The sequence below is a fragment of the Phyllobates terribilis genome, unplaced genomic scaffold (assembly GCF_046119375.1).
Source record: "Phyllobates terribilis strain yellow unplaced genomic scaffold, ASM4611937v1 Scaffold_7__3_contigs__length_470593459, whole genome shotgun sequence".
In the NCBI taxonomy this organism is placed as follows: Eukaryota; Metazoa; Chordata; class Amphibia; order Anura; family Dendrobatidae; genus Phyllobates; species Phyllobates terribilis.
The window spans coordinates 75,127,327-75,199,415 of record NW_027362767.1 but is presented as its reverse complement, the minus strand read 5'-3'; the positions used below and the strand labels follow the sequence as shown (position 1 = coordinate 75,199,415).

The 72,089-nt window shown below is 46.9% G+C and overlaps 1 protein-coding gene across 2 annotated transcripts; it reads left to right on the top strand.

Moving 5' to 3' along the window:
* The first annotated feature begins 18,036 nt into the window (after nt 1-18,036).
* On the top strand, nt 18,037-65,878 carry PELI2 (pellino E3 ubiquitin protein ligase family member 2). Of its 2 annotated transcripts, XM_073638790.1 has the most exons (7): nt 18,037-18,486; nt 43,579-43,708; nt 57,112-57,189; nt 61,510-61,611; nt 62,415-62,609; nt 63,369-63,557; nt 65,165-65,878. In XM_073638790.1, exons 1-7 carry the CDS (start codon nt 18,410-18,412, stop codon nt 65,729-65,731), a joined length of 1,338 nt encoding a protein of 445 aa, XP_073494891.1. In that variant the 5' UTR covers nt 18,037-18,409; the 3' UTR covers nt 65,732-65,878. The 2 variants fall into 2 exon arrangements, with proteins under 2 accessions (XP_073494891.1, XP_073494892.1); XM_073638791.1 differs by lacking the exon at nt 57,112-57,189 and having other exon boundaries at nt 18,038-18,486.
* The last annotated feature ends 6,211 nt before the right edge of the window (nt 65,879-72,089 follow it).

The following is a 72,089-nucleotide window of genomic DNA, read 5'->3' as shown; positions in this document are numbered from 1 at the left end:
ATGAGCGTATATTCTCCCTGCAGCTGATCGCTTCCAATCATCGGTGCACTCTTTCGCACATTCATTGACAGCACACTCTGCTGTGTGTGTGTACAGTATAAATGTGCAAAGCGGGCTGTCAATCAATGCACGGGGGAGTGATTACAGCCGCGCTCACTGTGTAGTGTGTGACTGTAACCACTCCCTGCACCGCCCCGATGACTGGAACCGAGTGGCTGCAGGGAGGATAGCAATTTATTTTCTCCCTGTAGCCGCTGCTCCAGTATGGCATTTTAATGCCTCATTCAGATGTCCATTTTTCGAGTACGTTGTGGTATTAACTTGTGATAGTCTATGGGTCTACTCACATGTCCGTGATTCAGTGCAAAATTCCGCGGTGCATGCAAAATCGCGGAGACATTTTGGATTTTGATCTAAGTGTTGGATCAAAATAGGCAATGCAAGTTAATGGGTCTGTGAAAAAAATCAGACCATTCTCTGATGACATCCAAGTATGGTCCGATGTTCACAAACTGTCAGAAAGGAAAGGTGAAGAAACTTTATTTTTCTCCACATACGAGAAAAACTGATGGCACTCAGATCAAACTTGGATCAAAGTCCGATCAATATAATTGGTCATACATGAGAAAAAGGGACGTCTGAATAATGCCTATCTTGGCTATTTATCTGCAGATTTACCCTATATCTGCGATTCTGGACATGACAGGTTCCCTTTAAATCCACAGTCAATTTATGCAGTGGGATTTGTGGGAAGAGATTTCTTCCAATCACATCCACAATCCTGCTACTTTAAAGTGCAGCAGATTTTCTATTCCAGATGGAAGTTTGGCATCAGATATGTCCTGTGTGCACAAACCCTAAGGCTACGTTCCCACAATGAGCTTTTGATGGTGCCGATTTTCTGCACTTATTAAGTAAAGTAGATCACTTGCATTTTTTCATTGTGCTTTTTGAGTGCTTTTTTTACGTGCGTTTTTATCATGTTTTGACGCTGCGTTTTTGCTTCTTTTTGTTTGTTATGTTTATAAAAAAAAACAAAAAACGCATAGCAAATACGCAGGCAAAAACACACAAAAAAAAACATGAAAACGCATAAAAAAAACCAAATCGCTCAGAATTTCCAAGAGGTGCAGAACCTTACAGAAATGCTGCAGAAATTTCTGCAAGCAAATACTGATCGTGCGCACATACCCTAAGACGTTGCGTGTCTGACGCAGCAGAAATACGCAGTAAAAAATGCACCAAAATCTCATTGTGGGAATGTCCCCTAAGTGTTCCATGTTAGGGCTGCCTTAATGTTGCCTATACAAGCAGAATGACAGCCAGTTCTACAAGTGATCATAAGAATAATTGGTCGGTGTGAACGCAGGGAAGGATGAACAATGAAACTATTGTGTGTCATTGATCAATGCCGACATTATAATCATCCTTCTTGGAGGAACAATCTATGAAGGTAAATGCACTTCTCGCTACTTTCACCTTTAGGCCACTGCCCCATTATCAGTATTTGATCAGTATTCGGTCAGTATTTTTTCTCTAGAGTGGGAGACAAAACCAGGAGTGGGTGATAAATGCAGAATCGTTGACTTGTTTCTATTATACCTTTTCTCTGATTGTTCCTCACCTGGTTTTGGCTCCTACTCCTGAGAAAAAATACTGACCGAATACTGATCAAATACTAATAGTGGAGCCGTGGCCTTACAATAATTATTTACTATTTCTAAATAAAGTTTTATCAACTATTTATTACTATTTACAAACCCACGGTGCGATAATGGAAAGTAGTTTACGTAAGTGGAACGTAATAAATAACATTTGTAAGAAGTTAAAGAGGGTTTTTATATATTAAAATGAGCATGTGGGGGTATTAAAGAAAAAAAAACAACACTTACTCATCTACCGGACCCCTGCCGTTTCGCTGCACTTCTCCGCTTGGTGGCTACAGAGGTCATGTGATGGCCCCCGCGAGGAGAATAGCAGCGATCTGGTAGGCGATTATATTTTCTCTTTTTTTGTTTTTAATTGTTTTTCGGGTCAATTCCTAATATAAAAATGTAATGCCTAAATAATTAATAAATAATACAAGTTAAAACTTTTTAAAATATATATTTTTAGCTTTGGAGAGAAATGCTCACTGAGCACTCATGATTGAAGGTGACTTTTGAGCGCTCATGATTGAGGGTGACTATGTTAAGCGCTCATGATTGAGGGTGACTATGTTGAGCGCTCACGATTGAGGGTGATGATGGTTGTAACGGGTCTGGGAGGCGGAACCTCTGAGCTACTATACAAGGGGGCGGTCCTTGTAAGGGAGCGGGTGGCGACCAGGCAGGCAGTCACAGCAGGTGACCGGGACAGTCTCTAGAAGAACGGGCAGGAGGTCACGGCAAGTGACCGGGGCAGTCTCTGGATGAACGGGCAGATGGTCACGGCAAGTGACCGGGGCAGTCTCTGGGTGAACGGGCAGATGGTCACGGCAAGTGACCGGGGCAGTCTCTGGGTGAACGGGCAGATGGTCACGGCAAGTGACCGGGGCAGTCTCTGGGTAAAGGGTTGGTACGACCTGTGGCGGCTGATGGTAGACGTGAGCTCCCAGGTGAGCAGGCGAGAGTCTCTGGATAAACGGGTGGTCACAGCATGTGACGGCGGAGCCTCCAGGAAGACCAACAGACAGGCGGCAGATGAGCGCTCCCAGGTGAGCGGGCAGAAGTCTCTGGACAGGCGGGTGGTCACAGCACGTGACGGCAGAGCCTCCAGGTAGGCAAGCAGACAGGCAGCAGATGAGCGCTCCCAGGTGAGCGGGCAGGAGTCACTGGACAGGCAGGTGATCACAGCACGTGACGGCAGAGCCTCCAGGTAGGCTAGCAGGCAGGTAGCAGATGTGCGCTCCCAGGTGAGCGGGCAAGCTGGTCCATAGACAGACTGACAAGAGTTGGAAGGCAGACCGTCGGACCTCAGGCAAGCAGGCAGGTAGTTGATGTGCGCTCCCAGGTGAGCGGGCAAGCTGGTCCTTAGACAGACTGACAGGAGTAGTAAGGCAGACCGTCGGACCTCAGGCTAGCAGGCAGGTAGCAGAATATCAGGCAGGAATAAGACAGCAAGCTGGCAGGAATCTGGCAGGTATCTGGCAGGTAACTGGCAACGGGACCTGAGGGCTGAAGCAGAGTAGTGAACAGTGCAACAACATTGCTCGGGCACCTCCATTTTGGAGGAGGTGCCTTATATATGGTGAAGTCCTCCGGCCATTGGCCGGGGACTCCTTAGGACGGCGCGCGCGGCCCCTTTAAGAGGGAGGGAGAGCGCGCGCGCCCTAAGCACAGTGGCCGGGAAGGAGCGCGCGCTGCCAGCAGAGCGGGAGGAGGACTCCGGGCACGGAGCAGAGAGGTGAGGGGAACAGCGTCCCTGCCTAGCAGAGGGCAGGGACGCCGGCGCTACAGTACCCCCCCTTTAGGCCCCCCCTTTTTTAGGCCAGACAGAAATTTAGCAAGGATGAGCGGGGCATGGATGTTCTCCCGGGGCTCCCACGTTCTCTCCTCAGGACCAAACCCCTTCCAATCTACTAGAAAAAAGGTCTTTCCTCTTACCCTTTTGGTGGCAAGAATGTTCTCTACCTCAAACTCGTCCTCAGCAGAAACCGGAGCAGGAGGCGTACCTGTAGACTTGGAAAAAGAGTTAAGTACCGCAGGTTTGAGGAGAGATACATGGAAGGAGTTAGGGATCCGTAAGTTGGCCGGGAGTTTCAATTTATAGGCCACCGGGTTGATCTGACTGATGACATCCAGAGGACCGATGAACCGAGGCCCTAACTTGTAAGAAGGTATCTTGAGTCGGACATATTTAGATGAGAGCCAGACTTTATCTCCAGGACGAAATTGTGGAGCATCCAGGCGTTTTTTGTCAGCGTGTCTTTTCATCCGTTCGGACGACTGAAGGAGTGCGGATCGGGTACTCTCCCAAATGGAGGAAAATTTGCTAACGAGAGATTCCGCAGCTGGGTTGTCCACAGAGGTGGAGACAGGAAAAGGATTCCGAGGATGCTGACCGAAGACTACAAAAAACGGGGATTTGGAGGAGGATTCGCTCTCGTGATTGTTATAAGAGAACTCGGCCCATGGTAGGAGATCCACCCAGTCTGAATGATGGGCATTAACGAAGTGCCGGAGGTAACTGGTCAGGTTCTGATTGATCAGCTCCACTTGACCATTGGACTGTGGGTGGTAAGCGGAAGAGAAGTCCAGGGTGACGTCTAGCAGTTTACAAGTGGCTCTCCAGAAGCGTGAGGTGAACTGTACCCCACGATCCGACACGATGTGGAGGGGCAGGCCATGAAGACGAAAGATGTGACGAATAAAGTCTTTAGCTAGCTCGGGTGCAGACGGGAGGCCTGGCAGGGGAACGAAATGAGCCATCTTGGAGAAGCGGTCAGCGACCACCCAAATGACCGTACAACCGGCAGAGACTGGGAGGTCAGTTATAAAGTCCATTGCTATATGCTGCCAGGGGGCAGCAGGTACAGAAAGCGGAAGGAGGCGACCGGCTGGCAGATGTCTCGGAACCTTGTTGCGGGCGCAGGACACACAGGCAGAAACAAAGTCTATTACGTCCTTGTGCAGGGTAGGCCACCAGTAGTGCCGGGTAATAAGCTGGAGGGTCTTTTTCTGACCGGCGTGGCCAGCCAGTTTAGACGAGTGACCCCAGTGAAGGATCTTCTCCCGATCAGGTACTGATACGAACGTCTTTCCGGGAGGGAGACGATTTAGACTCACGGGAGCCACCTGCATTACTCTGGCGGGATCGATGATGTGTTTCGGATCTTCCTCGAGATCAGACACCAGAAAGGATCGAGACAAGGCGTCCGCCTTGACGTTTTTGTCAGCCGGGCGAAAATGAAGAACAAAATCAAAGCGAGCAAAAAACAAGGACCACCGGGCTTGGCGCGGGTTAAGTCTCTGGGCATGCTGGAGGTAAGCCAAGTTCTTGTGGTCAGTGTAAATTATTACCGGGTGAAGAGCCCCCTCGAGCAGGTAACGCCACTCCTCCAATGCCAGTTTGATGGCCAATAACTCTCGGTCTCCTATGGAATAATTGCGCTCTGAGGAGGAGAAGAGTTTAGAGAAGAAGCCGCAAGTTACCATCCTCCCGGAAGATGATTTTTGAGTAAGTACCGCTCCGGCTCCAGAGGAGGAGGCGTCAACTTCCAGGAAGAACTGCTTGTTGCCGTCCGGGCGATGCAGCACCGGGGCGGAAGAGAAGGCCTGTTTTAAGGAAAGAAAGGCCTCCTCTGCTTCGGGCGGCCACTCTTTGGGATTAGTACCCTTACGGGTGAGCGCGGAAATTGGGGCAGTCCGGGAAGAGAAGTGCGGTATGAAGAGGCGGTAGTAGTTGGCGAAGCCCAGGAACCGCTGAATGGCCTTCAACCCCTCCGGTCGAGGCCATTTCTCGATGGCAGACAGTTTCTCTGGATCCATTCGTAGGCCGGTCTGAGAAATAATGTAGCCCAAAAACGGAAGCGAGGTCTGCTCAAAGAGGCACTTCTCGTATTTAGCGAAGAGGTGATTCTGCCTGAGCCTGAGCAGGACCTGACGAACGTCCCTCCGGTGAGTCTGGAGATCCGGAGAGAAGACCAAGATGTTGTCCAGGTACACCACTACGCAGGAGTAGAGAAGGTCCCGGAAGATGTCATTGACCAACTCTTGAAAGACGGCAGGAGCGTTACAGAGACCAAAGGGCATTACCAGATATTCATAGTGGCTGTCCCGGGTGTTGAATGCCGTCTTCCATTCATCCCCCTGACGGATACGAACCAGGTTGTACGCCCCACGGAGGTCCAGTTTGGTGAAGATTCTAGCCCCCCTCAGACGATCAAATAACTCCGGAATGAGCGGAAGGGGGTACTTATTCTTCACCGTGATCTGGTTAAGGCCTCTATAGTCTATACAGGGACGGAGAGAGCCGTCCTTCTTTTTGGCGAAAAAGAAGCCTGCTCCCGCCGGGGAGGTAGATTTCCGGATGAATCCCCTGGCCAGATTCTCCTCAATATATTCGGACATCGACCGGGTCTCAGCAGCGGATAATGGATAAATACGCCCACGGGGAGGAGTAGTACCAGGTAACAGGTCGATAGGGCAGTCGTATGGTCTATGAGGGGGTAGTGTCTCTGCCTCCTTTTTATTAAAGACATCAGCATAAGACCAATAAGGAATCGGAAGTCCAGGTAGATTAGCTGGGGTAGGAGAAGGACGGACGGGATGGACGGGAACCAGACAGGTCTTATGGCAGTCCTGTCCCCAGCGAAGGACTTCTCCGGTCTGCCAGTCAAGCACGGGTGCATGTCTCTGGAGCCAAGGTAGACCTAGCAAGAGGGCGTGAGAGAGTCCAGGCAGAACATGAAAGGAGATACTCTCAGAATGCAGCATTCCCACCTGCAGAGTAATGGATTCGGTGATGAGTTGGATGGGGCATGGTAAGAGACCCCCATCCACGGCAGCAACAGACAAGGGTACAGCCAGAGGTTTGGTGGGGATGCGGTATTTCTCTACCAGGGACTGTGAAATAAGATTCCCGGCTGCTCCAGAGTCAAGTTGGGCTAGTTCGAAATAACGGTTCTCCCCGCAGACGATTGAGACTGACAGCAGCAGAGATGGAGAGGATTTATTCTTGTCTAGGTCGACCTCTCTGAGCGAACCTAGACACAGGCGTTTCCCGACCTCTCCGGGCAGGCACGGATCCGGTGCTCCTTGCTGCCACAGTAGAAGCAGCTCCCCTCGGCACGGCGTAAGTCCTGACGGGTTTTGACCATCTTGGTCTGGTCGACCTGCATAGGCTCAGGAGAGTGTACCTGGGGAGAGACGGATTTCTGAAAAGTAGGAGCTAGACGTGGAAACCTCCTCTCACGGGTGACCTCTTTGGCACGCTCCTGGAACCGTAGGTCAATCCGGGTGGCAAGAGTTATTAGGTCATCGAGAGTGGTAGGAATGTCCCGACCGGCAAGTTCATCTTTAATACGGCCGGACAGACCCTCCCAGAAGACGGATACCAGAGCGTCGTTATCCCAGGCCAGCTCCGAGGCAAGGGTACGGAACCGTATGGCATATTGGCCCACGGTGAGACTTCCCTGACGGAGGCGTAGCAGTGATGAGGTCTTCCGTCCGGGTTCGTCGAAGACTTTCCGGAAAGCCATGAGAAAGGCAGGCAAGTCGGACACCAGGGGGTCTCCTCTCTCCCATAGAGGATTTAGCCAGGCCAGGGCCTCCCCGGTGAGATGGGACATGATGAAGGCAATTTTGGCCCGGTCGGAGTTAAACTGGTGGGACAGGAGTTCAAAGTGCAGGGTGCACTGATTTATGAAGCCCCGAGCCTGGGCGGAGTCGCCTCCGAAGCGAGGAGGTGCAGAAAGCCGGGGTCCGGGGTAGGATACCATGGTATTAGTGGACAGCGGAGCTGCCGGATTGCGAGTCATGGCACTGGCGGAGGTTGCTGGCGGAGCAGTCAGAGTGTCCAGGCGAGAATTGACATTCCGCAGGTGACCCAGGATGGACTCCTGTTGGGACCTCTGACGGGACAGTTCATGACACAGGTCCGAGAGCGAGGGAGCTTGGGTGCCACCGGGTTCCATGGCCCGAGCAAACTGTAACGGGTCTGGGAGGCGGAACCTCTGAGCTACTATACAAGGGGGCGGTCCTTGTAAGGGAGCGGGTGGCGACCAGGCAGGCAGTCACAGCAGGTGACCGGGACAGTCTCTAGAAGAACGGGCAGGAGGTCACGGCAAGTGACCGGGGCAGTCTCTGGATGAACGGGCAGATGGTCACGGCAAGTGACCGGGGCAGTCTCTGGGTGAACGGGCAGATGGTCACGGCAAGTGACCGGGGCAGTCTCTGGGTAAAGGGTTGGTACGACCTGTGGCGGCTGATGGTAGACGTGAGCTCCCAGGTGAGCAGGCGAGAGTCTCTGGATAAACGGGTGGTCACAGCATGTGACGGCGGAGCCTCCAGGAAGACCAACAGACAGGCGGCAGATGAGCGCTCCCAGGTGAGCGGGCAGAAGTCTCTGGACAGGCGGGTGGTCACAGCACGTGACGGCAGAGCCTCCAGGTAGGCTAGCAGACAGGCAGCAGATGAGCGCTCCCAGGTGAGCGGGCAGGAGTCACTGGACAAGCAGGTGGTCACAGCACGTGACGGCAGAGCCTCCAGGTAGGCTAGCAGGCATGTAGCAGATGTGCGCTCCCAGGTGAGCGGGCAAGCTGGTCCATAGACAGACTGACAAGAGTTGGAAGGCAGACCGTCGGACCTCAGGCAAGCAGGCAGGTAGTTGATGTGCGCTCCCAGGTGAGCGGGCAAGCTGGTCCTTAGACAGACTGACAGGAGTAGTAAGGCAGACCGTCGGACCTCAGGCTAGCAGGCAGGTAGCAGAATATCAGGCAGGAATAAGACAGCAAGCTGGCAGGAATCTGGCAGGTATCTGGCAGGTAACTGGCAACGGGACCTGAGGGCTGAAGCAGAGTAGTGAACAGTGCAACAACATTGCTCGGGCACCTCCATTTTGGAGGAGGTGCCTTATATATGGTGAAGTCCTCCGGCCATTGGCCGGGGACTCCTTAGGACGGCGCGCGCGGCCCCTTTAAGAGGGAGGGAGAGCGCGCGCGCGCGCGCCCTAAGCACAGTGGCCGGGAAGGAGCGCGCGCTGCCAGCAGAGCGGGAGGAGGACGCCGGGCACGGAGCAGAGAGGTGAGGGGAACAGCGTCCCTGCCTAGCAGAGGGCAGGGACGCCGGTGCTACAATGGTGAGCGCTCATGATGGAAGGTGACAATGTTTATGGCTCATGGTTGAGGGCTACGATGTTGAGCGCTCATGATTGAGGGTGATGATGTTGAGCGCTCATGATTATGGGTGACTGTTGAGTGCTTATGATTGAGGGTGGTGATGTTGAGCGCTCATGATTGAGGCTGACTATGTTGAGCGCTCATGATTGATGCTGACTATGTTGAGCGCTCATGATTGAGGGCTACGATGTTGAGCACTCATGATTGAGGGTGATGATGTTGAGCGCTCATGATTGAGGGTGGTGATGTTGAGTGCTCATGATTGAGGCTGACTATGTTGACCGCTCATGATTGATGGTGACGATGTTTATGACTCATGATTGAGGCTGACTATGTTGAGCACTCATGATTGAGGCTGACTATGTTGAGCACTCATGATTGAGGCTGACTTCGTTGAGGGTTCATGATTGGGGCTGACTACGTTGAGGGCTCATGATGGAGGCTGACTTTGTTGAGGGCTCATGATTGAGGCTGACTATGTTGAGGGCTCATGATTGAGGCTGACTACGTTGAGGGCTCATGATTGAGGCTGACTATGTTGAGGGCTTATTATTGAGGCTGACTATGTTGAGGGCTCATTATTGAGGCTGACTATGTTGAGGGCTCATGATTGAGGCTGACTATGTTGAGGGCTCATGATTGAGTCTGACTATGTTGAGGGCTCATTGTTATGATCTGTAACAAGTACTAAGGAAAGATAGGAGAAAGCTGTCCCTACAGTAAGACTAAGCTGAATCCCTACGATGTAGCGGGCAGCCTGTTCCTAGTGAACAGACCCGCCTTAGTCCTCGGCTAGTCTGAACGAAGACCTATAGAATTAAGGGAGGGGTCCCTAAAAGGACTAAGGACTGGGACAAAAATGGGACACCTCCTAAACAGAGAAGTTGTTGCAGAACACAAAAAGACAAACTGACAAAAAAGTACTAGAGGTCCCAGAGGACCAAGCGAACTTGACAGAGAAAGGCACTGAAGCACCAGGCTAGAGAAATAGTCAAACACTGAAGTCCAGCACAGCCAGAAGGGCAGAGCTGGAATATATAAGCAGATGGTCACGTGACCGCAAAACACTAGATGGAAAAAACAAACAGGAGGGTTCTAACAGTGCCCCCTCTTTTATGAGGATCCTCCGGATCCTCCAGGCCCAGGCCTATCAGGAAACCTCCTGTGGAAAGCCTTAACAAGCCTAGGAGCAGAGACATCATCCGTCCTTACCCAGGAGTTGTCTTCGGGACCAAAACCCTTCCAGTAGACAAGATACTGTAATCTCCCTCTATGCCATCTAGAATTCAAGATACGAGAAATTTTATATTCGCCGTCTTCCACCACAGGAGGAACCGCGACAGTGGCGTCCCTATCAGATATGTCAGCCTTTTTCAACAAGGAAACATGAAACATGGGATTTAATCTTCCAGGAAGTAGGGACATCCAACCTAACAGCAGACGGGTTAACAACCTGAAGCACTTTAAATGGACCCACAAACTTAGGACCCAGTCTTTTAGAGGGAATCCTCAACCGCAGGTTCTTCGAGGACAACCAAACCATGTCACCCACAGTAAACAAAACCTCCTTACGTTGCCTGATTCAAACACCTGAGTTTTGATTCAGCAGATGAGATTCGATCAGGATCGTCATATAATAGCCCCATAGCAGAAAAAAAATCTTCAACAGACCTTAAACACGGATCATTAGGCTGGAGAGAAAAGGCCCACCCTTGTGGTTCATTGCGCAAAAGTGACATAATAAAACCAATGCGCTGTGATTCATTCCCAGAGGATCTTGGTCTCAAACGAAAATATAACAAACAAGCATTTTTAAAGGAAAAAAAATCTTGCTGTTTACCATAAAAAACATCAGGCAGTCCTACCTTGGGTTCGACAAAATGCGCTCCAGAACAGCTACTCATGTGTTGCTGAAGCTCGGCCACCTCCAGAGACAATCGCTGCAAGGGTTGAGCCAGATCCTGGACGGAAACCATACTGATCCCCGAATTTCTTTCCTTTTAGTTTTTTTTGGCTGTCCCTACAGTAAGACTAAGCTGAATCCCTACGATGAAGTGGGCAGCCTGTTCCTAGTGAACAGACCCGCCTTAGTCCTCGGCTAGTCTGAACGAAGACCTATAGAATTAAGGGAGGGGTCCCTAAAAGTACTAAGGACTGGGACAAAAATGGGACACCTCCTAAACAGAAGTTGTTGCAGAACACAAAAAGACAAACTGACAAAAATGTACTAGAGGTCCCAGAGGACCAAGCAAACTGACAGAGAAAGGCACCGAATGTTGAGTGCTCATGATTAAAGGTGACTTTTGAGTGCTTATGATTGAGGGTGATAATGGTGAGCACTCATGACTGAGGGTGACGATGTTTATGGCTCATGATTGAGGGTGACGATGTTGAGCGCTCACGATTGAGGGTGATGATATTGAGCGTTCATGATTGAGGGTGACGATGTTTATGGCTCATGATTGAGGGCGACGATGTTGAGCGCTCATGATTGAGGGCGATGATGTTGAGCGCTCATGATGGAGTGTGACTATGTTGAGTGCTCATGATTGAGGCTGACTATATTGAGGGCTCATGATTGAGTGTGACTATGTTGAGCGCTCATGATTGAAGGTGATGATGTTGAGCGCTCATGATTGAGGGTGATGATGTTGAGCGCGCATGATTGAGGCTAACTATGCTGAGGGCTCATGATTGAGGCTGACTATGCTGAGGGCTCACAATTGAGGCTGACTATGCTGAGGGCTCACGATTGAAGCTGACCATGTTGAGGGCTCACGATTGAGGCTGACTATGTTGAGGGCTCACGATTGAGGCCGACTATGTTGAGGGCTCACGATTGAGGGTGACTATGTTGAGGGCTCACGATTGAGGGTGACTATGTTGAGGGCTCACGATTGAGGGTGACTATGTTGAGGGCTCACGATTGAGGGTGACAATGTTGAGGGCTCATGATTGAGGGTGACGATGTTGAGGGCTCATGATTGAGGATGACGATGTTGAGGGCTCATGATTGAGGGTGATGATGATGAGGGCTCATGATTGAGGGTCACTATGTTGAGGGCTCATGATTGATGGTGACGATGATGAGGGCTCATGATTGAGGGTGATGTTTACTCATCTTTTTAACGCTCTATGTATTCCTAAACTACTGGGACACTGATAAGCAGGTCTGTGCAATGATTGTCAATGGATGCACAGAAAGACCTTTTGGGTCTTTGAAACCCACAGTTATGCCCCCATGTATGAGGGCATATGGAAATAATAGAGGACGTGGATCCCACAATTTTGTCCCCCATTCAGAATAAAGAGCCACTCTATAAGCGGCTCCCACTCTGTGGGACCTGAGCCATCTATGCATTATAAACTCATCCATGTCATGTAATACAACACAGTTCTTGGGCAAAAGCAACGTTTTTGCCTTGGAGTGTCAGGAGCCTGACCTAGGAGGCCACCGCTTTAAATGTGTGAGTTGTTATATTATCATTTTATTAGGGAATAGCTATTTTATACAATTGTTGAATATCATTATTATGGAAGGACGTCGATGGAAATAATTACATTTTAGGGAGTTGCACTTTATAGAATCGTTTGTATAATTTAAAAGCATTTTTGAGAATTTTATTGTTAAAGTATTTAAATGCTCCTTTCTTAAAGGGGTCATTCCAATGTCTTTTAAAAAATGAGACAAGATTTCCTAGGGGTAATCAGTGAGAGGCAGAGACAGAGGCTTCACATGCAAATAACAACTCCCTAAACTGCTCACTTAGCACCACTTTGGCTTTTTCTCCTTTCCCAGAGTTATTAGCCAAGGGCAAGAGGTCACAGGAGCCTGTGATCCACAGAATGGAGGGGCCACCTGGTCTCTTCAGCCTTTTACTGCTCTCTCCGGGTGGTCTTTATCTGATTAACTAAGGGGTAGCCAAAGCAGCAAACAGAGAAGTGACATGGAGGGACCAGAGCAACATCTGCCTCCCTGCTGTCAGCAACCTGCAGAGTATCGCAACGTAATCGCATTCTGCAAACCGCTCCTATGTCTAATTATTAGAATTATTCCATATCTATCTGTGATTTGTTTCTATTCATATTATATTCTGCGCTGATCACAGACATGGTCTTTTCCCACTCTCTGTCCCATTTTCACATTTTATTGGAAGCCATTAATAAGAAAAGACAATTTTTGCATCTTTAGGCCACGTTCCGACTGTGAGTATTTGATGTTGCAGATTTTCTGTACCTATTAGCTAAGCTAAGTTTCTTGCATTTTTTTCATTGCATTTTTCAGTGAGTTTTTTACATGCGTTTTTTATACTGTTTTTGTCTCTTTTTTTATATGTCATGTTTTAAATTAAAGAGGTCGGCCACTACTTTTATATTGACGACCTCTATCCTTAGGATGCCATCACCTCCACTGATTATCGGCGCAGCGGACTCCGGGTGTTTTTGGATGCAGCTCTGTTAAAACTACAGTGGCCGTGGCCGGGTACTACTGATCCACTCCGTACCCATGGGATTAGGATCTGCAGCACCGGCCGTGGCGACTGTAGAAACAATGGAGCTGCTGTGTTCCATCAGCGTCAGAGATCTACCCACCGGCGCTGGTAACAGGGATCGTGGGGGTACTGGGTGTGGCACCCCACTAATTAGATATTGATCACCTTTCCTAAAGACAGGTGCAGATGAGTATATTTTCAGTCGGAGTGGGATCTGACAAAAAATCAGATCGCACTCAGACCAATGTTATTCTATGGCGCCGTGCACATGCCAATTTTTTTTTTCCCCAGACAGAGCGGGTCCGAAGATAAAATCACTGCTTATTCGTGTTTGATCTGATAATCGGATTGCACTCGGCCATGCAAGTCAATGAGTCTGTGGAAAACAACAGACTGCACTCAGATGATATCTGAGTGCAGTCTGATTTTCACGGAATGACAGATTGGAAAAGATGGAGAAATGTTTTTCTCCATCTTCTCCTCATCTGAAAGAATCGGATCAGAGTGTGATTCGCCTAATTGGCCCAATTCTCTCGGATGAAAGAACACACGGTCGTCCGTACCTAACCTTACGCCTCGGCTGCATGCAATAAGTGGATATGTCACATCCCCAGATGGAAAAGTAAGCGCGGAGATCAGCAGGAGACACACGTAATGGTGCATATTTATTTGTGTTTTTAAGACCCCCATATGCCTATTTTTAATATAATATGTAGTCAGAGTCGGGCTGGCTTGGTAAAAGCCCACCAGTAACATTGACTCCTGGAGCCCAATGTTCACCTACATGCAAAAATAAATAATCTGACCTTAGCACACAAATGTATTTTTGCTTCTATATAATATTAATTTGGCTAGCTTGTTTAATGAATGATTAGATACCTTTTTCTACAAATTGTGAATCAAGTGTAATAGCACTGCTTATTAGCACTCCTTCACAGGGACGGCCTACCAGAGGATTCTCCTGTTCTCCTGTGGGCCAGTCCAAGCCTGTATGTAGTAACCAACCCTTTAAAATATGCACCAAAAATGATATTTAGAAGCTGTATATGACTTTACTATTTTGTCGCACGTTACCCCATTTTTCATATTCCTTCCATGCCAGGAATGGTGGCACCTGGGATAAATTCTGCATGAACCGTCATCCATTTGAGCTGATGAAGTCTAAACAACTGGTGTAACCTGGCACATTGTGAACTCCCGATGGCCATCTTGAGGATCTTTGTCTAAGCGAACATTCACACAATCATTTTTTGAGGTCTGTGAGTGCAAAGGACGGTTCACAGACCAGTTATTGCCTTTACAGACCAGACCAGTGCATATACATAGCGGGCAGCACCTGCACCAGTATGCCAGGAGGGCGAGTGCATGTGGGTGGTCATCTGGAGTATAAAGTAGCCATTTGGTGTTTGCATCTCCCCTTGGTGACAGTTTATGTGTCGGGTGATAGCTGCCACCATAGGTGGGACTTGGACATTTTAGGTGTGTTAGGGTCTACAGTTAGTTCTTCCCATTAGAGGTGGACAGGCGTTTATGACATATCCTGCAGAGACCCCATTATGGACGGAGGTCCTAAGCAAAAGCAATTGGTTAATGCATATAAAAATGTCTCCCTTTTATTTTGTGCACCCGCCAAATCTTGAAAACGTTTTTTTGTTTCCTATAGGGGGTCGAGGTACATCGTAGGTAACAGTGCAGACTCCATCCGAGGCGACAACATGCACATCTCCAGAATTCTGGAGAAAATAGCAGTATCTCTCCTCAGGACTGGTGGTTACATCATCTGCAGATGTTGTTACCCGGCACGTAATAATTACACAGTGTCTACTAGAAATCTTCACATTGGACCAGCTCAGTCCGACATCAAGAAAGTTCTTCGTAAATGATAATTATTAAAGAAAACCTCTGACAGGGAGACAATGTCTAATAGCAGCCTCCACCATCTCCGCTCCTACACCATGTAGTTACCATCCGGTGATACTTACCTTAGGCTGAATTCACTCTGGTTGCAGAAATGTCTCTGAATGGAGCTTGCGGAAATCCATGCAACATCCCCGAAAATGTCCGGAACTGAATTTCAGCTGCAGAAAATTCTGCACGTCGACGGAAAATGAGAAATCTGAGCGAATTCCACCTCTCTCCAATTAATTAGCAATCGACATCATGGAAACAGAATAGTTGCTGCAGATTTCGTGACCGGTGGCCCCATAGATCGGAGTGACTGCAGATCCATGGCACGTCAAACTGCAAACTGATCCAAATCGAAGGATCGGCTTCAAATTCCTCTTGCGGATTTTAGTTGCGAGATATCAATTTATATATAAGAAGTATTTGGGATTTGTTATTGACTTGCTGCAGTTGTGCAACTATCTCAAGTAGATGATTTGGCCAGGAGTTGCGCGCTATTTAAAGGGTGAGGGCAGGTGCGGACACGCGTATTTTCGATCCGAGTGCGATCCGACAAAACATTGGATCGCATTCAGACCAATGTCTTTCTATGGGGTTCGTGCCCATGTCCGATTTTGTTTCCTTTGACAGAGTCTGTCCGAAGAAAAAATTGCTACATATTCGAGTTTGATCCAATATTCGGATTGCACTCAGCTGTGCAAGTTAATGAGTGCGTGGAAAACATTGGACTGCACTCGGATGACATCTGAGTGCAGCCATATTTCCCAAAATGATAAAGTTGGAGAGAATCGGATCACACTCTGATCAGATTTGCGTACTCTGCTTGATTCTCCCGAATAAAAGAATCTATGGCCGCCTGCACCCGCCCTTAGTCTTGATCGTCTCACTTCTGCATGAGCAGGGAAGGTGGTGTCATGTTTACTGATATCTGCCAGGACATGTGCACGCTAGGCGGCTAAGGCCACGGCCCCACTATCAGGAGTGGGTGATAAATGCAGAATTGGTGACTTGTTTCTATTCTACCTTTCCTCTGATTGCTCCTCACCTGGTTAGTGGGGCTGTGGCCTTATAAATAGGACAGGTGTCTCCTGGCAGGTAACATTGGTTGTGATGTCCCTTTCCCCGCTCACCCCTCAATGCAGACGCCAGCGGAGCAAGACTAGAACCCTTTAATATTTGGTCATCCATTAGACTACCTGCCAACCTTGGTTGCACTTTCTGAAGATGTCAGTGATGCATTTGTGACCCGGCCTCTGGTTGGACGCTGCAGCATTCAACATAAAAGGACCATGGAGCAACTATCGCCAAAACTTCAACCCGCTCTGTTGTTGGTCTACGTTGGGCTGGAGGCAGACTGGTGATACTCAGGAGCCACATGCCCGACAGTGGCCACGGTCAGGATGGAAGCCGAAGCTTCTGTCCTCCAAAGAACCGTATGCTGCAGGTTGCCAAGGTGTCCCTCTGTATAGGAAAGAGCAGTCTACTGCCATGGAGGTTGAAAAGACACACTTTTGGCCTCCATCTATGGGCACGATACATGGAAAAGCAGGGTGTACTTAGCCTCAGTTTGTGCCATTGCCGCTTGGTTGCTCCATACTTTTTTTTCTAGGTTGAACTACATTAGCGTTCAGAAATGTAGAACAGAACCTCAATAAAGTAACAGACCAAGAGTCTTAAAGGGGTTTTCCAGATTCGGAAGACTCACAAATCCCCCGACTGCAGTTTTTAAAGAAAAACAACAACAATAATAAACTGTGCTTTATTCACCCTCCCCAGGTCCAGCACTGAGTCTCCACGGCTGTTCCTGGTGTCTATTATTGTCTGTGATGCTGACGTTACATCGACAGTTCTGCAGCCAACCAGTGAGCCCAGCAGCTGTCCGAGTAAAGGTCAGGAGCTTCTGAGCTCACTTATTGGCTGCAGCGCTGTCGAGGTGATGTCAGCTCTGCAGACAATAACAGACAGCGGAGGAAATGGAGGAGACTCAGCACTGGACCCAGGAAGGGTGAGTAAAGGACCCTATTTTTTTTATATCTTCCTTCCAGTGATTCCAATGGAAGCAAAATAAAATCCCGCTCCCACCCCCTCCATAACGGGATCCTCTCTGTGATAGAAGCACTGATGAGGATCAATAAAAAGTCCATTATTTCAGATCACACGTTACAATTCTCTACACTGTCGGTCCGGTTGCGTTCAACTCATTCATGCAGGTAAATAGTAATACAAAAAATAAAGTAAAAAAAAAAAAAAGTGATTTCACCATCCAGTCACGCCACAAGCGGGTAAATTACGTGCCAAATTTTCCTTTTCCATAGCACTCTATTACCAAATGGAAACCAGATGCTAATAGAACAGATTGAAAACAGTAATTCAACGCCTTTCCTGCGAAGAAATATGAAACAGATTTTTTTTTTTATATATATATATATTGCAGGACATGAAATAATAGTAAAGACTAAAAAAAAAAACAAATCATAAAAAAAAATAATAATGCAGGTGCAAAGGGCAAGGAAAAAAAGTCTTTGTAGATAAAAATAGAACGGCCCCTTTAAGATCTCCCAGCCCATTTTACTCTATGTTTACATAACAGTATGGACGCGTCCATTTTCCGCTCAGCCAGAGGGGGAGTTTGGGATTTAGGATGTATCAGTTTTAAGGTTTTAAGTCAACCGCGCTTTTAAGATTAAGTAGAGTTGTTAATGATGAAGGGAAGAAGCGGCAGAACGGAGGGGAAAAGGATAAGGGCGGAGGGAGGAACGAGATTGGAGTAGGCCACGCCCCTCGCACCCCCCGGGGGTAATCCGATGTCCTGTTGCCACGGCACTTGGAGAGCAGTGGGGTTCCATTTGTTGTCTGGAGGGGGAGGAGGAAGGAGGTCGGTCTGGCGAGTCATTCGCAGCCTCGGAGCAGGAGGGCGGAGAGGAGCGGAGGAGGGGGCCGGCAGCAGCTTGTATCCGAGGAGAGCAGCACCGAGCGCTGGGCGGTTGCGTCCGCGCTCCCCCCCGTGACCTGAACAGTGGAGTGTCCCGTTACCGGGAAGGGAGCGGAGAGCGGGCTCGGCCGGAGCCGGGGACCAGTATCTGCGCCACTGAGGACGGACCGACGCTGTCTCTATGAAGTCGGCCGAGCGGCTCCCCGGGGGGTTGCGTTAGCGATTGTGGAGGGGATTGTGGCAGCGCACGGGGGATCCTCCATGTTTTCCCCCAACCAGGAGGAGCACTGCGCCCCCAACAAGGAGCCCATCAAGTACGGGGAGCTGGTGGTGCTGGGGTGAGTCCTGTGTGTGTATGCGGGGGCTCCCGGGGGGCACTGTCCTACTGACCCACTTCTCTGCCCACCCAGGTGGTGCTGGTCTGCAGGGGGCTGACACTGACACCAGGGCGGCGACACTGACACCAGGGCGTCTCCATCCTCCGCACACAACTTCCACATACTGGCTACTGGATTGTGTGCGCCAAAGTCGTGCCCTGGGCGAGGGTCCCACCGTCTACCGCAGAGGTGGGACTGGTAGTCGCGCCCCCGCTTATCGCAGCGACATGCGGAACCTGTCCACTAGCAGACCGGGGAAAAGTTCCCTAAAAGTCGCAGATAACTTTGACATTTTTTGGGAACACTCACTACGATGCGTTCTCACGTGTGTATTGTGTACATCTAAATACTGTGCAATATATACACACGTGTGTGTGTATATATGTGTGTGTAATATATATATATACTTTCATACCTGTGTACACGTATATACAGTATGTATGCATGTGTATAATATATACTTTATAATATACATAAAGATACAAATATATTGACATGCACACATGTATGTATACATACTTAATGTATATCTAGGTATGTATAAGTGTGTACGTCAATATGTGTATGTACATTATAAAGTATATACATGCATGTACCTATAAGTATATTATACTATTTACATGAGTGTATATATATTACACACATGCATATATAAATACACACTTATACCTAGTGTGTGTGTGTGTGTGTGTGTGTGTGTGTGTGTATAATATATCACACACACACACACACACACACACACACACACACACACACACACACACACACACACACACACACACACACACACACACACACACACTTTCTCCTCTTGTTGTTTAGTCTTCACTTCCCTGTTGCCATCTGTTTGGTAATGTGCTACTTTTTGTGTAGAAGTTGCATCAGGCCTCACTCTGTACCCTGGGCCCAGCGTTCATCTCGGGGCCGCCGTCCCTTTCCCCTCGGTGCGCTGTCGCCCGCCGTTCATCTCGGGGCCGCCGTCTCTTACCCCTCGGTGCGCTGTCGCCCGCCGTTCATCTCGGGGCCGCCGTCTCTTACCCCTCGGTGCGCTGTCGCCCGCCGTTCATCTCGGGGCCGCCGTCTCTTACCCCTCGGTGCGCTGTCGCCCGCCGTTCATCTCAGGGCTGTCGTCCGCCGTTCATCTCGGGGCCGCCGTCTCTTACCCCTCGGTGCGCTGTCGCCCGCCGTTCATCTCGGGGCCGCCGTCTCTTACCCCTCGGTGCGCTGTCGCCCGCCGTTCATCTCGGGGCCGCCGTCTCTTACCCCTCGGTGCGCTGTCGCCCGCCGTTCATCTCGGGGCCGCCGTCTCTTACCCCTCGGTGCGCTGTCGCCCGCCGTTCATCTCGGGGCCGCCGTCTCTTACCCCTCGGTGCGCTGTCGCCCGCCGTTCATCTCGGGGCCGCCGTCTCTTACCCCTCGGTGCGCTGTCGCCCGGCAGAAGTTTTTCTAACTCTTATCCGGAATACAAAATAAAAATACAAATTTCCTCTTTATTTATTACATGCAGATTGAGGTTCTGCAGCAGCTGCCCAGTGCTTTTCCTGCTGATATGCTCTGCCAGTCTCTGACCTCCCCCATTATAGTTCAGCAGGGGCAGTGCAGCTATTATTATAGCCCAGGGCTGGGTTTATTTCTGACAGCACATTGTCGCAGAGCTGGCAGCCACAGCACGTTCTGCTGGTTGTGTCATTAACTCTTTCCGAGGCGGCGTTCCCAGCTGATGTGCCATCCGGCAGCGTGGTAGGAGCAGCGGCTGTGTCCTGCAGGCACACTGTCGTCTACGGCCCTCTTCTCCTGCGGGCCTTGTGCATCCTACAGAGAGTCCCAGTCTTCTCCACTGTCACTGGTGGTAAAGATGGGACGCTGCGTCCTCCGCTCAGGACGACATCCGGATTATATCATTACAGTGCACCGTGGGGCGGCATTGTTTCTGTAATCAGACTTATGTAGCAGAGCTGAACGGGTGAAGCATCACCATGTGTTAGGCCAGAGGTCTGTGCCGCCTGTGGTTGGTCTACCTCCATGAAGAAGAATGTAGGGGTTTTGTATTATTTATGGTCAGACAGGACTTGTCTTTAATGTAGCAGTGGTCACGGCTTTATTTTATCTACTTGTTTATATAGCGCCATTAATTCCACAGCGCTTTACAGACATTATGGGCACTGTTCCCATTGGGGCTCACAATCTACATTCCCTATCAGTATGTCTTTGGAGTGTGGAAGGAAACTGGAGAACCCAGAGGAAACCCCCACAAACATGGGGAGAACATACAAACTCCTTGCAGATGTTGTCCTTGGTGGGATTTGTATCCAGGACCTCAGCACCGCAAAGCAATAGTGCTAACTCTCAGCCGTCTATATGGGCATGTCCATATAAACTGCTTAGGAGGGTCAATCCTACTGACAGATTCCCTTTAGTGTATTAGGAGGACCCCCTTAATGTGGTTTGTCAGGATTTTCCTTATCTGCAGCAAACGAAAATAAAATAAAGCAATTTTACCTTTCAACCTCCTGCTGTCTGATGGTCTCCACCAGTCTGTGTTTACTCGTCCATGCTGCAGCCAGTCACTGACCTCAGCGATCTCGTGCTACGTGCAGACGTCACCACTGAGGCCAGTGATGGGTCACCGGCCCGGGTGATAGACGTCAGCATTGAGCTCTGGTGCTGCAGCATCACTTTAAATTATAGAAGCACTCCGAACAAAACGGAGATTGTAGTTTAAAGGCATTTTTTTCTTTATTTAAATGTATACAATTTGGGCTAAAAATCATTTTTGCATTTGGGTTTCATTAAAAATTTAGCACAATTTGCCTCCTATAGCCACTGTATTACACGGTCTATTGCTGGCTGCAGAATGAGATAAGCAGGTCGGCCACATTATCTTTATTTTTACAGATGTCTAAGTGGCATGATTTTGAGTAGATTACGATTTATATGGGTGTGACAGGTTCTCCTCCTATTAGTGCCGCCTTCCTCGCAGACTGCGCAGCTTTCCAGTCCATACAATGGCCGTCGGTGGAGGAACATGTGACCAGACCTGTTCATCAGCCTTGTCCAATTGAAAACCTCACATGAGAAAACTGCTTTTCTATTGGAGGACATTGATGGACAGGTCTGGTCACATGCTCCTCCACAAGCAGCCATTCTGCAGCCAGCAATAGACCATGTAATACAGCGGCTATAGGAGGCAAATTGTGCAAAGTTTTTAATGTAACCCAATTGCAAAAAATGATTTTTTTAGCACTAATTGCATGAAATTTAAGTGAATAAAAAAATTGTTCCTAAAGTTTACTGGAGGAAAACCAAGCAAACTCCTTGCAGGTGTCGGCCTTACTGGGATTTGACCTCTGCACAGTAACGGTCTTAACCACTGAGCCATGATGCTGCCTAATTCACACTTGCTAAATTTGATGCCGGTTTTGATTTGGCAGCAGATGACTCCCTGCGATATACAGGATGGATTTCTTCCCCCATGTCCTCCAGCGCCGCTCCTTCCTGCATTGTGAAGTGGGCTGCCCTGCTGACGTGGCGTCCCATTCTCATGAATGTCTGACCCCCGTGCATGCAGCGCTGCAGAAGTGAGCAGTGCCAGACACGCCTTTTAAGCGCCCCCTTAATTGTAGTGATCAGTGGGGGTCTCTGGTCTCGAGATTGTTCTTAAACTTGAAAATCCACATTCTGCGCCATTCCAGTCCAGCAAACATTCCCGTTGTGCTACTGCAATGACCAAATATAGAGCTGCCCGCCTGTGCGAGCATAGTCAAGTGGTTGGCACCCGCTCGCTTACGCTAAATCGAGCCTAGTTTATAACTGTATGTGTAAAAATAGCGTGCAGCAAGGCTCGTCATAAATAACGCTGCAGATGGCTGCGTTGTTCACATCCTCGTGCGCAGAAATGCGTGTGGCACACTCCGAGCTTGCCCCGCAGGCTGGTAGACCTGTCGACACTTTCATACAGACTGATGTGTGCTGTTTTAGCTCTCTGGTTCCCTTTATGAATTATGGCTGAAGTAGATGAAGACTTTCGAGTTATTTTTGCTCCTTGGAGAAATTTTGCTGAGTCTCAGGAAGTGTGAGCCATAGATGTGGAAATACCGAGTTCCTGCCGATAGAAGTGACAGATTTCCCCTTTGCCCCATCCCTATGCAGAGCAGTATGGACATGTTGGCATACAGGGTAGTGGTCGACTATAGATCTGATGATTTAAGGTGAAGAACATGGGTGCCAATGCAAAATCTTCAGGGCCCCCAACGAGTCTTTATCAGCATTGATCTTTTCATATGGGCCATCATAAAATAAAAACACTATGCTTTCTTTGGTCCTTTTCGCAGGCACACAGAAGTTTTCATTTTCACCCATTTACTTTCACATGCTTATTACTTTCTTTGGATCAGGATGAATGACTGCCATATTGAGGCCATCTATTAACGCTGTCGCACAAGTAATATATGGTTCGACCTTACCTGGAGCCACATAAAAATATTAATTGTCTGTGGTTGTTGGTCTTCTCTCGGATGGGGTAGAAAAAAAAAAACTGGTGACATTCCCTTTAAGGTGCACATACACCACCTATAACTTTATCTCCCGCTCATCACAAGGGAGAAATCTGAGTGGGCTGCTGCCGGACATCCCTTGTGCCGGCAAACTAGAGACCCACATAGATGTTAAAGGGTCAGCCAGGCCCGTCTTCAGCTGACTTTAATGCTGATAGGGACTTTTAGGGTGCATTTACCTTCTCCGATTTTTGTAATCTGGTGTCCTTAGTAATTATAACAAGCAAAACATTCGTTCATTGGTTGAAATTATTTTTAGGTTTGCTCAAAAATTATCGTTCTCAGTAGCACAGCATCCTGTGTAAACAGGACCTGCGCTGCCGAGAACAATGGCAATGTTTTATTACTGTTCAGTGCACAACTGAAGTGCGGTCAGCCTTTGTAACTAGGTTATTTATCCACAGCTGATAGGCACATATGTTGCCGGTCAGCGGTCGTTAATCTTGGATTAACGTCGGCTGAACCACTGATTTCTACAGGTTTGTTTGACAGTCTAATGTGTATGGGGGGCCCTCTGACTCTCCTCTGACAAATGATATTGGGGGGATCAGGCATGTCTGATTTTGGATTCCGATCCTTTCATTCTTGGCGAGGTAAGAGCCAGAGATGTCTGACAGTGGCTCTCTCATAGAGCACATGGGAGAGATCGGCAGAGAGAGCCCTCTTGGGTATGGGAAGGGAGGGCTGTGCGCAGTGATGTAAAGTGTGGGGGGGATTAAGGCTGGCCATACGATGGTTCAACCAACTGCCCCAAACACAGGAGCGCTCGTTCAGCCAACTACTCCTGTGTTCTTAATGAGAAAGCTGCCGAATGACACATCAGACAGCGGCTTATCTCGGGGAGAAAAGTGCAGTCAGCAGTCCGAAAATCAAACCTGCCCGATCAACGTCTCTCCCGACAATCGGACGACCAGTGCCACCATACTCATGAATCTGTTGGCCAAATGCATTGATATGGGCGAGTTCTGCAGAGATTAGTCTGTGTACAGGGGCCTTAAAGGGGTTTTCCCACGGATTAAAATTTATTTTAATAAATAGATCTTGGAATGCTAATAAGTTCCACAATTGGATGTGTTTAAATAAAATGTTCCTGTGCTGAGATAATCTTATAAATGTGCCCCTGCTGTGTACTGTGTAATGGCTGTGTCTGACCGTGCAGGAACATGGTCTGATCATACCACAGCTCCTGGGCAGGGGAGGAAGCAAAAGAGTATACAGACATTACAACACGGGATCACAGCTGATTATTTTTGTGAGGTAAAACATTTCCCTGCCTTTTTTTAAAACCATGTTTTACGTCAAAGAAAGAATCAGCTGTGATCCCCTAATATCTGTATACTTGTTTTTGCCTCCCCAGCCCAGCAGATGTGGTATGATCAGACCATGTTCCTGTACGGTCAGACACAGCCATTACACAGTACACAGCAGGGGCACATTTATAAGATTATCTCAGCACAGGAACATTTTATTTAAACACATCCAATTGTGGAACTTATTAATATTCAAAGATCTATTGATTAAAAGGAACTTTTGTTCATGGGAAACCCCCTTTAAGTCTAGTGTTTGCTGCACGTTTTTATTTTAGCTGTAAGTACTATAATCTCTTTACTTTATCAATCAGTTTGTTCTTGATGCGTCTGTCCATGTAGTGACGGATAAGATCAGAGCGGTCACTTGACCCCTTACACAGCAGATCTGTTGTATCTCAAAGAAACAGGTTTACTTGTCTTTGAATTTGTCTGTGGAGTTTCCCTTCTAAACTACTGGTATTTCCACTTTTCTTTATTTTACCTATTTGAAATCATTCTGCAGAATTTTTTTTCTGTCTTGTATAAGTAGACATGTGACTAGTGTTATTACACAGGCCATCGCATGACTCTAAAGGCCTCAGAACATACATGTGAAGACCTGTGACATCCCACTATATAGGCATACCCCATCGCCCATGGGGTCCCATGATTAAAAAATGTATACTATGCAGTATAATGGCCACTCTTCGGCCATCCGGTTTAATGGTACCTTACGGCCACGTGTAGCACATCACCATACACTTTTCTTTGCGTGGAGACCATTAATGTAATGTGAACCCCTTAGATGTCCACCCACCAAATTACGGCAGGACTTGATATATGTGTATGGGGCTCTCCTGACTCCCAATGGCATACCCCTATGGCATATTTGGATGGAGCGAAGGATGAGGCTGTTAGATTTCACCATGCTCAGTCCTTCTGGTGGTATCCATCCTCATCCACCCTTCATTTATCTCCAATCAAGACTTGGCTTCAGCTAGTTATGGATGTCGATCTTGGCATCATCCACTGACGGCCTGATGTTTTTGTGTGGCTGCCAGACAGTACCGAAATTTCACGAAAGGAATAATGGGGACAGGATTGGTTATTTTTTACGCGGCACAAGGATCGGCTCCTCTCTGCTTTCGACTTTCTTATGTATGTGACAAGATTAAAGTACTTATGAAGTGTCAAAGTCAATCTATGGATACTTGGATAATGGCATCTCCATCAACCTGACGTGTCTCAGTAGAGGGCCGTCATGCTGGAAGTTGTAGTTTTTGCAGGAGTTGGAGATAGTTGCCCCATGTGGGACTGGATTTTCCCGTCAGAAGCAATCAGCATCTCCCCTTAATTGTTCAACACTTAATATTGTAAAGCGAGAGCTCAACAAATCAAAATCTTCGAAAACCTTCAAGACATTTTGGTTTCCAACAGGATAATCATATTCTCTGCGGATTAAGGTAATTGACTTTGTTTTATGGCCCAGAAGTATCGTCGTAATTGAGCGCGGTGTTGGGCCAATTTTATAATTATCAGTGTAAATAATACAGTTGGGAGCTAATAAGACTCCAAATTGTTCCTCCGAGAGACTTGTTAACAGCTTCATTGCTAAGGAGACTGGTCTGGGGAAGCTAATGCGTTTCATGACACTGGTTTTACTCTGTGAATGGGTTTTACTGGCTGCATCCTGGGAAAGCTGATGCCGCTGCCTGTGTTTTGTGAATTAACCTCCATGAGTTGTAGCCAGCACCCTAGTGGACACCTTTCTGCAGATGGTAGACCACTCCGAAACCCAATTTCATATTTATTTAGTAGTCAGAACTAGTAGAAGAAATACAGGGCTTGTACCCGGGTCTACCGGGTGTCGATGAGCCGTTGTGCCCGGATAAACAATGAAGTGATCGAGGCGCTTGGTGGAGTTGTGTGGACTCTTTATTCTTCTGATCAGTGAGGCGTTGTAATTGGCGTGTGTCCACATCCTAAGTTGATGGCCGGTCCTAAGGAAAACGCCTTTAAAAAACATGAAAAAAATGTTAATGGCCAGAAGCAAATTTGTAGGTGCGTTCCCTGCTTGACTTCGGGGGAGCTTGTTGAACCTTAAGATGACCATACACATGAGAACTTTGGCTGATGATGACCTCTCAATATATGTAAGCGCTCGGCTTGGTGTTTTCAACGGGTATACAGGAGGAGGATGACTGTCGACCTCTTCGTCAGTGGTTTATCTCACTAGAAATCTTTAAGGATCAGGCGTTGAATTTCCTACTGCGCGATTCTTCTCTCCGATGTCTGTTGGGAGAGAGTCGGGACTCTCAGATGGTTAGAGGAAATTGAATGAGTCATCAAGTGCATATGGTGCTGTTAGGCCAGACAAATAACTTGCCATCCATGTGTGTGGTAGATCCCATAGACATGACCCCACAGAATCTCAGGACCTTCTGATTAAACATGGCCAAATATCTATGTCTGTTTTGAAACCTTCGTAGATATTTATCTGCGGATCCTGAAGTTCTTAATGTGAAGGGGTTATTCCCATCTCTCTGAAACTTGTCATATCCACACAATAGGTCCTAAATGACTGATATGGTCCTAGAGTCAAATATATTTAGAACTGAACCTCGTTTGTGGAGAAGTGGCCGCACATATGGACTCTTCATTGAGCAAGGATGCTAAGATATTTCTGCAACTCCCATAGGAGATGGCGAGAGCCGCCTGTGAGTGGCCTCCTCTCCTCCATTCCCAGCGACACGGGAGGTGGACTCGTTCTCGATACAGGTGCTGGATCCACATCTATCAGGCATTTATATTAATCTGCAACACCCAGCTGTTGATCTGACAGTCAGAAGTTGCCCATAGACATGAGATATTTATCTGCAGACCATTTTCCGATCTACATAAATGTGGAGATATGATCACTACAAACATCAGTTACAACAGGAAATTCAAAGGTTATTTAAATACTGAGATACTAATGACCTATGCTTTGGATTTGATCGGTGGGGGTCCGATACCTGGCGGCACCCCTCTGATAAGCTGTTTTCAGCTCCGGACAGATATAATGGCACAGCTCTGTTCTTTGTGTAGTGGTCACTGCAGGGTACCGCAGATCCGCTCCAGCTTGATTACATTTGGCCCATCTTGTAGTTACAGCTGACAGTGGGTGAAGCAATCTGACAGATCACAGTAGTCACCTGACGGTCATTACAAACCTTTGCTTAGGTTTTCCAAACAATGGGCGTCCAAAATGGACCATCAGGCCAACTTTTATCTTGTGCGTTGGCCGAAACGGCTATCAGCAAATACTACTAAAATGGGCCGGATCTGCCGCCAGCAGGATACTGTGAGCATAATGGGAGCTATATTATTGCTTCAGTCTTCGGACCAGAAAAGGAAAACTAATCACTGCAATTAATAAGAGGCAACTTTTATACTTTTCTCTTAACACTTTGGTGTCCAGACGGATCATATTTTTGCACTGGGATTTGACAGTAAATCTTGCTCTCGCGCACCATGTCCTGTCTCGTTTCAGCGCTTGCTATCCCTTTTTTGTGTCGGTGGATTAGAATATTGGCTTTTGGCCCCTTCTGTCTCTTTGTATCCACAGAGCTTTCAGGTCCCATCTGTGTTTCCATTGCAAGGACCAGAATTTACCAGATCAGTCTCGGAAACCCAGATTGTCAGACATCTGCAGGCTGCCTGGAGGTCAACCTGTGCCGATTTCACCCCCTCTCTGTAGAAGACAAACCCTTTATGTGCGCCGCCGTTCTGCTGACACAGAAGAGTTCAGTAATGGGTCAGGTTGCCGCGCTTTACATCTGGATGAACGCACTCCGGAGAGACCCCAGACTTTGTCATTATATATACACATCTATAAAATCCACTTCAAATAACAGGGTTTCCCTTATCCATGAAGCAAACACAAATTATTTGTCATTTTCTCGATTTGTGTGTAGTTTTTGGCACTTGTATGGATTGAAATGTGCATTAGATCCTGCACTTTATTGTGGTCTGGCTGAGATTTTTTGTTACCATTCCTTTTAGTAAAGTGTGTCTCCGGTGCCATAAATGGAGGACTATGGACTGTTAGTCCTGCCCCCAGATGCAATACTTTTAACCTGAGGACGTAATCCCTTTATTGAGTATTGGGAGTAGGTCTTTTGTAATTTTTTTTTTTTAAGGGGGCGTTCAGGTTGTAAAACCCAGTTTTAATTTGGAATTAAAAGGGTTTTCCCAAATCAACAAGTTATAACTTGTTGATCATTGGGGATCTGACCGCTGGGATTTCTAAAAAGGAATGGAGTGGAGGTGCCTCCATTCATTGTCTATGGGACTGTCGGAGAAAGCGGAGTACAGCGCTCGAGCATACGCACCGCCACACTATTTTAAGACAGATCCGTTCTTATCGCAGGTGATCCCAGCAATTTACAAAGGGGGTCCTCTCTAACCATTCTGGCCATAAGATGAAGAACCTAAACAAAAGTACACCCCTCGCTCTAGCCTCCATTACACAGGCACACAACCACTGATTTGAATGGACTGTGCATAATGATTAATTTTTTTCCTGTGGTGGCGCTCACAACAAGGTTTGTCTACAGATCTGGTCGCTGGACTCGAGGGACATTTTGCATAATCCCAGATTTTATTTTTTTTTTGGCTAACAATACACACCTGTTGCTGCCGAGTTCACTGTCTATGGGACGGACGGGGATGGCAGAACTCGGCGCCCGATCTCTGCCAGCCTCGTAGGCATGAATGCAGTGGCAGCGCTAGTTGCACATCTTTTCTTTTTATGTACCATTTAGCATTATTATGACATTTTACATACGCCTTCCCTGGTGACGGATTCTATAAAATATCTTAAATCAATTCATGACTTTTGGCCCCAACATGTTTCATTAACGCAAACCAGATGTCTAAGAGGATAAAAGAAATCTGATTAAGCCGAGCGAGGATGTCCGCAAGAGGTCCCATGACAGGAGTTCAGCTCGGTTAATGAACATTATATAGGAATTCGTATTCCTAGAAACCGCCTATGTAAATGCCTGTCTCTAAGTTTTGACTGTCCGGCTGCTTTACCCCTTAAGTAGTTAGGAGAGAGACCCCCGTGTGCATCCATTAAAGGCTTGTCTGGGTATAAAATATTGATGACCTAGACTTGGTAGGGGCGGTTGTTAGATCCGGGTATGCCCGTATGTAAGCATTTGAACAGCCGAGCTCCATTTAATGTGTGCTGCCAAGAACTGCACATCCGCTCCTGTTCACACTATCTTCTAGAAAAGTATGGCCCTTGCTGCTCTCCTTTACCACAACAGCAGCTAAAACTCCTAATATGTCCAGGAAGTGTCCCGTAATTTGCTTTTCACTATTCCATCAGCATTCTGCTAGCACTATAGGTGCTGGAACTTTTCTCCTAGCATGCGTTGTGCCTAAAATTGTTTGCCCATAGGTGAAAGTGGATTCTATAGGCATAACAAACAGGAGCGCAGAGACATGGAAGCATCCTCTCCTCCTGTAATAAGTAATGTATCTCAATGCCTTTCTGCTGGTAAAGGTGGATTACACTTGACAACAGGCACTGGACAGAAAGTTAGACAGAAGAGCGACACCAAGAGGCCGGCACTGTGGGGTGTTTTTTTTTTGCCAGTAAGACCATCTTATTTTTATGTAAAGTGATTTTGCGATTGCCTATTTAGCACATTATCACGAGATCCCATTGTCGGACCACTCCGCTATGCTCGGGTGACGTCTGTATCCGGCAGTGATTGCTGCCTGCTTACTTTGTGTTCAGCAGCAATTTTTTTTTTTTGTAACTAAGAGGGGAACAGTATTTTCCATTGTAAGCTGGGAATCTGTTTGTTAGCAGGCCGGATTACTCTTAAAGGAGCTCTTCAGAAATAATATTGCGAGATCAGAGCTCACGACTTCCTCTAATGTTAGAACAGTCTCGTTGGCGGAGATGCCCTTCAGCAGCCAATCGGCGCTCTCTCATTTATTCTTCAACATAAAAACACAAACCTAATTCACTCCCAAAGGCAACTGTTTACTGTATTAGGAACAGTACTTTGTATACTTGCTCCTATATAATCTGCTAAATCAAGACTAAACATCATGTTATGTATCAGTCTTTTAGCGTTGTAAGTCGGCTGCTTTAATTTCTGTTTAACCCCTTTCGCACACCCTGACGTAACTGAACATGAAAATTAGGATGTACTTATATGTGATGGACTCAGGAGCTCCATGCAGGCGGCGGACGGGCTGAGTGAGCTGGGTGTGGGTGGGCCGAGTGAGACCGCTCTGCGGGGTGGCTTGCGGACGGGTTGTACGAGAGGGGGGCAGGTGAATGGGCTGGCTCCGTGCAGGGTGGCAGGCAGATTGCCTGTGCGAGGGGGCAGGGGAATGAGCTAGCTCTGTGCAGGGTGGCAGGCGGATGGACTGCGAGGGGGCAGGGGAATGAGCTAGCTCTGTGCAGGGTGGCAGGCGGATGGACTGTGCGAGGGGGCAGGGGAATGAGCTAGCTCTGTGCAGGGTGGCAGGCGGATGGACTGCGAGGGGGCAGGGGAATGAGCTAGCTCTGTGCAGGGTGGCAGGCGGATGGACTGTGCGAGGGGGCAGGGGAATGAGCTAGCTCTGTGCAGGGTGGCAGGCGGATGGACTGTGCGAGGGGGCAGGGGAATGAGCTAGCTCTGTGCAGGGTGGCAGGCGGATGGACTGCGAGGGGGCAGGGGAATGAGCTAGCTCTGTGCAGGGTGGCAGGCGGATGGACTGTGCGAGGGGGCAGGGGAATGAGCTAGCTCTGTGCAGGGTGGCAGGCGGATGGACTGCGAGGGGGCAGGGGAATGAGCTGGCTCTGTGCAGCTTGGCAGGCGGCTGGGCTGTGCGAGGAGGAGGCAGGGAATGGGCTGGCTCTGTGCAAGGAGGAGGCAGGGAATGGGCTGGCTCTGTGCAGGGTGGCAGGTGGCTGGGCTGTGCCAGGAGGAGGCAGGGAATGGGCTGTGCCAGGAGGAGGCAGGGAATGGGCTGGCTCTGTGCAGGGTGGCAGGCGGCTGGGCTGTGCGAGGAGGAGGCAGGGAATGGGCTGGTTCCGTGCAAGGTGGCAGGTGGCTGGGCTGACTCCGTGCAGGGTGGCAGGCGGCTGGGCTGGTTCCGTGCAGGGTGGCAGGTGGCTGGGCTGGTTCCGTGCAGGGTGGCAGGTGGCTGGGCTGTGCGAGGAGGAGGCAGGGAATGGGCTGGTTCCGTGCAGGGTGGCAGGCGGCTGGGCTGGTTCCGTGCAGGGTGGCAGGTGGCTGGGCTGTGCGAGGAGGAGGCAGGGAATGGGCTGGTTCCGTGCAGGGTGGCAGGCGGCTGGGCTGGTTCCGTGCAGGGTGGCAGGTGGCTGGGCTGTGCGAGGAGGAGGCAGGGAATGGGCTGGTTCCGTGCAGGGTGGCAGGCGGCTGGGCTGGTTCTGTGCAGGGTGGCAGGCGGATGGGCTGTGCGAGGAGGAGGCAGGGAATGGGCTGGTTCCGTGCAGGGTGGCAGGCGGATGGGATGAGCTGACCCTCTCCATGCTGGGGGGTGCAGGCGGATAAGCTGAGCGGGGTCGGCTCCTTTCTGTGGGGGGCAGGCAGATGGGCCGAGGGGGTCTGCTCCTTTCTGTGGGGGGCAGGCAGATGGGCCGAGGGGGGTTGGCTCCTTTCTGTGGGTTTGGACTGGCTGATTAAAATATAAAGACACTTTATAAGTTTGGTATAGCCATAATCGCACCAACTGGATAATCCTACTGCCTGGTTCATTTTACTGCCCAATGAGCATCGTAAAAATAGTACCCGGAAAACAATGGCGGAATTGTGTAATATAGATATCATTGTGTAAAATATATACATATATATCATCATTTCACTGCACTTATAATTCATTTATCATTTTCCATTACTTTTATATTGTAAAGTGACTGGTGTCATTCACAGCTACAACTTGTCCAGCAAAAAACAAGCCCTCATACGGTTATGATAAAAGAAAGGGAAGAAAAAAAATGAAAGTGCAAAAAAGAAAAATGGCCCAGGGTCATGGATGTCTGCTTCTTCAGCCCAGAATAGTAAACTCTGAATTCCCTGGTTCTTGAGAGAACGGCAGACTTGAAGTGACGGTAGGAAAAGAGGGTAGACTAGGTGGGCCAAGCGGTTCCCGATCTGCAGCTAAATTCTACGTTTCTATGGAAACAAAGGTTTTGGTTAGAAACAAAGTCAAGTCAGGACAACTCCAACTCCTGCGAGTTCTCTGTTCTAATACAGTGTTAGACTCAGAACCAAGTAAGTATTGTCACTCCAAGGGTTAACAGACCTGTACATCACCTGAGCCGTTGGGCTAAGTTCACACTTTCTTTCCGACGTTCTGTTTACAGAAAAAGACAGACGTAATTCATGTGCAAAGCAGAACCAGGGGGGAGGCCACTGATTACGGGCTCTGTCTGGGCACAGTATTGAGCCCATTTTTGGAACGGAAGAAAAAGTTCTGCATGCTGCGCTCCCTTCTGAAACGAAACAGACCCCATAATAATAGGGGGACCCCTCTGCTTCCATTTGCATCTGATCCATTTTGCAAATGAATGTTTGTTTCTCCAAATTAGTGGTCCCCCACCTTTCTTACCTTGAGAGTAACATTTAGCTCTCACGGGCCACATCCAGAGCCCCTTTTTCCTCTAGTAGGGACACCCAGAGACCCCATTACCGGTATAATGACAACCAAAGCTTTCCCACGGTATGCTTGCATCCGGAGGTACCCACCTGACCCCCTTTTGGTTTTCTCGCATTAGACCTGCTCCAAGCTGGCAGACTGCCACGAGCCACAAGTTGGGTGTCCCTGATCTAAACAGAAGTTACCTTTAGAATATATGGGGGGTCTCATTTATTTTTTAATCTATTTTGATTCCTATAAACTTTGGTCTCACGTATCTGAACACGCCTGGTTGACTAAAGACCCCCATAGTTGATCCTTTTGACAGAGGGGTAGGCCTCTGGCGGATTATTCTGGGAGCAGTCCGCTGAGTCAAGCGTTCCCGTGTAAGGGGAGATGGCGATCACCTGAATTATCTTACAGCCAACAGCTGTGTATGCCCGACTCGTGTCCACGGAGGTAAATGTTGAGCCGTCACACCAGTGTGCTCCCACCTCGCCATTACCTGAATGCGGATCCTACTTGCAGGACTGGTTATGGGACCCCAGTTCTGCGGTGAAATCGGCTCACAGAGGCAGATCGCCTGCGTTGTTTCCATCGCTTGAGCTCTTCCTCTTCTTCCTGGCCCCCAATGCCATGTGTCTCCTCCTCGATTCTCCTGTTGTCCTCTGGCAGCCATGCTGTAGCCATCTGGTAGCACTTTTTGTGGACTTTGGCCAATTGCATTAGATCATTTTGAGGCATGAATGTGTTTTTACACAGGTCCGTCAATCCTTTTTATGATCGGACTGCACCCCTTTAAATGTAATCTTGGTAATCCAATGAATGGCGGTAATGCCGTCCTAAGTGCTTGTGTGCAGATCTGTTTGGGTCTTTAACCACCATGAAATTGTCCTAATGTAGTTAGTGCACCTGCTCTTTCGCCTGACAAATGACTTGTTGAAAGCTGCTGGGAAATGTGGGATGTTTCGCATTACTTCCCTTTCTCAGATATCCATTGCCGGCTCCTGCTTGATTCCACGCTCTGCGTTCTCTTTGGCTCACCTCGGTCAACCAGTGTTCGTGGCCGTTGCAAAATTAGGGACATATGGCTGCTGTCTGTAGCATTGTAAGTGATTAGGGATAAAGCAGAGATTTTTCTTTATGCTCGTTAGTTTTTGAGCGCTTGACATTTTTGGCTAAATGTTGTTTTTGGCCTGCAGCATCAATGTATATCGTGGGTTCCCTGCCTGCGTCTGGGATTAATGAAGTTTTAGCTGGATAAGGGTTTTACAGATGACTGCTCCTACCCAGGATATATATATATATATATATATATATATATATATATATATATATATATATATATATATATATATATATATATATATATATATATATATATATATATATATATATATATATATATATATATATATATTAATATAATATAATATTCTATGGCTATATGTACGCAGAAGGGTTTAGTGACCCAAATAGTATTGTGCTGCTCTCAAACTGGCCAATAATTGGGGAACGACAGCGTGTTCACGATTATCAGGTCTTCGAATTAATGAGCAAAACACTTGTTTGTCAACTGTGCTTATTTTTTGGCTGGCTTAAAAATTATCGCTTTTTGGCAGCACAGGAAGTGCTGCCGATAGACTATATATTCTGTTGTCACAGAGCGATCATATAATGGAAGTGCTGTCGGTTAGTCTAAACTGACAATTGATAGACTATAAGTTAGTTTGGATGTAGCCGATCCGTGGTTGACTTGCTATACGCTCCCGCCCCTATCTCCTATAATCCTGGTGGTCCTCCTGGTCTTGGGTTGTACAATGCCAGTAAACAATCATTGGCCTCAGCAGTCACGTGCTGTACAGCATGTAAGCCACTCGTAGACTCTCATTCTTTGGGTAAAATTATTTTTTTATCTTGCACAAAACAGTCATTCTCGGCAGCACATCATCCTTTGTAAACAGGCCTCGCGCTGTCGAGAAGAATGATTGAGTGACTTATTACAGATCGTCTGAAGCCGGGTCACCCTGTGAAAAGAGACCATTAAGCATCTGCCAACCAGCAGACACCCTAAGGCTGTGTTCACATGCAGCGTGAAGCCAAAACCTGCTGTCTTGGCAGTAAAAAAAAAAGCATTCAAAATGCCTGTTTACACAGAGTTTTACAGAGCATTTTTGACTCGTTTTTTTGGGGTGTAAGTTACATGTGTGTTTTGTCTACAGTACATGTTTAAAAAAAAGTTAGCTTTATTCTCCCAAAATGCTTCAAAATCTTAATTTTATTTCAGTATTTTTTTCCCCCGTTATCTATGGGTGAAAAAAATGCTGCAAAAATGGCGGTAGGATTGACACGCTGCAGATTTGAAAAACGCAGCAGATTTCCAATTCAGACAGGGAAAAAAAAAGCGTGTGCATGAGATTTCTGAAATCTCACAGCTTTTGTTGGTACTGTAAAAAACAGCTTTCAATTTGCATAAAGAATTGCAGCAAAAAAACCCTGCAAAATTGCAATGTGTGAACATAGCCTAAGAGTATGTGCACACATTAAGTTTTTGCTGTGATTTTTTCCATGCAGTTTTGTCACAAAAACTGAAGCATTACCTAGTCGTATCGGATTCCCAATGATGGGAGTTTCCCTGCTTTTAGTACTGAGTGGGATAGTATCCTATCAGATGGAGGGCCGCTGAGGAGCATCAGTCCCACCATAATGAGAGCATAAACATGGCTAATTCTTGTTTTCTCCCCCACGACCACTTCTTTCTCTGCCGCTTTTGTTTCCTTTGATCTCTGGGAGATAACCTGAAATGCTAGACAATTGGCTTCCTTGTTTTCCCTGGTGGTTGCGCTCTGCGGGATTTACTTTGTACATAAAATTACATATGATTTTCAGGACTAAAATAGAAAAGTTTTTTTTTTTTTGTTCTTTAAGATTGATGCAAGTTTGCAATAGTTTCCGCACCACAACAGGAGATTACAGCTCTTCATAGTCGTTTTGCAACTCCTTCCTGTCCTTAATTTACACCGAAACTGTGAGGCTTCCATGTATAGATCCCCAGTGATCCCTAATTTTCTGCCACTTTAAAGGGTATTTCCTATAAGTGTGCAGTCAGATGGCCACCTAAATCGGACTGAGAGCGGAACGCAATGCACGGACTGGCCGGCGGCTCTACCTACCCGAGTGGACAGCCTCATATGTTTCTATGCAGATGTCCCGCTCAAGTAGGGAGAGCCGCCGGCCAGTCCGTGCATTGTGTTCTGATCTTGGTCTGATATACATGGCCGTCTGACTGCGCCCTTAGAAGAAGCTATCATCTATGTTCTGGATTGCTGGGGGGCCCACCCAGTACAGATTGTTCTCTTTTTAATGTGCCCCGCGGTGTGGCTGAGCAAGTAAAGCAGTAGTCCGATCTTGGCCATAATACCCTGACGGGAGCCAAACTTATTTCTTAACTGGAGGGTCCTTGACCACCGCTGCTGGCCGCCACATCTAGATGGAGGTTGATGGAGAGATAGCGGCACGTGGTGAAGTGTGCGCGCTCAGCTAACTCGCATAGAAGTGGATGGAGGGAGCCGCGAACGTGCGCAGCCCTTTCTCCGCTTGGATGTGGCACTCGGTGGCTCCCTCACCAGGTGGATGGGTGCAATTGATGGAATCTGCATTGATGAGATATCGAAATGCATCGGAATTCCCCTTTTAAATGTTTTAGAGCAGTAGTAAATTGTCATTTCTGGGTCCAGAAGCTGCTCCTATAAATTTTATAGTAAGATTTCCTGCCTCCAAGTAGTGGAGACCCGGACCATTGTCTGACTTATTCCCATTTCGTCCTCCTCCTCCTCCTCCCCTGACCTGATGATAACTCTCGCCGCTTGTGTTTTCTTGGGCTCACAAAGCCTCGCAGGATAAAGGGATTGGAAATGGGGGAAATGATGTAAGCAAGAGCCAAGCGTGTTAATTAACATTGAATGCGTAATCTTCATTGAGCCAACTGGATATCTAGCATGTGCCTAAGCCACTTATCCCAAAACATGCTGAAAAGATTTTGGCTCTTGTGACAATCCAAAGAGGATGTTAATGGCAGAGTTAATAAAAGAGGAAAAAGTGCTGGCTGGCTCCGGAGCTGAATGTGCAACCGACTGCTGCAGGCGTCTCTGCAACACCCGTGAAAGGGGCAGATGCCCTCTCACTTGGAAAGTTGTCGTATCACAGGGTGGCTATGTGCTTAAAAAGAACCTGTCGGCAGGTTTTTGTATATAATCCGAGAGCAGCATAATGTAACAGCAAAGACCCCGTTCCAGCTAGTTCATTTACTGAGCTGTAGTTTCAATAAAATCAGTGTTTTATCAGCAGGAGATTATCACTGCAGGACTAGGAGTCACATGCCAAGGTTCAGCTAATCTCTCTAACCCTGCACACACCCCTGATTGGCTGCTTGCTGTGTACATTGTCAGCAAGCTGCCAATCAGTGGTGTGGGCGGGGTTTTACAGGGCTCAGCATTTGAGTTCTGCTATATGTACAACAGCAAAAACAGGGATTCTATCAAAACTGCACCAAGCAACCCACTAAGTGTCATCGAAGGAATCAGGATCTCAGCCCGTACATCATGCTTCTCTCGTATTACATAGCCTAAACCTGCCGACAAATTCCTTTTAAAGGGAATGTGTACTCAGAAAATGACCTATTGTTGAAATCTGTGTTTTTTTTCTTTGTATTTTTTAAATATTTAGCTTTTTTTTTTTATTCCCCATATACCAATCTTCATTAAAAAATGAAAAACTGAAAATCTTGGAAGTCTAAGCACCGGGGCTATGCAAGACTACTACTTCCTGTTTCAGGAAATCCACATGCACATTATTCACAATGATCATAAGCATGTGCAAAAGTCATTGTGAAGGGAGGTGAGCTGTGACACCACCTATTGTGATTGGTGGATCCAGTGTGATCAGCCGTGTTGAGAGGAGTTATCCATCCATTGTAATCCTGACTCTAATGATAATGAATCCACTGAAAACGCTTCCTAAAAAGACAGGAAGTAGGAATCTACAAAAAGAAGAAAACCCAAGAGGCCAGTTTAAAAACTGCAAGATTACGAAGTTCTTAGTTTTTTTTTCTATATATAGAGATATAGTGAGATGTATGTATATAGATAAATATATGTAGATGTGTGTGTGTGTGTGTATATAGATAGATATATGTAGATGTGTGTGTGTGTGTGTGTGTGTGTGTGTGTGTGTGTGTGTGTGTGTGTGTATATATATATAGATATAGTACAGACCAAAAGTTTGGACACACCTTCTCATTTAAAGATTTTTCTGTATTTTCATGACTTTGAAAATTGTACATTCACACTGAAGGCATCAAAACTATGAATTACCACATGTGGAATTATATACTTAACAAAAAAGTGTGAAACAACTGAAAATATGTCTTATATTCTAGGTTCTTCAAAGTAGCCACCTTTTGCTTTGATGACTGCTTTGCACACTCTTGGCATTCTCTTGATGAGCTTCAAGAGGTAGTCACCGGAAATGGTCTTCCAGCAATCTTGAAGGAGTTCCCAGAGATGCTTAGCACTTGTTGGCCCTTTTGCCTTCACTCTGCGGTCCAGCTCACCCCAAACCATCTCGATTGGGTTCAGGTCTGGTGACTGTGGAGGCCAGGTCATCTGGCGTAGCATCCCATCACTCTCCTTCTTGGTCAAATAGCCCTTACACAGCCTGGAGGTGTGTTTGGGGTCATTGTCCTGTTGAAAAATAAATGATGGTCCAACTAAACGCAATCCGGATGGAATAGCATGCCGTTGCAAGATGCTGTGGTAGCCATGCTGGTTCAGTATGCCTTCAATTTTGAATAAATCCCCAACAGTGTCACCAGCAAAGCACCCCCACACCATCACACCTCCTCCTCCATGCTTCACGGTGGGAGCCAGGCATGTAGAGTCCATCCGTTCACCTTTTCTGCGTCGCACAAAGACACGGTGGTTGGAACCAAAGATCTCAAATTTGGACTCATCAGACCAAAGCACAGATTTCCACTGGTCTAATGTCCATTCCTTGTGTTCTTTAGCCCAAACTAGTCTCTTCTGCTTGTTGCCTGTCTTTAGCAGTGGTTTCCTAGCAGCTATTTTACCATGAAGGCCTGCTGCACAAAGTCTCCTCTTAACAGTTGTTGAAGAGATGTCTGCTGCTAGAACTCTGTGTGGCATTGACCTGGTCTCTAATCTGAGCTGCTATTAACCTGCGATTTCTGAGGCCGGTGACTCGGATAAACTTATCCTCAGAAGCAGAGGTGACTCTTGGTCTTCCTTTCCTCGGGAGGTCCTCATGTGAGTCAGTTTCTTTGTAGCGCTTGATGGTTTTTGCAACTGCACTTGGGAACACTTTCAAAGTTTGCCCAATTTTTTGGACTGACTGACCTTCATTTCTTAAAGTAATGATGGCCACTCGTTTTTCTTTACTTAGCTGCTTTTTTCTTGCCATAATACAAATTCTAACAGTCTATTCAGTAGGACTATCAGCTGTGTATCCACCAGACTTCTGCACAACACAACTGGTGGTCTCAACCCCATTTATAAGGCAAGAAATCCCACTTATTAAACCTGACAGGGCACACCTGTGAAGTGAAAACCATTTCCGGTGACTACCTCTTGAAGCTCATCAAGAGAATGCCAACAGTGTGCAAAGCAGTCATCAAAGCAAAAGGTGGCTACTTTGAAGAACCTAGAATATAAGACATATTTTCAGTTGTTTCACACTTTTTTGTTAAGTATATAATTCCACATGTGTTAATTCATAGTTTTGATGCCTTCAGTGTGAATGTACAATTTTCATAGTCATGAAAATACAGAAATTTCTTTAAATGAGAAGGTGTGTCCAAACTTTTGGTCTGTACTGTGTGTATATATATATATATGTAGATATATAGATAGATATAATGTAGATAGATGTCACAGCTTGCCTCCTCCCTGCAACATAACCTCTGCACTTGCTCATTAGATGCATTAAAGCAAAAGATAGGGTCTATTGCTGCTAATGTACATGTAACGTTTCCCCCCCAAAAAAAAAAATATAGGAGATATGAGAAGAGAATATTCTCAGTGGTCGGTGTGAACGTTCTGAGATTTCTCATTTTTGTTTTTCTAATAATGGTTGTGATGAGAAAAATGTGTTCTTAAAGCTATGTTCACACATTTCTGTTTTGCAATTTTTTTATGCAAATTCAAAGCTATGTTTTACAGTACTAGCAAAAGCTATGAGATTTCAGATATCTCATGCACACAGTTTTTTTTCCTGACTGGGAAAACTGCTGCGTTTCTGAAAACTACAACTTGTCACTACTTTCAGCGTTTTTGCAGCTTGTTTTTTCTCGAAAACAATGAGTAAGTGCAAAAACGCAGAAAAAAACACAGCTATCAGGTCTTGCTGTGTTTCTAGTGAAAAAAAAATCAGATATAGCAGTATGTGAAACCCATTTATTTTTGTATTTTTTTTTTTTATTTTATTTTTTTTTAAGTTTAAATCATAATGTCTTGGTGTTCTTACCTGAGAATAGCAGTTAGGATTATTACAGTTTAATTAAATTACTGATGGGTGAGAAGTAAACATTGGCCGACCAAGGTGTGATATTGAACAATACCCGACCAACTCAAGGGCTGACCAAAGTGTGAAAGTAAGCATTGTTCTACAAAGGCAATGCTCTGCCAATGTCTTAGGCAAAAACTATTCCCAACCAATTTACCTCTCCTCGCTGTTACATTTGTAATTGCGTATGAACTTTTTTGTTCAGAATAGTCACTATTTTTTTCAGATGTAATAATCTTTTTCAACTAAATAATTTGATCAAATTTTCATTTTTTTTTCCCTAAATGGTTTTGTTTTCCCATATGTCTTGCATTGGTGACCTGTGTTCATGCTTCTGTGGTGGAAGCAAAGCTGAACTTTGGGATCCTAAAAAAAAAAACCACAGCAAAAAAGCAACGTGTGAACACAGCCTAAATGTTCACGCTTTGTACTCGGAGTTCTTATTTCTTTCCCGATTTTTGTCCTCCTTTTTACAAGGCGTATAATCTAAATATGGGTAACAGGCTCAGTGTTCAAGAGAAAAATATGAAAGTGTTAAATATTTCAAGGGAAGGGATGGGAGTTTTCTGGGAAATGCTGGACACATGGGAATTGTGATCCCAAATGACTTGGGAGGTTTTCATGGAATGATGGGGAACTGCGGTCCCATGAATAAAGGTTAATGACGGTTTCCTCTGTAGTAAAGCTGTTCATGTGAGCGCACACGAGGAAGTCTTCCTCCTGACATGTTCCTTGCAGCCGTCTGATCACTCTGACTGGAGGATGAAACGTTCTCCACATCAATGGCTTCTTTGTGCTCCGGCTCCAGGTCTCCCTTTGTCAGAACACGCTTTGTTTTATTGTGGCGGTTATTAAACTGTGTGTGCGGCGAAGGAATTCCCAAAATGTGTGTTTAGACTTCCAAATCTTCCAAGTCAAGCCCCCATACACGCAAGACAAACTCTTTCCATTCATTCTCATCCCTTCTTCTGTCTGTCATGGATCAGTAGCTCTGGAGCACCAGACTAATGTTCCTTGTCCTTTTCATTCTTCACGTTAAAACAAGTCTTGTCAGCTCTCACCTGAAGAAGAGACGTGGGTTTATCCGGCTCGGAACGCATTTCTTAAAATAGGCGTCTTTTGTTCGATCATTGAGACTTTAAAATTAAAGAGTACCTAAAGCTGATACCAAATAGGACTCCTTGAGAAGGTCTCTGATTTACCTCAAGTTCTGCTCTGCTTATTTACCTGCTTGATGTGTGGTGAAGGCCAATATGACGGCTATTGTAGCTCCCCCGGACGACGCTGCTACTGTTGTGTTAAGACAACAATGTGGGGATATGCAGCTGCAAAACTAGGCAGATTAGTTCTTCTGGGGTTCTGGAAAACTGGAGAATGACAGCTTTGGTCCTGCTCATCTCAGGGAATCACATTGGAGTCTGGAGTTCTTGCTTATAACTTGGCCCACCACTGTCCGGGCATGTCCTACCAGGTGATCCAGGATTCAGGAGTCCCCTCCTCTGTGTACTGATGCTAACCGGGATCCATATGATGACTGCTCAGGCGCTACCCTGTATTCTTTCCTCTTATTGCCCATTAGCAACTCCATGGAGCAGCCCTAAGCTCTCAGACATAGTGGACTGAGGGCTGGTGGGGCGGCTCGAGGGCTGGTGGAGCGGCTCGGCTGGCTCGAGGGCTGGTGGGGCGGCTCGGCGGCTGGTGGCGCACATCCAGGACTGGTCACTAGCTAAAATGGCCAGTTTTTCCTCTTATTTTATTCCCGCTGCTCCCCCTGAGTATGCGTTTTTGTGTTTTTTTTTTTTTGTTTGTTTTTTTTATATGTCGCACTAATTCTTATGGACTTTTAACAAGGGGGTGTAGATCAGAGTAGCCTGAAGACACGCCCCTGAGGATCCCATTGGGGAAAAACATAAAATATGCTCAGGAGAGCATCAAAAACTGTCCACTTTTGACCTGGTTACAGATCCTCTAACTGGTCTTGTACATAAGATAGGAGTCTCATCTATGGGCTATGCCAGGCTTGTAGTGGGGCAGAGTATGGCGCATCTGTACAGCGGGGGGCGTTGTGTAGGGAGTAGATTTATTTATTATTTTAGATGCCAATGGGACCCCATTTGTTGTGACACATTGCACCGCTTGTTATTTTTGGTCATTTTCTTTCTCATGTTTAGTCATCGTGTTGAATTTAAGAGTCTCGGGCGTGATTGGTATCTCGCTCCTGCATGATCTTCTCCAGATTTTACTATGTACATCTGTGTTACAAAAAAAATGTCAAGCAGCGAAAATGAAATAAAATATTTCTTAGGCTGTCCTATTAATGTACTTCTCTCTTTTTTGCAAAATCCTACATGGAGGGCCCCACTATGGATGCTGTCTCCTGGCATAAGTCGGGATTGTCCTCAGTTATCGGTGACGCTGTGTCGCGTGCCCTGCGTCCTTGTATAAACCTCTGGGACTCCCACCCCATAGATCAGCGCTTCTACTGCATTTGTATATATTTTGTTTCAGTTTCTTGAAACTTCTTACTGTTTGTAGGAGTTCCAGGAATGGAGCCTGTCTAGTTTTATATCCATTTTCTTTGAAGGTTTTAAAGTGGCCCCAAGTATATCATATACAGTGGCATGTGAAAGTTTGGACACCCCTGGGCAAAATTACTGTTATTGTGAGCAGTCAAGCAAGTTGAATTGATTTCTTACAACAACAGTAATTTTGACCAGGGGTGCACAAACTTTACATGCCACTGTATAGTCGGATACAGCAGCTGAAAAGGATGATGATGATGATGATCCAAAAATCTCCCTTTCTTTCCGTATACTATAATCTGAAGATCCTGCTGCTGGTTTATGCTTAAAGCTAAGGGTTAATATCCCATAATCTCGCACACAGCACGGTGATGTTACTGATGTTTGGAAACCCTTTGCTTCCCTCGCATTGTAGTGCTGTTTTGTGTAATCCCTTTTTTTTTCTTGTCCTTCTCGTAGGTACAATGGCTGCCTTCCTAATGGAGACCGAGGCAGAAGGAAAAGCAGATTTGCACTGTATAAGCGGCCTAAATCCAACGGCGTCAGAGCTAGCAGCGTCCACGTGATCTCCACTCCACAGGCCTCGAAGGTGGGTGACGGCTTTTACTTGTAAGCAAGCGACCAGACTGTGCTTGTTACGGATCATGGCTATAAAGGTTTTATGCAGTCCTTTGTGTTACAGCTTTATTCCAAGCTACGTAGGACCCTCACCAATCCCCAAAAAAAAAAAACAGGACTCTACTCCTCCATTTAGCCTGGGATCTGCAGTCATCCATGTGCACCACCCCTCCATTCATTGTCTATGGAACTGCCGGAGATGCCCAAATTTATTGTTTGGCAGCCTCTGCCACTTCAGTGAACAGAGCAGAAGTAGATTGGGGACTGCAGACCCCGTTCACAGAATCTGTGGGATTCCAGCGATCACACATCCAGTGAGTAGGTGAAAACATGCTAGCTTGGTACTATCCCTATAAGCTGGCAGCTTTCCATGCCCCCGCATGGGGCATGTTGGTAAATGTAGAGCATGGTACCAGTGCTGTCCAAAGTGATCACCTTTTTGAAGCCCAGTCTGAATTTTTGTTTGTAAAGAGGAATCCGTGCCCAGGAGCCCTTCCTTGGTTCTTAGCTCTGCCCCGAGAGCCCTGCCTGCTTTAGTTCGGGGCTCTGCCTCGGGAGCCCTGCCTGCGTTGGTTCGGGGCTCTGCCTCGGGAGCCCTGCCTGCGTTGGTTCGGGGCTCTGCCTCGGGAGCCCTGCCTGCGTTGGTTCGGGGCTCTGCCTCGGGAGCCCTGCCTGCGTTGGTTCGGGGCTCTGCCTCGGGAGCCCTGCCTGCGTTGGTTCGGGGCTCTGCCTCGGGAGCCCTGCCTGCGTTGGTTCGGGGCTCTGCCTCGGGAGCCCTGCCTGCGTTGGTTCGGGGCTCTGCCTCGGGAGCCCTGCCTGCGTTGGTTCGGGGCTCTGCCTCGGGAGCCCTGCCTGCGTTGGTTCGGGGCTCTGCCTCGGGAGCCCTGCCTGCGTTGGTTCGGGGCTCTGCCTCGGGAGCCCTGCCTGCGTTGGTTCGGGGCTCTGCCTCGGGAGCCCTGCCTGCGTTGGTTCGGGGCTCTGCCTCGGGAGCCCTGCCTGCGTTGGTTCGGGGCTCTGCCTCGGGAGCCCTGCCTGCGTTGGTTCGGGGCTCTGCCTCGGGAGCCCTGCCTGCGTTGGTTCGGGGCTCTGCCTCGGGAGCCCTGCCTGCGTTGGTTCGGGGCTCTGCCTCGGGAGCCCTGCCTGCGTTGGTTCGGGGCTCTGCCTCGGGAGCCCTGCCTGCGTTGGTTCGGGGCTCTGCCTCGGGAGCCCTGCCTGCGTTGGTTCGGGGCTCTGCCTCGGGAGCCCTGCCTGCGTTGGTTCGGGGCTCTGCCTCGGGAGCCCTGCCTGCGTTGGTTCGGGGCTCTGCCTCGGGAGCCCTGCCTGCGTTGGTTCGGGGCTCTGCCTCGGGAGCCCTGCCTGCGTTGGTTCGGGGCTCTGCCTCGGGAGCCCTGCCTGCGTTGGTTCGGGGCTCTGCCTCGGGAGCCCTGCCTGCGTTGGTTCGGGGCTCTGCCTCGGGAGCCCTGCCTGCGTTGGTTCGGGGCTCTGCCTCGGGAGCCCTGCCTGCGTTGGTTCGGGGCTCTGCCTCGGGAGCCCTGCCTGCGTTGGTTCGGGGCTCTGCCTCGGGAGCCCTGCCTGCGTTGGTTCGGGGCTCTGCCTCGGGAGCCCTGCCTGCGTTGGTTCGGGGCTCTGCCTCGGGAGCCCTGCCTGCGTTGGTTCGGGGCTCTGCCTCGGGAGCCCTGCCTGCGTTGGTTCGGGGCTCTGCCTCGGGAGCCCTGCCTGCGTTGGTTCGGGGCTCTGCCTCGGGAGCCCTGCCTGCGTTGGTTCGGGGCTCTGCCTCGGGAGCCCTGCCTGCGTTGGTTCGGGGCTCTGCCTCGGGAGCCCTGCCTGCGTTGGTTCGGGGCTCTGCCTCGGGAGCCCTGCCTGCGTTGGTTCGGGGCTCTGCCCCGGGAGCCCTGCCTGCGTTGGTTCGGGGCTCTGCCCCGGGAGCCCTGCCTGCGTTGGTTCGGGGCTCTGCCTCGGGAGCCCTGCCTGCGTTGGTTCGGGGCTCTGCCTCGGGAGCCCTGCCTGCGTTGGTTCGGGGCTCTGCCTCGGGAGCCCTGCCTGCGTTGGTTCGGGGCTCTGCCTCGGGAGCCCTGCCTGCGTTGGTTCGGGGCTCTGCCTCGGGAGCCCTGCCTGCGTTGGTTCGGGGCTCTGCCCCGGGAGCCCTGCCTGCGTTGGTTCGGGGCTCTGCCTCGGGAGCCCTGCCTGCGTTGGTTCGGGGCTCTGCCTCGGGAGCCCTGCCTGCGTTGGTTCGGGGCTCTGCCTCGGGAGCCCTGCCTGCGTTGGTTCGGGGCTCTGCCTCGGGAGCCCTGCCTGCGTTGGTTCGGGGCTCTGCCTCGGGAGCCCTGCCTGCGTTGGTTCGGGGCTCTGCCTCGGGAGCCCTGCCTGCGTTGGTTCGGGGCTCTGCCTCGGGAGCCCTGCCTGCGTTGGTTCGGGGCTCTGCCCCGGGAGCCCTGCCTGCGTTGGTTCGGGGCTCTGCCTCGGGAGCCCTGCCTGCGTTGGTTCGGGGCTCTGCCTCGGGAGCCCTGCCTGCGTTGGTTCGGGGCTCTGCCTCGGGAGCCCTGCCTGCGTTGGTTCGGGGCTCTGCCTCGGGAGCCCTGCCTGCGTTGGTTCGGGGCTCTGCCTCGGGAGCCCTGCCTGCGTTGGTTCGGGGCTCTGCCCCGGGAGCCCTGCCTGCGTTGGTTCGGGGCTCTGCCCCGGGAGCCCTGCCTGCGTTGGTTCGGGGCTCTGCCCCGGGAGCCCTGCCTGCGTTGGTTCGGGGCTCTGCCCCGGGAGCCCTGCCTGCGTTGGTTCGGGGCTCTGCCTCGGGAGCCCTGCCTGCGTTGGTTCGGGGCTCTGCCTCGGGAGCCCTGCCTGCGTTGGTTCGGGGCTCTGCCCCGGGAGCCCTGCCTGCGTTGGTTCGGGGCTCTGCCCCGGGAGCCCTGCCTGCGTTGGTTCGGGGCTCTGCCCCGGGAGCCCTGCCTGCGTTGGTTCGGGGCTCTGCCTCGGGAGCCCTGCCTGCGTTGGTTCGGGGCTCTGCCTCGGGAGCCCTGCCTGCGTTGGTTCGGGGCTCTGCCTCGGGAGCCCTGCCTGCGTTGGTTCGGGGCTCTGCCTCGGGAGCCCTGCCTGCGTTGGTTCGGGGCTCTGCCTCGGGAGCCCTGCCTGCGTTGGTTCGGGGCTCTGCCCCGGGAGCCCTGCCTAATTTTTGTGAAGAACTTTGCACCTGACGGTCTCTGAGCACACGCTGCGCTCGAGTAGGTGCTGAGAAGTAATACAGCCTGAATACGCAGGAATTATCCTTCCACACTGATCCAATAAACTAGACCGCCATGTGTTGCTGGCCACACTCGCTGGCGTTTACTCCAAACAGTGATAAAATGAGTCAGAAATAACCTGCCAATGTGGGAGGAAACAAAAGTGCAAAAGGAAATCCACATTCACACTGCAGCCAGATGGTACCATGGTCAGAATGAACCCCCGCCCCCCTGCAAGACGATGGTTGTGCCAGCCACTGTGCCACCCTGCTGCTCATATCAGGCCGTAGTATAATGCTGTAACCAGGAATTTGCTGTTGTCAAGTCTTGACATTCCCACATGTAGAAGTGATCTCCACAGCCCATGCCACTACAGATGCTGTATAACTCTCAGCATGCAATGGGAGTTTACCCGCTGAGAGTTGTAGTCTCACAGCAGTTAGAGAGCCAAAGTATAAAGACCCCTAACTTTATATAACATGTGGTCGCAAATGTAACAACACTGATAATACGATGGGCAGCACAGTGACTCAGTGGTTAGCACAGTTACTTTGCAGCGCTGGGGTCCTGGGTTCGAATCCAACCAAGGACAACATCTGCAAGGAGTTTGTATGTTCATCTTAGGCATGCATTTCCAGGAAGAATAACAGAGGAATGTCACGATGCAGTATGTGTTCAGGCATTGATATTTTAGAGTAAATGCAATCCTTTACTGTAACGGATGTTATAGAGAGGACTGGCTTATCGCCTCTCACTTCCACAGCGGACGTTATGACCTGCACACACCTGCGGAGACCTGTGCATGGTCAGCCAGTATTGTTCGTGGATCCTCTTCATTAGCACAGGACAAGTGCACGATGCCGCGTTCGACACCAGACAACCCCTTTAAATGCAGTTTTTTGTAACCCCTGCCGGTCCTTAAGTGCTGCCTCTGAGAGAGTCGTTGGACACAGCGGCTCGGGACATGAGGCAGAAGCGCGTCGTGTTTTGTTTCTGCCACTGTCCAGGATCTGTACTTGAACATTTTGTTCCCGCTGTCTCGGCTGCTATATAAGGAATGTGATCTGAACGCTCGCACATGTGAAATCCGCCCAAAACATCTGCGGAGAATGTGAGGAAGTCCCGACCGCCCCCTTGGAGATGGGACCTGCATTACATTTCTGAGGTCGCAAGAAGCTTATGCATAATTGAGTTTATTGGAAAGTCTGATTCATTTGCCAGGAACAAAAAAAAAAAAATCTATATTTTCCTCATCCAATATTAATGGCGCTATATGTCTGGCGCATCTTTTGTCTCGATCATGCGGTGTTTTACAGCTGCTCTGTATTGTCTGCTGATCGGCACCTATTGTTCATGGCTGTAAGGTTAATTCCTGGGAATTAGGATGTCACGTGGTGCGTTTATAGGTCCGTGTCAATAAACATATTAAATTCGGATCTTAACATTCACCCATTTCCTTGCTGATCGCTGGGACTCCGTGTAATCCCAAGAAAGGGGCGATGGCACCTGGGAACCAGGCTCTCCAGTGCGCCATCTTGAATGGGCTGGAGGGGCTCGATTTCCGCCCCTTTCGTTATAGCAGAGCACTATACTCTGCTTTCTCCAGCAATCCCGCAAATTGTGAACGGAGCAGATCCCGAACATGCGCACCTCTGATCTATTCTAGGGATCGCTGGTGGTGCGACCATTGTGACCCCCAGCAAGTTATTTCTACCCAAACTTACTATTTGGAAATTACTCTTTAGACTAGGACTTTTTTGCGTTTTGCACGATATTGCACCCAACGATTCCTCTGTGGCATTGCATCGTGACCCAAAGAGTCGCAAGTGTTTCCAAAAGTGTTTTGAGAGTTGCCCACGACTCACTGGCCATAGACTTCAGTGCAAGTCACATTTGTTAACAGCAAAATTGCAACTCAAAAATAGTCACATGACAGCAAGTTGCACAATTTTTTTTTGGTCGCGCGACATCCCAGCCTTAAACTTACCTACTTTGAGAAGACGGGGATGAGGACCAGCATTTAGGTCCTTTGTTTCCTACCGATCTTGGGCAAAATGCTGAATTTATTGGGACTGTCCGAGCTTTCCAGGCAGGAGCTTTAGGGAACAAGTGCTCTAGAGGGCTTCTTGCACGACGATTTAGGAATAGACACTTCTGTTATGTGCACTTGGGTTGGGAGTACAGACTATTTGCTATAATAATGTATGGGGTGAAACGTGTAGCAGATGAGTCCTGAGTGGATGGACCTTCCCCCGGTACACTCGCACGTGACAGAAGAAATCTGCCGCGGAATCTTCTGATTTTTCGATATTTGACCTTCCGCACATTCTTTATCCACATTTGTTGACATCTCCTAACCTTTGCATGTACCGCGACACGCTGAGGATTTTCCACCCGCAAGTTGAGATAAAAAAAAAAATCTATGAAGATCCATCACAGGAGAAGTGTTTATTTTGGACCACAACTTGTACCTGAGCAGTAAATGAAATCCAGGGACCTCGTGTGCTTGAGGTTAAAGGCCGTTTCCCTATGTCATTCTTGCAGAGCGTTTAGTCTTTGGTCAGACTATGCAGAGCTCCTAAAGAAGCGGCTCATGGCGAGTGATGTGACGGGGGTATAGCAAAAGTCTGGAGGCTGATGGGAGTAATACATAAGTTCATATGCCCCATAGATTTCATGACCCCAGTGGGTTTCCTTTAACATCAATGGTTAAAATTGAAAAGTGTTTGTATAAATAGGTTTACAATTTTACTTCTAATTGAAATCCTCTCTCGGAGTTAATTATTTTGTATAGGTTACCGGCCACTATGCAGTCTCTGTGGTGTCCTAGGCAATGAGTGCAGCGCTTACAATCGCTGCCCTGAGCAATGGACCCGGCCACCTTCAGTCCCCTCTCTGGTGCTGCAGAGACAAAGCCATCTCTGTGGAGTGATGCAATCATGCCGCTGTCCTCACCTGTCATTCATCAGGAATGCACCGCCCCCGGCCAGAGGAAGCTCCGAGGCAGAGGAGCAGTGCACTCCTGAAGACTGATGAAGAACCCTTTAATTGCTTTTTCTCTCAATGTATTAGGGTTTTTCCAAGACTTAAGGCCCCTGTACTCCTAAGATAAGTCATCCGATCCTGCAGACTAATGTGTATAGGGCCCTCCTAGCTGTCTCCCAATAGATTGTCGGGGACATAAGGATCAGGTGGCTGGAGTTCAACCACCCGATCCTCTTGTTTGGCGGGGAGATAAGCTGCCACCGGAGAAATCTGTTAGCGGCTCTCTCATAGAGGACACCGGAGGAGCGCTCTGCAGCGACGAGCGTTCCCGTGTATGTTGGAGTCGGGGAGTTGGCTATTGGCTGAACCCTTATTTGTCTGACAGCTATCTAATATGTATGGCCAGCCTTGGGGTTGCCATATACCCTCAATAACTTATTTGGATAATTGCTTTGATCGGTGAGGGCCCAACCCCAGAAACCCTTTAGATCAGGAGAATAAAGGGGCAAAGGTGCCATGTCCTCATGGTCCACACAGATTGTGTCTGAATCGCATAGATTTGCCCGAGCAGTGGTACTCGGCCCAGACACGTTGTAATATACGGGCCTGTGTGACGCAATGAAGGGGACGAAGAGCTATGTGAAGTGACGTATCCCCTCGTTCGGGCTCCATATTTACCTAGGAACTTGGATTGAATTTTACTGTTCACCAATCATCCCTGGAAAGAGTCCTGGTAAAATCTCATTAGCCTTCTTATTGTCTGGAAAATGAGGCGATGACAGCGAGAGACATGCGACGAGATTAATTGGGCTTTGATTTTAATTTACAGAAGATGACTAAACAATTAGGCAGAACTGTGAACTGAAGATGAATGTTTCTGGTCATCCAAGTAGAAGCCATAAAGCTTCTTATACGATTCATGTCGCCGTTCTTCCTGGAGAGAGATGATGATATAAAGTAGTGGCTGGATTTTCTATTAGTAATCCCATTACAGAACACTAGTCAGCTCCTCTCCTGCCTAAAGTGGCTGATAAAAGGGAACAATAGACCGAATTCATGTGCGTTGGAAAGTCCTTCATAGCTTTTACTTAAATCTCTTAGCCATCATCAGAAAATGCCCCATTTATTAATCAGGTTTTTGTGTTAAATGTATTTATAATTTTTATCGAATTTTTTTTCCCTATATCACAATCTGCATTAAAATAAAAATGAGAAATAAATGTTACAAATTTCTCACTGACCGCTGGGGCTTTTTTCGATTTTAACTTTGTTTTAGGAAATGCACATGCACATTAGCAGCAATAGACGTGTACATGCTCATTAGCTGCTTTAATACAAAAAATCATGTCTTTGCCAAAGTCATTGATCAGGGAAATGAAGGAGGTGAGCTGTGACATCGCCTATTGTGTTTTTTGGGTCCTGTTCTACCAGCTGTGTATAAAGGGGTTACCGGTCATTATAATCCTGCCTGTGATAAGGAGCCTGCTGAAAACTCTTCCTTAAAGAACAGGAAGTCAGTCTAAAAAAGCCCAGTGGTCGGTGTGAAAAATGCAAGATTTCTACTTTTTTTTTTTTTTAAATTAAGATCACATGAAAACGAAACAAAAATATTGGATTAAAAACCTGATTTAAATATTAGGACACTTCTGATGATGGCTTTCCTTGACAGGACTGTTCTGGTGTCTATTATCTCTGCACTGGATAGCGCCCTGCAGGGCGGAGAGGAATAGAGTGGCTGATCGTACCACACAATCCGGAGAGATCTCACTGACCAAAAAATGGCCTGACAAGGCTATCTGGTATCTACAGACCTAGTATGGAGTAGCGGGGCACAAAAACTGTAAGAAGATAGTCACTTGTTCTCCCCTGGCTGCAAGACTGTGAAGATGAAGGGAGCGGACGAGCGCGCATGCGCCGGGCACTGACGCCGATGGCCGCGTGCAGTGCTCGGCTATCTTGGTTACTTCCATGCCATAGACTTTACGTTTGATCAGTACGGCACATGCACAACCGGTTGTTCCAGGCAATGACTTATAGCCACAGTGTTGTGGTGGGACACCACAACAATATTGACTTTTCTAGACTGGAAATACCCTTTAAGATTGCTTTTGTATGGCTAAAATCATTGGACTGTAGGCTGGGTGTCCCTTTAACACCCGATAGAGCCTCTATTTAGTTTCCTGGCGACCCTGCACACATTGTAGGGTGTGCACTGACGTCTTACATAAAGCAGATCTGTGCTGCCATGTCAGCCGCTCGTGGTTTCCGCGACTCGTCCTGTAGTTCTTCTAAACAATCTCGCATTGTTACGTGGTTCTCGGCCAAGGCGAGGAACATGAGGAGGAGTTCTCCCAACTGCCTGCATAACTTGTAGAGCTCCGCCGAATCCCCAGAACACGCACACCCTGTTCTTAACCTTTCTTAGACCCCAAGACTTTCCTCTAAGCCTCTCCGGCTTTACATAATACGCTGTGAAAGGTGTGTTCTTCTGTAGGTATTACTATCAAAGGAGATTATGGCTGAGCTCTATGTAAGGGATCCTACTGCCTTGATCACACATAACCTTGAATGCCTCGGGTCCTGGGGCTCAAAGTGAAGGGATAATTCAGTGTAACATGAAGTCATAATTCTCTTTGCTCCTCTGGTCCAGATAACTCGAGATTTTTGGAATCTAGTTTTGCAGCTGTGGTAGGATCTATCATCATTGGATCCAGTATCCAACATTACGCTGCATTTTCTTAAATTTTATATAAAATAAATTGCTACTTAAAGGCCTCCAAACTAGAACAAGCTGCACGTTCATCTCATGTGTACCAGGCTCTGCAAGTTAGCCAAACCTGCCAACTTTATGTACGGGGGTCTCCCGACTCTCCCGTCACATATGATGTCGGGACAGAGAAGCATCTTGCAGTTAAAATTTAATTGCCCGAATGTTTGGCAGCGGCTTCGAAAGGTCTCGTGTACGGTGGAGGTCAGGAGAGAGTGGCCCACTGCAGTCTTGTATGGCCAGCCTTAACTAGACCGCTTCCTGGTCTGGCAACCTACCATCTACCATGCTTGGGCCCGGGTCTTAGGAGCCTACAGCACTGACTCCGGCACAGAAGACCACCACCTAGAAAGGAGACGTAAAGGAGTATTCTGCTCAACACAAATCATGAATTCATATTGCACATGTTCACATTTTGGTGAAGATCTGATAATATCTAAAATGCATGGGAGCCCAATAACCTGACAAATCTGCCCTATTTTACAGCCTACGGTCATTGCTAAAGCTCTGCTGGATACAGCGGTGGCCCATTCACAATGGCCGGTAACTGGAACATGAGCATTTCTAGGAGCGCTTGTTTTTTCGATTTTAAACAGTCGCCCAACAAGCAATCAAAACTCTCTTTAGGTGGGTGAAATTAATTTTAAGTTTGCTTAAGTAATCATTGCTCTCGGCAGCTCATCGTCCTGTATAAACAGGTGATGTGCTGCCGAGAACATGACTCTCCATGTGCACAGAACGATCATACGGCCGATCAGTCCAAGCAGGTGATTACACAACCGTTAATGTGCTCACATGTAAGCCGATCACCTCTTTTAGGCCATGTTCCATGTGCAGTAATAATCCATTAGAACAGATCCAGTAGCAATCAATTGACAAAAAGTTGTGCAGACGCTGCTTTTTTGTCTGACTAAACAAAAAAAAAACTGATTTCAACTGGATCTGTTTTTTTTTTAACATTGAAATCTATGGAAAACGGATGCGATAAATAGCCATCTGTGTTTCTTCCATTTGAAACTGATCCAATAAGGAAAAAAGGATCCTTTCGAAATGAAAGAAAAACGGATGGCTATTAAACGCTGAGGCATGGCTAGTTAACAACTTCAATGTTAGAAAAAACGGATCCAGTTGAAATCTTTTTGTCCAGCTAAAAAAAAGTTGTCTGCATAAGTGATTGCTACTGGATCCATTGTAATGGATGATTACTGCACATGTGAACACGGCCTTAGTTGTGTAAGCCACAGTCCTGTGATGTGGTAATCAGCTGCTGCTCTTTCCCATTCGGACGGTTTGGTCATGTGGGATTGCAGTACGTGAAAAGTAGCAAAAAAAAAACCTAAGGAAGTTGACAAAACCAAAGCACAGACTGCTTATCTGGCACAATGTGATTTTCAGTAGAATTTTTTTTACTTACTGCAAAGTATTTGCTCATTGTTTTTAGTCTAGGTTTTGTATGTCAGCCTGAAGAAGGTATTTCAGTACTGAAACGCGTTGTCTTTTTCACATTGTAAGCACTCTCCTGACATGCCTGGTTTTGATAAGATTCCATTTAAGGGGAGAAATTATTTATCAGCAGGTTTTTGCTATCCCATCTGAGAGCAGCATGATGTAGGGATAGAGACCCTGAATCCAGCGATATGTTACTTACGGAGCTGCTTGCTGCAGTTTTGATACAATCGCAGTTTAATCCGCCGCAGATCTATCAGTTCTCTGAATGCTGAACTGTGTATAACCCCGCCCACACCACTGATTGGCTGCTTTCTGCTTATGCACAGTGTACACGGGAAGCTGCCAATGTAGCCTATGAATATGGAGGACTACATGGCAGCAGGTGTACTAATCTTCTAGTGATGATCTCCATCTGATAAGTGATTTTCTCAAAACTACAGCATGTAGCCCAGTAAGTGACACATAACTGGAATTGTGGTCTTTAGTCTCTACATTATGCTGCTCTCAAATTAGGTGGCAAAAACCTGGTGACAGGTTTTAATATAATTCTGGAGAATTTTTTCTTGTACCTCTCCCTTGTCTCATTCCTCGGTTGTTCATCCTGGAAATTTTTAAATAAATTGACTACTTCTTAAATGGGGTTAGTCTGGCACTGTCCACGCTAATTAGACCGTGTGCAGCTGTGCTGGGACATGCCCCTAAGTGGTAACACCCAGTTGTCAATTTATTTAAAAATTTCTAGGAAACATAGAAACAGCATAATGCAGAGATCTCAAAATACTCCAGTATTTCATTTCGAATACAACCATTTAGTAAAATGGACACGTCTGGACCGCAGATTGTCCTTTTTAGTCTCGGGCTAAACTGCAACACGGAAGTCGCAGCGACGCATTGCAACACCGGATGTAATGATTTCTTATGGCGAACGCCACATAAGTTTACAAATGTGTTGGATTGTTTGTTGCTGGTGAAACACTTGCCATAGGCTTCAATGTAAGTCACATGTGGCTTGGCTGTTATTTACTGGAAAATGTGATCTAAAATAGTTGTGCAACAAGTTGCACAGATGGTTTTTGTCACGTGACACAGGTCGCCGCGAAGCCCTAGCCTTAACGTAACCTCTCCTTAAGCAGTTTAATCACTTTAGGGAATTGCATAAATAGTAATTCCATAATATAATGGTATTATTGCTGTAATAGCGAGAGGCTTTAATTGAATTCTGCAGACCCATTGGATGTTGTGGCCTTACTTTCTGCATGATAAGGTCAATTACCCTGACAGCCGTTGTAGTGATGGTCATATTGCTTGTCACTCAGCTTCCCCAGAAGCTAAGAAAGACGAGGCCAATAAGAATGGCTGACGACTTGTAACCAAGACCCATCCTTGTGTCATCTGTAGACTGTCGATTCTTCGCAGCGATGGCTTTACCGCTTCCTCTATAAAAAGTTCTCCACATTCTTGCTCCTTCCCTTTTGTGCTTTTATCAATTACCGTCTGTACTTCACGGTGTGACCACTAAATGAAGGGCTGTCTGTGGGAAGCTCTGCTTAGCTTAGGACCAATAAAAAAGGCTCCGCACCTCTCTAAATACGGAGGGTTAACCTTCCCCCAGCTTTAATCTCTGTCTGGGATACAATGGATGTGTGTATACTGTACATTATATGTGTTAAACGGGGCTGTGTGGACCTTTTTATCTTGCTTGCATGCTGGGGGTATACACCCCCTCAAAAAATGCAGGGGATTGCTGTGAAAGAATAGGCCCTAAAAATTGTGCATCTTCATTCCCCGCAGTGTAGGCATGATTATTTCTACAAAATTATAGGTGTAGACAGTATCATCCTGACCTTCACGCCTTTCCCTTTAAGTTGATTCTCACAAAGGATGATGATGATGCTGCAGGCCAGGGTTTAGATTGATCTAAAGGGATCAGCTATTTACAGGAATGGCCATCCCTGTTACTACATGGACCCATCAGAGGAGGAGAGGCTCTTTGTTAGCGGCAATGGCTAATAGGAGGCCCTATGATGCCCATATACCCTAATGGGGTGTATGTAAAGGGGGTTGTCCAGTTTGCAGCACTATTTTCTTGTGTGGAAAATGCATCATCCACAGTGCTGGATAATTATATCCAGCCTCTGTCATCCAGACATTCATTTTGGAGGCAGGAAGAGAGAAACCATCGGACGGACCATCACATGACTGACAGGTGGGATCACATGACTGACAGGTGGGATCACGTGACTGTCACCTGCACAGTGGAAAGAGAGCCACAAAAGTAATGCATTTAGAAAAGTGATCATTAGGAGACAAATTTTGGAAAAGAAGCCAGCAACCCCTTTAAAGAAAATGGCTATATTTTTTCCCAACCCCTCTACACTTCATGTACGTACTTTCTTCAGCGTCATCATCATTCTTATGCGCTCCATCAATGCCATGATGTTTCAGCAGCTAGAGCCAGTGCTATGTTTGTCTTTCTTTATTCTCCTAAATTAGCTAATATGCAGTCCTGGAGCCTGGACAGTCATCATTTTGTGTGATTAGAGCTGTGCTATCATCATCTGTAACTGTGATAAGAGTTTTTGTAGCTATTTGTGAAGGATTTCAATGATATGACACAGGAACTCATGATATCTGATGTGGTAAGCCCCTTCAGAGAACAGAAAGGCATTTAATTGACAAATGGACCACCATGAACACACATAATCTAAAATCCATTAATTTTTATATAGAAAAATAACAGCTAAATAAATACTGGCAGCATTATACATATTTATGGGAATAGTTAACTAATGATTAAAAAAAATCCCAGGAGTGCTACTTTAAGTAGAAAATACCATAAAAATCTGTGTGGTGCCAAGGACACGATGTATCGGGTATGCGGGGAAGGGATCTCTATACCTGTATGCTGTATGCTGTTGGTCGCCTTCTGCATGGATTAACTTGTCTAATTTTGGTACGCAGGATCTGTATATCAGGAATAAAGGAAGCAGCCCTGGTAGTTTGCAGCCTTGTGCGATCTCACACAGTCCTACAGAGGAGGTGAGACAGAATATAGAACATAAGATTCAACCCTGTTCCTTCTCTTGTCACCTATATACATATATTTATCTATAATGTGGCTGCATTTACATGTGCTGTTTATTGCTGGCGAAGCTTAGCGCTAATCCTAAGAATGGATCCATAGGTTTTCACTCGAAGTGTGTATATCGAGGTCTGAAATAATATTTTGGAAAATGCTGCCTCTGTTTTTGCCGCTCTTGAAGACCTGATATTGCATTGGCAGCTAAGGGATTTTATTTAACAACCTGTAATACTTCATTTACCCTGTGGTGGCGCAATGGGGAAATGGAACATTTGATGCAAAATTCACCTAAAGATTAAGGCCGGGGCTACCTGGCGACTTTGGCTGCGACCAAGATTCGCTCGGTGCCGCTGCTACATCACAGCGCGATACAAGTGAGTGGAGCACTGTGACCACAACAAGCAAGTCGGCAACCTGGTCCTTTTTTCTTACGACTTGCTTGTTATGGTAGTGTAGCTGTCACAATGCAACGTCGTTCACTTGTATTGCGCTGCGATGTAAAGTGCATTGGGTCGTGTGACATCTGTCATTGCTTTAAAGCTGATCAATGTGGGCCCTAGCCACAGGACTCTCCATAATCACTTTAAAGGGAATCGGTCAGCAGGTTTTTGCTGTGTAGTTTGAGAGCAGCATGAGATAGGGGCAGAGACCCTGATTCCAGCGATGTTACTGTTACAATAAAATCAGTATTTGAGCAGGAGATTATCACTGCAGGACTAGGTGTCTCGTGCCATCTAGTCCTGCTCTGTATAACCCCGCCCACACCACTGATTGGCAGCTTCTTATGTGCACTGTGTGTAGGCAGAAACCTTCCAATCAATGGTGTGTGGCCGGGGTCACGGCCCTGCCCACTCTTGCGGAGCTGGGAGAGCATGAAGATGCCAAAATTTGCAAAATTTGGGTACTACTCCCGAGTTGTGCCTAAATTTTGCAACTTTTCAAAGCTTTTACGCCACAATTCTGGCATGAAAGCTTTGATGAATTGGGGCCAGTGTCACCCCTTAAAGGGAAAATAAGGATTTTTTTTTATTATTATTATTTTAATGTTTTTTTTCTCAACCCGTGAAGCTTTGTTTTCTCTCATCTAGATGAGCGCTGTAATCGATGTCTCCATCGTCGTGCATTAATTAATCCCCATTGTGGGTTAGAGCGGATCCTACATAATTGATGAAGGATTCGGTTACAGGGAATCGTTTAGCCATAAATATTATTTACAAAGCCTGCGTTATCTCTTGCAGACGTTTCATTTGGTTAATTTCATCTACTTTTGTCTATTGGGCGGCTGCCGCTAATGTGTTAACGTTACTAATCTACAACATAGCGCTGTTATAGGGAGAGTTGTGCAGGCAGCGGCACTCCGGCTCTACATTCACTTACCGGATGTTATATGTAATTATTGGGAGCATTCGATTCAATTGTGTTTTCCTCTCGCTCAGAATAATCAGACCGGATTTGGAGCAAATTGAACTTGTGCTGATCAGGGATCAATGGTTAATATGTTGAGTCCAGCAAGCCTCATCAGTGGTCCATGGCTGCCAGAGCAGAGCCTTCTAGATAGTAGGCCCCACGTGAGGTCCCGTGTGCTGCACCATGGTGTCACACCGGCCTTCTAATCTGAAGAGGCCCAAGGACTGGCGATAGGCAGGAGGATGAGGCTCTCAGGGCTGTGGTCGGGCGGCCATGGACTACCTACCAAAGTCTTTTTGACCCGGTCTAATTAACAAAATTGAATTTTGTGTTACTTTTCTGTGGAACAGCAGTGAGGGACAAGTGGCTAGGAATTAGAATTGTGACCTAGGGGTATAGTGTTTTGTTTTTTTTTCCATTGTGGAGGTTGGGAGTTGTTGTTATGGACCTGGATACAAAGCATTCCTAGAAACACACCCGAGATTGGGATTTAGGAAGGGATTAGGGTGGGATAAGGTTACAAGATGATGCTGATTGATACAAATAGAACGATCACTGTATAAGGGGAGTTTCACACATCGAACACTTATGGTCTGAGGACGGACTAACACTTATGGTCTGAGGACGGACTGAGACTTCCGGACTTGCCCCTGGTCCTCTGACCTGATCTGAAGAGGATATTCCTGTCTCCAAGATCCTATCCCAATATATAGTAGGTGTAATAATATTAGCAAATACCTCCAATTGGAAATGTAGTATAGTTTTTCTGATTCGCTATGTCTCTTTCCTCATGTGCAGGCATTGCAGGACCTTAGGTAGCCATGGTTACGACCACTGAGATAGTGATAGCCAGTTGCTAGTGGTCGGTACCATGGCTACCTAAGGTCCTGCAATGCCTGCACATGAGGAAAGAGACATAGCGAATCAGAAAAACTATACTACATTTCTAATTAGCGGTATTTGCTAATATTATTATTATACCTACTATATATAGGATCTTGGAGATGGGAATACCCCTTTAAGTCTCATAGGCATAAATGGTCAGGGGATGCATACTTGTCTGTACTTGGCCCTTGAATGTGTGAAACTGCCCTAATTCTGGACCACTGGATTCTAGATTAAAACATCACTCCAGGGTTTTGTTTTTATTTCACCGCTGGAGTGGAGCTTCAAATCTAAGTCTCCTGTCTGATACTCACCTTCCAACATCTTCATCTGTTATCACCGCCGCTTCGTCTCCTGCAGTTTGTGACCTGCCGGCTGCTCCAGTGTTTCGTGAAGTGCGCCGGAGGTCACAGCTCAATACAAGTCTGAGAGCCTCTTTCTGGCTCTGTATTAAAAGCGTGTGACGTAACTTCTGACTTCCGGCCATTTGGAAGCTGCGCTCACAAGATGGCACCGCAGGACCAGAGCAGCACCGGAGTGGCCGGAAGTCAGATGCTGCATCACACGCTGTCAATACAAGTGTGAGAGCCGGAACGAGGCCAGAAGGAGGCTCTCATAGACTTGTATTGAGCGGTGACCTCTGGCGCGCTCCATGGAACACTGGAGAAGCCGGCAGGTCACAAACTGCAGGAGATGGAGCGGCGGCGAAAACAGATGAAGACGTCTGAAGGGGAGTATAAGCCAGGGACCCTAGATTTAAAGCGCTACTGGAGTGGTGCTTTAAATAATGTAATCATATTGGCTTGATGACTGCTGGCCGCCATGTTACTGGAGCAGTTAACAGCTGGAGGGCCACATCTTCTTTTGATTGGTAATCCCCTGTGATGACTACTAATCAGAAGAGGTTGGGCAGGTACAACGAGGCTCACAGGGCCCTGGCCCGGCTGCCACCAGTTTTGATGTCTCTGCTGGATCTGGGTCTTGTGAATCATTTTGCTCAACAGAACTCTAAGGCCTATCTTCTGAATTGTCCTGGTACCCGAAAATCAGGATCTGGTTTTTGTGCAAGCCATGGATGTTGTGTTTTTTTTTTTTTTTTTTTTATTTAATGCTGGCCATAAATGGGGTTAAAGCGCTGTTTGACGTGTTCCTCAACTGGAACCCATAACGCAGTAGAAGCCATTGTGTCCTTTTTGCCTTCATCTGGCCGGTATATATCGATATTCTCCTTTTTCTTTTTTTTTTTTTTTTTGTATGTATAAGAATCCTGAACAAATCTGTCGGACAGGTTTTTAGTATTTTTTTTTTTTTAATGGGAATTAATGACCACTATATGGTGATATGCTGATACATCAGCCTACATCGGATCACTCATTGGGGAAGACTCCTGATGTAAACCTCCAACCATGACGTGAACAGGTGGAAATCTCTGAGCGTAGTATAGAAGTCATGGCCGCTCTCAACCACTAAGGGTTAACCGTCCGTTTTCCATACTGGTTTCTAAGTTTTGTTAACTGGGAAGGAGCTGGAAAGCGAGAGCTACAATGTTTTCAGACTCCATTGATTTAGGCCAACTGAACGTTACAGGTCATTAAAAGAAAAACCTACAGGAGGCGGCAGGAAATGCGATCAGAAAACCATTACCGGTAATGTATACGATTGTCTGCACATCAGAAAGTGGTCACTGGATAAATGGAAATTTCTTGATTTGAAAAGCATCTGCTCGTTTTTTTTCCCCCCAGAAACAGCGCCGCTCTTGTCTATGGGTAGTGGCTGGTATTGCACCCCAGTCCCAATTACTCTGGACCGCCACCTGCTTTACAGTATCAATAATAATAATCTGACTGTATATTTATCCTCCTCCTCTGGTAGAAGTGTTGTGTGATAACTGTGGGAATGATGACATTTCCAGAGAACGAGCCTCATTAAGTGTCTGATCAATAAACTTGTTTTTTTTTTTTTCTGCTTTTTTCCGCTCCTGGCAGGCAATCAGCAGTAGAGGTCAACACAGCATCTCCTACACGCTGTCCAGAAACCAGACCGTGGTTGTGGAGTACACGCATGACAAGGACACTGATATGTTTCAGGTGCCGATACTATTGCCTGCTTAACGGAATTTATGTGAAGTTTGACTTTTATTTTAATTAAGGTGAAAGCAAGTTAATTCCGGAAATTCCTAAAGGGGGTATTCCCATCATTCTAAAATATCGCCTACCAGGTGGAAAGGTGATAACTTCCAGATTGATGGGAATCTCACTGCTGAGACACCCACTGATTCTGAGAATGGGCTCGAAGTGGAGTGCACACAACCGCGCCATTCATTTTATATGGGACAGCTGGAGATGAGCGCCATTACCACGGGGCAGTCCAGATCTTCTGCTCGGCTGTCACCGGCAGCCCCATAGAGAGAGAATACATTTTCTAGAGACAGAGGGGAGAGGAGGGATGTGAGGCTGCAGTTACTGAGCTTTATTTACAGGCTCTGAAAGCCTCTGCTGGCAGGGAAAGGGAATTACATGGTGCTGAAGGGTGAAGAATGTCTAATCTATGCTAAAATATTGCTGTAATGACCAGATGTAATTAGGACTTTCATCCCATGTGTCAGATATTGGTCTGATGCCTCTGCACAGTCTCAATTAATTCCAAATCCTGCAGGGAAGATATAGTATTATATAGCAGCTGTTCAGGTAGTACTGCCCCCATTGTTAGTGGCTCATAATGTTGGGGTCTCTGTGCGATATTCAGACCTCATTAATCACCGCAGAATATTTCAGACGGGAGTTTCTTTCCATGGTTGAGTCTTGTGCCCTGATCCCTCCATGGTAATTTCCAGTGGAATATATTACATGATGACCCCACGGATTCTTTGTGTTCTTCTATTATTTTATAGATTGGAAGATCAACAGAAAGCCCAATAGACTTTGTTGTTACGGACACGATATCTGGTAACCAGAACGAAGAGGCTCAGATAACACAAAGCACCATCTCCAGGTTCGCATGCAGGATCGTCTGCGACCGTAATCCACCGTACACCGCTAGAATCTTTGCAGCAGGATTCGACTCCTCTAAAAATATCTTTCTTGGTGTGAGTATTATACGGCGGCATTACGGGACCACGTCCTTGTAGTAGTACCTACGGGGGAAAGAGTCTCAAGACTTTCTTTACTTTCATTGGAGTTGCGGCAGCCGGCCGGGGGATGAGGCGGCGGCCGGCCCGTCTTATTCATTGCTGTGCGGTCTGTCCCGGGCATTTCGGCACAGGTTTTGGTGCACATAGAAGGCCTGTTCACTAGTGTGATCTTTTCTATAAGTGGCCAATCTGCCTTGGGATCACACTTGGTAATCCAGTCTCGAGCTCGCTGAGGGATTGACCCTTTCAGCACCTGCCTATCCTGCCCTCACTGAACTCCGGCTGTACAATATCTGGGATTTCCTGCCCTCTCAAATAAAACCACTCCTGACCGATTCCACATGGCAGGTAGTAAGATGCCACGGTAAGAGCAGTCCACAACATTGCCACTACCGGAACAAGATCTAGCACTATGGTGGTGTACGCGTCCTCGCTGAATCTTCCCTTCCACGACTAATCTACACGCCTAATACAAGAAATGCATCCGTTAAAAATCCCATCATCGTCATCAAATTATTAGGGAATAAATGGTTGTAAATTTGTAAATTGACCTTCTTATTCAGGCAGATGGTCAGTGCGGTTATGGCGATAATGACCACACCAGCGAGCAGGAGAGGAGCACTATGGCCGGAGCGCTGTGTACACCACGGCTCTGACAGCTGATGTGTATGGGGTTATACACACTGATTGACCAGCATTTTCTTCCTACATTAGGAGAAAGCAGCGAAGTGGAAGAATCCGGACGGTCACATGGACGGATTAACCACCAATGGTGTTCTTGTTATGCATCCGAAAGGGGGCTTCACCGATGACTCCAGACCGGGCGTGTGGCGGGAAATCTCCGTCTGTGGGGACGTCTACACTCTCCGAGAAACCAGATCGGCTCAGCAGAGAGGAAAACTGGTAAACTTTTATATTTAAGGCCTTGTATAGTTCGAATAAACCCTATTTTTCCCGTTAAATCACGCACCACTACCCCACTGATGCTCTAGCGCCCCCTGCAGGATTTACTCTTCAGTAGATAGCCTGGTAGCATAATGCTCCCGGTTAGTGCCTATATATGCATCTATCTCTATCTCACCTATAATCCGAAAAATACAATACGTAAGACACTCTCTCCCTTCCCAAATTTGTGGAAATATGGGGATGCGTTTTATAATCCAAATGTAGCTTACTGGCTGCGGTGGAGCAGGGTCAGAGGGTTGTTGCTGCAGGATGCTTCTGGTGGTGGCAGGAGTGGGGCGATGCTGCGGTTCCCAGGCTGGTGGGGGTGAATGGTGGTGCCGGAGCTCTGCTGACATTTTTTTTTGAAAGGCCGGAGCCCCCGCACTTCCAATGTAGCGGACTTCGGGAAAGTGGCCACTGGAGGTGCCGCATGCGCAGATTGAGATCTCTGGAGACAAGGTTTCAATCTCTGCATGTGCCGTCTCCGATGCCCATTTTCCCAGTCCACTTCTTTGGAAGCATTGAGAAGAGAGGACTCTGCTCACCGCCGACATCTTCTGAGCGCACAGCCACCGCAGCGTCGCCCCAGTCCGGGCACCGCAGCATCGCCCCAGTCCGGGCACCGCAGCGTCGCCCCAGTCCGGGCACCGCAGCGTCGCCCCAGTCCGGGCACCGCAGCGTCGCCCCAGTCCGGGCACCGCAGCGTCGCCCCAGTCCGGGCACCGCAGCGTCGCCCCAGTCCGGGCACCGCAGCGTCGCCCCAGTCCGGGCACCGCAGCGTCGCCCCAGTCCGGGCACCGCAGCGTCGCCCCAGTCCGGGCACCGCAGCGGGCCTCTAAAGCAGCGATGCTCCTCCGCTGCCGCCCCCTGGTAAGCTACATTGGGATTATGAGGCACACCCTCATTTTCTCCCAAATTTGGAGGTAAAAAAGTGCATCTTATAATCAGAAAAATACGGTAACTTTGGGTTAAATAATTTCATATTGATGTTTTATAGACTTGGGATTTGGAAAAGAGGCCTGATTTTTAAATCTGTCATTTTTTCTCGGGGGGGCTTGTTGAATCTGTTGCAACTGCGTTTGGAGGGGCTTAAGAGACGTTTACTCTCCCATTGGTCCCTCACAAGACCTCCAGATTGATAGACTTAAATGCCGTTGTCACCAGACATCTGCTGGACTTGTATGGTGGATGTAGGGAGGGGATTACAATATAAAAGTGATTTTTCACCCTTGTGTATCACCCACAAGCCCTGTTCTGGCCTGTCCCTGTTTTGGTCTGTACTGGGGTCCCTACTTCCTCTTCCTGACGTGGGTGCTAGGCCCGTCCCAGAGGACCTGATTGATTAAATGCACATTTTAGGGCATTTTCAGGGTGTTGAAAAGGACCAGGAGGCCAAGACCGTCAGGACCTACAGGGGACTGGCGAGCATGAAACAATTATTTTTAAGCAGTATGAACTATTTCAGTTGTTATTCCCCGGACCACCCCTTTAAGAAAGGGTGGTCCAGGCACATATTGTAATTGCTTTCTTTACAAATGCACAATTTTTTGTTTTCCCCCTACTAGGTGGAAAACGAAACCAACATCCTTCAGGACGGATCCCTTATTGACTTGTGTGGAGCCACCCTCCTCTGGAGAACGGCCGATGGCTTGTATCATACGCCAACCCAAAAACACATTGAAGCCTTGAGACAGGAGATTAACGCCGCCCGGCCGCAGTGTCCGGTTGGATTAAACACTCTAGCTTTTCCAAGTATTAACCGCAAGGATGTAGTGGAGGAAAAACAGCCTTGGGCGTACCTTACCTGCGGCCATGTACACGGATATCACAACTGGGGTCATCGGAGCGACACAGAGGCCAATGAGCGGGAGTGCCCTATGTGCAGAACTGTTGGTCCATACGTGCCTCTCTGGCTTGGATGTGAAGCTGGATTTTATGTAGACGCTGGCCCTCCGACACACGCTTTTAGCCCTTGTGGACACGTCTGCTCAGAAAAATCTGCCAAATACTGGTCTCAGATCCCACTTCCTCACGGTACCCACGCCTTTCACGCTGCCTGTCCTTTCTGCGCAACACAACTGACTGGCGAAGAAAGCTGCGTTAAACTCATTTTCCAGGGCCCTATTGACTGATACTATTTATAACAGAAAAAAACAAAAACAACATTTTGTTAATAAAAAAAAATAAACAAAAACAAAAGAAAAATACTGTGAAATTTTCACCACTAATTCTAGAATCTTCCTTTTTTATAATTTTATTAAAGGGGCTCAAATAACTGACGTTTGTGTCCTCAAATTGATCAGGTGTCAAAACTTTGGCATATACACCAGCAACTCAATCATGGATATATATATTCTTTATTCTTTGATTATTTTTTTCTTTTCTTTATATATTTGTCGTCCGGTTTAATACAAACTCTTTGCTTTGCATTCTGATTTAAATATATATATATATATATAAATAAATTAAGCTATGGTAAATTGTATTTTCCCCTATGGTGAAGACGGCCATATTGCTGGTTTGGCTAAAGTTTTTGTAAATGTCTCCTTTCGATTCATTGGCAGAGCAAGGTTTTGATTTCCTGGCCAACTAGTGGACAAAATATTAAAAAAAAAAAACCACAGAAAAACTAAAGCATGTAGGTGACCTATTAATTGAAATCTTTAACATTCTGCCTGCAACCATGTTCAAGAGCAAGATGAGCTGATTAGATTGATATATAGGTTTATAGGAAAAGATTCAGTCTAACTTTGTAAAGAGTCCAGTGGGCGGTCCTCTAGCTCTCAAACATAAAGAACCGCCCACTGGACTCCTAAGATTAAAGAAGTAAATGAATAAAATACAAGTTGATATCAAGTGTTGGAAAAGATTTAGCATAACTTGTATTTTTATTACCTTGATGCGCTCTGCTTACCAGTCCAGTGGGCGTTTCTTTTGTGATTGAGAGCTATTGGTCAACGCAGAGGACCGCCCACTTGACTTTTAAGCATAGCGCAAAAAGCTTAACAAATACAAGTTCTACTGAATCTTTTCCTACAAACATATATATCAATTTGCTCAGCAGCTCCTGCTCTATAACATACTTCCTATAGCTGGGCCAAAATGTACAACGTGACAGGTTCCCTTTAAAGGAATTACTTTCAGTGTAACTAATTTTATAAAATTTTTATCATGCCAGAAGTTTTGATTGATGGGGGGGTCCAGGTGCTGAGACCCCCACAGATAGTGTAGAGCCAAATCTGTAATGAAGAAGTCCACCTATCAGAAACAGAACTTCCATTTTTATAGTCCTAGATAACCCCTTTGAAAAAAATGGGGGCGTATGAATAGAAAAACATGACTGTTCATTTATTTTTTTCTTCAAGAAATGGCACTACTGTCAGGAATGAGCTGTAATACCATTAATGGCCTGTGCTCTAGGGGTGGCACTGTTTCTGGAAAAGAGTAATCTTTTTTTTTTTTTTTCTTCACAATCTTGCCAACCCTTTTAAAGTAAACCGCAGCCATAAGACACATTTTAGCCTTGATTATAATCAGGGGTGACCTAGGAATATGACACAGCTTTTTTTTTTTTTTTTTTTTTTAAAGCTACCCTAAGGCATCAAAAATAGGAATTTTTTTTGTGTATCTGTTTAAAACCCTGGAATTTAATTTTTACAGTAAATATTTTTTTTTTTTTTTCACGTTCAATTTGTCATGTTAAAGTCATCACAAATTGCGTCTCAGGTACACATGGCCCATGGGTGAAGAAAACTGTTTAGACAGCGTCACAGTGCAAGGGCTTAACTGCAGGGCTTAAAGCAACTAAATGCAATGACTTGTGTCCTCGCTCTGAATGTACCTGTATTATTCCTCTGCATCTTTTAAGCTGCAATCCATTCAGTTCTGAATAAAATCTGGGCTGTGCTTACCATCGGACCACGCATGGCATCTGTAGGTCACTTCTTACCGCAGAATTCTGTTTAATATGTTCCTTTCTGATTTATTATCATAAAATGTATTGTAGGTTCTGGAAAATCTGAGCTCCGGATGGAAAAAGTCTTCTCTAAGTCAAGAGTATCTTGAAGTGGGGGGGGGGGGGGTCATCAGAAAATAAAAAAAACTGATTAAAACAAATTATGTAAAAAAAAAAAAATCTTACATTTTCTCAATAGACCATAAAGTCTCTGAAAGGTAGATTACCCTTAATGGTTTAAGTGCATTTCATTGGGGCTAAAATTCAATTTTGCAATTGGATTTCATTAAAAAAAATGTCATACCGTTTTGCTTTTGTAGCCTGTGTTACACTATTGAGGACTACAACTTGAGTCAACTGAGAATCAATCAGTGAGCCCACAATGACTGCCTAATGGAGAGTTGATGACTCTTAACTTTTTTTTTGTTTGTTTTCTGAGCACCTCAGCTGATTTTATGACCTCAGACCACATCAAAGTAGAATGTGTAGGAAAGCAAAAAGCATGTAAAAGCCAAACAGTGCATAATTTTTAAGGAAAGCTAATTGCAAATAAACATTTTTAGCCTCAAATACATGCATTTCAGGAAAAAAAAATCCTTCCTGTTGGACATAGTAGTAGTACTAGACGCTATTTGTTTGCCCTGATGAGAACTTGCTCAGACAGTGCCTATACAAAGGTCATTGTGAAGGGAGAGGGAGGAGGTGAGCTGTGACCATCACCTATTGTGACTGATAGGCAATATAAAAGATAACTCAGGATCCACCATTGTTCTGCAAGGAAGACTTTTCAGCAGTCTCACTATAGTCACAGACAAAATTACAATAAGTATGAGCCTAGTAATGGACTTAAGGATCAGTTGTGAAATTTGTAACATTTCTGATTTTTTTTTTTGTGTTCTGCCAAATTGAAAAATCTTCTTTTTTGACGGTGTTTAACAGAAAAAAAAAGTTTTTTTCTGATTACACATTACTTTAAAAAAGAAAATTAAAAATCAGCTATTTTCTTTGTTAATTCCCTACAAACTTAAGTGTTTGTCCACTACTTCCACAACCCCTCTCAAATGCTGCAGTCCCCTGTAAAACATAGAAAATCCTTCCAATCCCCTCCCGCAGCAGCACTGTCCCAGCATGGAGACACTCGTGTGACATTGGCCTCAGCGCTCCTGTGCCACAACACTGTGGGAGGGGAGTATACGGTTATTTTTATTTTACAGGGCCTACTGCATTTAAGGAGGGGTTGTCTAAGTAATAGATGATCCCGTAGTAGAGAACTTTTGTTTGTTTTGTGTATAAAAATCTATCCTGTGCCCATTCTGGTTTTTAGGATTGGCACATTTAGGTTTAGTGGCACTTGCACACTACGCTATTTGTTCCTGGAGCCATTTACCATCATTAACTAAACTCAGAAAAGTTCGCAGCAGACAAGATGAGGCGTATTCTCTTCTCATTGATGGACACATACCTTTTGGTGTTATTGATTACACTCGCGTATAGATTGGCTATATAATACTTTTTTCAATTACGGTATTAGGATTGGGACTAAGGCTCTGTTCACATCTTGTTTTTTTGTAAATTTAAAGATTACACGGTATCCATAGACCTCTATGCACCAAGCTTAGGCCAAGAGTTACCATTTAACATATCCTCTTACCCACCCACCCACCCTGAAGTATATCCTCCACCCTACAAGTATATATCCCCCCCCCCCCCCCAACCCCTCCCCGAAGTATATGAGAAGGGTTGTCTTCTACACTTTCCTATCAAAGGGCAAAAATGTACCAAGATGTGGAAAGAGCCTGCGGGTGGTCACAGTACTTTCAGGCTTGACCTTATTTAATAGATTATTTATACATCATCCTATTTAACCTCATAAAGTGACTGGCAGACTGTATTATTCTACAAGGTGTTGGCCTTTTTCTGTCCACTGCCTGTTGTTAAGTGTAATCCTTCAGCAGCAAAGACAATATACATGGAGGTAGGTCTCTGCTTACAGGTCAGAACAGACAGTTGCCTGCCCTGAGTTAAAAGATCAGCTATTAGATAGTAACAATGCATTCTAAGAAGGGAAGTTCCTGCTCCTATAGTGCTGGCGAAATGACTATAAAGAGCCCACTCAAGTAGATGGCATGTTACAGAGCAAGAGAATTAGTCACTGCCTAGACATATTAGACTGGTATTGCTGAAAAATCAGTTATAACTTCTTGCGGGCGATGAGGGCAGCAATAACACAAATTAAGCTACAGGTTTTGTGTAAGAGAAACATTAAAGCAAATAAGATTAAGAGTATATGTAAATAATCACGTCAGGCAAAAAGTTTACCAGGAAAGGATAAGCCCTAGATCTACGTTTCCACCCACAGTGAGAATTATTTTAGACTGTGACCCAGGCTGCCCTGAAACTACAGAATAAATGTGACCGCCCTGTGGTGGGAGATCGTGTCTCTACCGCCTTATCTAAGTGCGACAGGTCCGCTCTGTTATTCTAAACTGCTCCCCAAAAATTCATAGAAAATTCCTGTTAACAATATGTTACAAATAATACAATGGACAATATATATTTTATAGCACACCATTCATCGTCCCCTTAATGTATTCCATTTACTACCTTTACCGAGCGTTGGGGGTCGAGATCCCCCCCCGACTGAACCCCAGTACTGGGGCTTTGTCTCCCCTTTGAAATGGCGTGGCCGTCACACAATCACTGCTGCTTCATTCAAGACCTATGAGACTGCTAATGATAGGAGGGTCCGCTATTCAAGTCTCCTGTACTGGCGGGGGTCTCCATCATCTAATCCCCTCTAGTAGTGATCACTTATCCTGTGGAGTCCATGTCAGTTGCCATTTTTACATTCATTAAAAGGGATTGTCCAGCATTGATCACTTCTGCGTCTGAGATGAGCGGTGTCGATGATGTTGCGCCTATAAATATTGTTGGGTCGTGTAAATCAGGGTTCCCCAACTCCAGTCCTCAAGGCCCACCAACAGGTCATGTTTTCAGGATTTCCTTAGTATTGCACAGGTGATGTAACTATTGCCTGTGCTGATGATGGAATTATCACCTGTGCAATACTAAGGAAATCCTGAAAACATGACCTGTTGGTGGGCCTTGAGGACTGGAGTTGGGGAACCCTGGTGTAAATGATCAGTCGGTATCATGTCCGATTCATTAGCATAGGAAATGTGCACAATACCTGCAATATGATGCCCGTGTCCTGGCCGCTTGTGTAGACGCAACGTCATCGGCGCCACCTCCGATGTGGAATTAATCAGCACTGGACAATCCCTTTAAGCATTTTCACAATGACTTGATGGAAATTGGATACATGACAGACTGTTAGGAAATTGTTACTTTTAAGCAGCTGTTGTAAAATCTCAAATTGATAAAACTATGCATTGAATGGTTGTCTCACAAAATCCCTTATATCAGTAACTGCAGCAAGAAACCGCAAGGGACATCGTGCTTAGTCCAGCATCCATCCTTTATGTGCAGTAGATAGTCCTCAAGACATTTTAACCAACAGCTAAAATGCCCCGATCCCTTTATAATTGCAAAAAAAAAAACTCCTTACACTCCACTGAAACTGCCCTCACTAAAGTCTCTAACGATCTACTAACAGCTAAATCTAATGGTCACTGCTCCCTGCTGATTCTCCTGGATCTCTCTGCAGCATTTGACACTGTGGATCACCAGCTCCTCCTCACTATGCTCCGCTCTATAGGCCTCAAGGAAACCGTTCTCTCCTGGTTCTCCTCCTACCTCTCTGAACGCTCCTTCACTGTATCTTTTGCCGGCTCCTCTTCCTCTCCTCGTCCCCTTACTATCGGGGTCCCGCAGGGCTCAGTCCTAGGCCCCCTCCTCTTCTCTCTATACACTGCCCCTATTGGACAAACAATCAGCAGATTTGGGTTCCAGTATCATCTCTATGCTGACGACACCCAACTATACACTTCTTCCCCTGACATCACCCCTACCCTAATACAAAACACCAAGGATTGTTTATCTGCTGTGTCTAGCATCATGTCCTCCCTCTATCTCAAATTGAATCTCTCCAAAACTGAACTTCTTGTGTTTCCCCCCTCTAGTAACCTAACTCTACCTAATATCGAAATTACCTTGGAGGGGTCAACCATAACTCCCAAGCAGCACGCCCGCTGCCTTGGGGTCATATTCGACACTAACCTTTCCTTTACTCCCTATATCCGATCACTCACTCGCTCTTGTCACCTGCATCTTAAAAACATCTCCAGAATCCGACCTTTTCTCACTTTGGAAACTGCTAAAACTCTTACTGTCGCTCTTATTCACTCTCGTCTGGACTACTGCAACTCTCTTCTGATCGGTCTCCCTCTTACCAAAATTTCCCCTCTCCAATCTGTCCTGAATGCGGCAGCCAGGGTCGTATTTATGTCCAGCCGCTTCACCGATGCCTCCACCTTGTGCCAGTCATTACACTGGTTACCCATTCACTACAGGGTCCAATATAAACTCATTGCTCTCACCCACAAAGCTCTCTACAGTTCTGCACCACCTTATAT

What these genes read in the sequence shown, in the direction of transcription:
- PELI2 (XM_073638790.1), top strand. Translation starts at nt 18,410, where the DNA reads ATGTTTTCCCCCAACCAGGAGGAGCACTGCGCCCCCAACAAGGAGCCC. An exon ending in GGGGAGCTGGTGGTGCTGGG is followed by an intron (nt 18,487 to 43,578) that starts GTGAGTCCTGTG and finishes TCCTTCTCGTAG; the next exon opens with GTACAATGGCTGCCTTCCTA. An exon ending in CTAAAAATATCTTTCTTGGT is followed by an intron (nt 62,610 to 63,368) that starts GTGAGTATTATA and finishes TTCCTACATTAG; the next exon opens with GAGAAAGCAGCGAAGTGGAA.